The sequence below is a fragment of the Misgurnus anguillicaudatus genome, chromosome 12, assembly GCF_027580225.2.
Source record: "Misgurnus anguillicaudatus chromosome 12, ASM2758022v2, whole genome shotgun sequence".
Taxonomy (NCBI): Eukaryota; Metazoa; Chordata; class Actinopteri; order Cypriniformes; family Cobitidae; genus Misgurnus; species Misgurnus anguillicaudatus.
This window is the reverse complement of record NC_073348.2, coordinates 3,311,894-3,383,982: the sequence shown is the minus strand read 5'-3', so window position 1 is coordinate 3,383,982 and position 72,089 is coordinate 3,311,894. Positions and strand designations below refer to the sequence as shown.

Genomic DNA, 72,089 nt, shown 5'->3' with positions numbered 1-72,089 from the left:
TATAGTACATTAAATTTGGGATGGCACCGGGGGTGGCGAGTCAGATGTCATTGAGTAAAGTGCATACTGAGTTGTCTGTTGTTTATGTCAAGTAAACGGTGATAAACAGTTTTTGCAATGCAACCATTTTATTTATGTCCCCACCAATTCCAGGATCAAACCTACGCCCTTGCTTTGAGGGGATCCGGATCTTTGCGACCCGGTCCTTTTAACTCTTTCCCCGCCATTGACGAGATATCTCTTCAATTAAGAGAAAACGCTTCCCCGCCAATGACGAGTATTTCCGTCTTTCTGCAATACAGCTATTATCCACTAGGTGGCCCTTCCGCAACTTTTTAAAACCGGAAGTATTGCCCTATGGCAAGCTGCTGCATGTCCGTGTCTGTTTTAAAGATCGCTCTGAATGGGATCTCTATGAAAAGTCTGTCACAAAAATTGAATTATCTCTGCTTTTTGCTCAAAATGTGGTGTTTTTGCAGAAACCTACTCATATTCAAAAGCTGATTATAAAAGAACTGCTGAAGGTAGGATGAAACTTTTTTTTGTTTGAAAGCAGAGGGTCTGTTCTTTCATTTGGTATATTGTATGTTTATAGAAAAACATTTTCTGGAAGGCATTAAACTTTTGTAAAAATCATGAAAAACGCTGCCGCTGGCTGGCAACTTTTTTAAAAAAACGCTGGCGGTGAAAGAGTTAAAGAGCCGTTCAAAAGAATGGCTCTTTTGGCTCTTTTTAAATATTTAGTCAGTTTTAAAAAGCAAGCTTGGGGGCATCTGAGTTCATCCTGGAAATAATCACTGGGAGGAATGATGAGGTGAGATTTGTAGTCAATTAATTAAAACTCAGATATCACACACCAATATCGGAGTTTAAATTATTTAAAAAAATTAGCTTTTACCTCATTTGTCATGTGTAGACTATATTCCATAGGGTTGCACAACATCCCTCTGCTTAGACAGTGACATCACTATTTTGAATTTACCTGTCATGGTTCTGCCATCTTGTCCTTTGTTTTATCTAGTCTTGTGGCAGAATCATGACAGACCCATGTTTTGTGTGGGTTCACGTGGTCTCAGTATTGGTTTTAGTGGACCGCGTGTTCCCTGTGTCTTGTCTCTTTTACCACGCTCCCTTGTCATCCTCTCCTCATTATTGTTTGATTTATATCACCTGTTCCCCCCTGATTTGCTCCCCTGTTTAATCCTCTTGCAGGGCTTAAAGTTTTCCGGCACCATGCCGGATCTCCGGCGTTGGAGCGAATGTAAAAAAATTATATCAGTTTAAGTTCATGCGTTCGCCTACAAATAGTAGAGCTACACATATTTCACTCTAACAAACTAGCCAATCAGAAGTAGGATAGGGCGGGTCTTTGAAGTGTGGTTGAGAGCCAGCTGCAGATGCCAAGCGGAGACCGAAAACATTTGCTTGCTGCTTTGACCATAGATATGACTTTAACTATGTAAATATACGGAGTGTATAAAAGCGTTACGGGAATTCTCGTCGAGTTGAAATGCTGTCTCCCGATTTCAGTATAAAGTTGCGTTTGTGTCAAAATGTTTTGCTTGCATTATATTATTCTGTCACGCGTTAATGCACGCATCCACGCAAACCATCACCCTGTCGAACACACGCATACATTCGCGCCTCTTGATGGTTCGTTATTCTGGTGCGTGCATGCGTTAGTGCATGCCATTACAGAATAATATGATTACAAGAAGCTCGCAGACGCGGAGCTCTTGATGCAAAAGACAAGTGCACTTGACTGGCTTTCCAGACACCTAGGAATGTTTAAGTCAACATCATTTGAATTAAGTAACTTTAATGTTACATTATCCACTTCAAATGAAGGGTGCAAAGGTTGTGTAATAAATATTAGATCAATAATAAATATTAGGGGTGTGACGAGATCTCGCAAAATGAATTATGTCACAAGAGTTTTCCTGGAGGTGAAATGGCCGCTTCTCAAATTAAAGACTGTACCCTTCGGAGGTCGGATTTGTAGACTGCATACATGTCATAAAGACTGCCTTATTAGGGAATATTAACAATTATAAAGTTTACTAAATGTATTTAGTTGATCGCGTTGTTGTAATATGCTTATGACCTGCGAATGCAATGCTCAGTTAACTGATATAAACCTTGATGACGTATGGGATGCAGCTTTCTGTTTGAACATTTTACAGTAAAGAATGGACAAATATTACAGATTCAAATGAATTTAAAAAAGTTGGCTAAAAATAACAATTTCTCCGTCTAAAGTGTGTAGATAACATCCGCGAGACGAGTCCTCTAGCACCCTCTGCAGGCATTTGTTATAATACATAATGCTGGTTTATTACACAGCCTACATAAATGTAATGTGTTTGTTATTGTAATGTTGTTTAATGTAACTTGTTTTTGATACTTTATTTACAATTATTATTGGATCATAATTATTATGTAATTTTGAATGTTATTGCTCACTTGAGTCTATTTTTAAAATAGAAAATATCAAATTACTTCACTATCAATTAGCAAAATAATTGTCAGGGACAATCCTAGATTAGTTAAATCATTTAAAAATAATGTGATTTCAGTTTCCCATTTTTTTAATCACTGAGGATTTCTTAAAAAGTGGGTTTATGAGAAGGAGATGAGATTTTTACAATTTTGTCACACCCCTAATAAATATTTATTAAATGCTCCCTCTAATTATTATATAAACATTAAACATGTTTTGACCAACAGTGAATCTCATTTAACATGTTGTGTATGTGGCTTTTGTGCCCTATTATTACCATACATATATGCAACCAAAGATTTTACTAATAGAGCACAAAATTGTTAATAAGAACATAAAATCCCTCATAGATCTAGCGACTAATTTTTACTCTTATAATGCTCCACATTGATGTATTTACCTTTAAATGCACAAAGTGACTGATTTGGTTCAGTCTGTTGGTTTACTTTGGGGCATAAAGTAAATGATGACAAAAAAGTTAAAAATGTTTGTGTTTGCACCATATTTTAGTGAAATATATTTTGAGTAACGTTTCTTTTGTATTGGTGTTTCAAATAGCCCATCATAATCTGTAGTTTAAGCTTGTCAAGTGTTAATGGCAGATACATTACTAGTTAGTTTCAACAATGTTTTCAACAATGTGTCAACCCCCGCCCCCGGAAAAAGTTCAGGCTCAGGATTTTTTTGCTTTAACCCCTGCTCTTCTATTCATTGTCCTGTGCTTGTGCATTGTTCTATACCTGTGTGTACGCTGTCTTGAAGTTTAGTAGTGTTTATTGTATCCAGTCTAGTTCATTGTTTAATGTTATCCTGTTTAATGTCATAGTGTAGTCTTGGGTCTTGTACAGTTTAGTGTTCCTTATATAATCCTGTTTATGTTGTTTTGCCCCCTCGTGGGTTTTGTTTTTGGTTTTTGTTCATATAATAAAGGTCTTTGTTGAGTTACCTCTGTCTGCACTTGGGTTCGTCCAACACCTCGTAACATTACCTTAGTACAAAGTGTGTGTATGTGTAAAGCTACGTTGACTTATTTTATTCATACAATACCTACTCACAAATAAACATCAAAAACAAAGCCGGCTGCAATTAAATTCTATGCAAAACAGCTTTTACTACAAGCACTTCCACAAATTATAAAATGGAAATGTCTACATTCAATCCACTATTACTACTGTAAACTTTGCAAATAGGACATCAGCCCCTTCAAGTCTTAAATTAACAATAACATCTGTGCATTTGTGTGAAACACGCATAGGAAAAAAGAACGACAGAAATAACGGCTCCCCTCCAGCCGCGACTCGGCTCCCATCATTCATGTTTATGAGCCGTTCAAAAGAATCGGTTTGTTCGTGAACGTCACAACTCTAAAATCAATGTTTACACATACCAAGTTCCTTAGCAGACTTCACACAGACACGCCACACTGAAGCCTTGGACACATGAGTTGGCAGCAACTTCACATGCCAGTCCTTATGCCCAGGCTGTTTTTTGTTACATACCGGAAACATCACCTCACTATCTGCTTGCTGCCTGTCCGCTGATCAAACTGTAAAAAAACGCGATCTCTGTAGACAGCCCAGGCTTCACAAACGGCAATATCAACAAGTGGCCAAACCTAGCATCACAAAACAAAGCAAAGTATTCCAGCCAATAAACGACAAAAAGGATTTGGGGGTGGGGGTTGGGCGTGTTCATGAAAGCACGGAAGCGAGGGGGAGGAGTTAGCTCCGTCTGTTTGTAAACAGTTTCAAACGTCAACTAGAACTAACGTCTCGCAGATTCGCTTAGAGAGCCTTTAACATCAGTCAATTTAGGCATTATTCAAATTAATAACAGATGCTCACGTTGCCATCTAAAAGCTCATTATAGTAATGGGGGCAATCAAAACCAAGTCCTGACCTAACAATAACTTTGTGTTTTAGCAATCGAAACCACAGTCCTGAGCTATCTAATAACAATAGGGGTTTTGGCAATCAAAACCTGAGCTAGCTAATAACAATTGCACTAAATGTGAAGGTCTACGTGTATGTGTTCTTACAATAAACAAAAAACCGACAAACTTTAATGTTTATGGAAACTCACCCCATAAGAAACAGAAAGTAATCTTGCTGATCTCGTTCCCTCCAATGAAATAAGTTGTTCGGGCACACCTTCTCTTTGTCGGTGTCTTCTTTGTGGATGTTATCATTTCCGAAGTTTGCACTGTGCGTCTGTTTGCCTCTAAATGTCCAATAATTCGCATGTCCTGCCACTCTTATTCCGCAGCTAAAGAATCCAGCCGTATGTTGTACATAATGTCTGGAGAAAGCTTCTGGCTACAGGACTGTCCCCCTGAATCCCTTGGGGGGCGGGTCCATAACTCAAGTATCAAAAGCCGCTGTATGTAAATCAACCCCTCCCACCCCCCGCTGCACGCTAGAATCTCAGGGAAAACAAACCGTTTTCAACAGCAAAATGTAGCATTGTATATGATATTACACTTTAATGTAACCAATCGCTCTCTCGTTCCTCCATCAGCTAATGACTTCATTGAAAATATTGATAGACAACATGTAGCCAATTATATAACGTATTCAACAATGTCTGTGTGACTTTTTGTGTATGTGTTAGTCTTCACGGTTGTGATGCAAGAACTGACGTCAAAGTACAGTGAGAGCGAGTCGAATTAAACTACTCCATAAGATTTCTTAAAGAGCTCTCGCGGTACTTTGACGTCATCCGACTGCGGCGCCGCATAAAGTCAGTGACACGGAACTACAGTCACGTGACTTCACACTCGAGCCGAAAGAGAAGACAATGCTGAAAAAAGTTGTAATTCTTGCTATTTTTGGACCAAACTGTATTTCCGATGCTTCAACACATTCTTACTGACCCACTGATGTCACATAGACTACTTTGATAATGTTTTTATTACCTTTCTGGACATGGAAACGGTACATAGATTTTCAATGGAGGAGACATAAAGCTCTTGGACTAAATCTAATGGTAAAACATCTTAAACTGTGTTCCGAAGATGAACGGAGGTCTTTTGAGTTTAGAACGGCATAAGGGTAAGTCATTACTTACATTATTTTCATTTTTGGGCGAACTATCCTTATTTAGTAGTCACGCTGTTCCCTTTGGGGAGCGAGGGCAAAAACCAAGCTGCTTATACAGTATGTAAATACACACAGACAATGACACCCCCCCCCCGCTGCACGCTAGAATCTCCAGAAAAACAAGCCTATTTCAACCGCAAAATGTACACTTTTAAATATTAGGGATGCACCGAATCCAGATTTTTTAGGTTCGGCCAAATCACGAATCCACCGTTTAATATTCGGCCGAAACCGAATACCGAATCCTACTCGCATCCTTATTGCATTAACACAGTAAAGCACATTAATGAAGTAAACAACGTCCACAGCAGTGTATTTTTCATTTTATTTAATTTTAACTGTACATTATGCCAGGATGACAAGTTGTTAAACTATTTTGACAATTACCATAAGCCTATGCATAATAAAAGCGATGCGTTGCGACACGCTCGTTTTTTCAATAAGCAAGCAGCTCCGTGCTGAAAACTATATACTTTGAGTTGGAAGCTCCGCCTGTCAATGTCACAGTCTTCACAGGGCCGTCCAATTACAGTGGAGGAGGGGCGGGACATTACCACAGCAACCAACCGGCTCACAGCTGAAGCATCACTGCGACCAAGCGCTCGGCTGAAAAACAGCTGGCATTTGGCATCCTCAAGGCGTTTTCAGCCGTGTTTAAAAGTTTTGGTGTGTCCAGCCCCTAAGGCTCACCGAAAGAAAAAGCTCATCTCCACGTCAGCACCCGATGTGTGTAATCAACGGCCGCGTGACGTCGACCAGCGTAGCGCAAGCCTAGGGTTCGGTTCGGTGGAAAAAAAATCTAGGATTCGGCCGAACCCGAACCCCGTCAAAAAGCCCAGTATTTGGCCGAATCCGAATCCTGCATCCCTATTAAATATACAAAAACTGCTATCTCAAACATGGAGAAGCTTCTTCGTGATCTCAACTAACAGATTCTGCAATGAAACGAAAATCACAAATTTTGAAAATAAACACTTTGTTGCTCATTATCTCGAAACTTGCACTGCCGACTTGTGTCCCTACTTTCCGTGACTGGTTACATTTGTACCTCCTTCAAAGTCCTTTCTACAAAATAAAAATAAATCTTGCTATTTCTAATAAACTCTTAAACTAATTCTGGCTTCTCTGATCCCTTCCTATGTTCTGACAGACACCAGGAGATTCCTTCCAGTTACAATTATTCATCATACAGGCTGATGAGTTGAAGACTGGAGTTGAGAAATACTGGCATTACTGATAAAGGAGCAATAGCCATGTAAGATCTAGGTAATCTGACAAATTAAAGATCAATTAATAGATAATTTAACATCAAGAGATCACCGGCCAGCCAAACATCATCTCTACACTGCACACACGTTAGGTTTCCATACAATGTCGGGTCTCTTCATGTATATAATGACTTATAATGCACAAACTATATATTTTACCATAAAACCCTAAAACTAACCCTCACACAGACCTTTCTGCATTTTTACATTTTCAAGTACAGGGTTTTCCGCAGAAAATTTGTTAGTTAAGGTGGTAGGGTTGGGCGGGTGGTTGGGTCCAAGGGCGTGGCAATCAAAGGGGCGGGGCGCATGCGTCACGATGAAAATTTAAATATTTTAATTAAATATTAACACTTCTGTGCACAGAACATCTCCACTTCTGTGCTTTTCAGAGAAAATGGAGAAACTGGTATTTGCTGGACCAAAGCACACTCTGTTGCTGCGAGTCCTCAAATATCAATCAAGAAACGGCGGGCTCCTCAACCACCAAAGCCTTTGGGCCCAGCACGCCCTACCCCTCCATCTGAGAGAGCACTCCGACCTCTGCCTCAACGTCAGGGATCACACCAGCCCTCATCTGCAAACAGCACCGATAACTGAAATGTGTTGGGTCCCCACTACGTCAGCAGTAACAATCATAAATATTTTAATAACAAGTGGGAGCATGATGTCCCTTTAGCTTTCCCTATCTCTGTCCTGACATGTGATAGAAAGACGAAGGCCCTTTCCAGCCGCACAGCAATTCTATCTTATCTACTGCCTATTATACGTCATTCTGAGATTGATACAGTGCAGACCTGCCAACCCGTACGCATTTTGCGTAGCAGGTACTCATTTTGACCTCAATGTACGGTGGTACGATTTGTCACTCTAAACTACGCAAAAACCTGATGACGTCTCTGCCGTGCGAAGTACTCGAAACAAGCAACAGAAAATATTAAAATATGTCCAATCATAGCACTGGGCTCATCCACCACATAGAAAATGGGGATGATTGACAAGTCGTATGGCCAATCAGTAACAAGAGTCTGCTATCGACGGAACCTTAAAATCCTGTGTGATCTCTGTCCTCCATCCGCTGTTTCTGACAATATTTTTCAACGGAGAGTCAAGACGTCTGACCCCCTAAGGTAAACTGGTCAGAGTGGATGTGCAAAGTTGAAATAATGATTTAGCTTAATCCTATGAAGTCGACGGTCTCGCGGGCTCCATTTCATAATGTGCAATTGACTGCAAGATGCGCTAACATTACTTCTGATTTGTAAATTAACATATTTTATAATTGAGCGCTTACGAAAAAGTACCATGATTTTACCATGGGGGAGAGCATCTAGTTTTAGTCAAATAAAAACGGAAAATTCACTCTCAGTGAAGGGAATCCCCCTGACACCCGAGTGAAGCGGATTAAATGCGCTCTACAATAACGCGCTCTTGATAATTGTCAATAAAATAAAACGTCATATACAAACCCCATTGAATAAAGTTTTATACATGGAGAATATCTCGTGTCTCGAGCACCCACGTGATAGGTGCCTATGCCGTATTGTACTGTAAACAAAGCTACAATAAATTGAAGATAGACATACAGTAAACAGCAGTGTCACAGTTATGGTTGAATTTAAAGCAGTGTTAAAATACTGTCTTAAAGGGATAGTTAACTTAAAAAATGTAATTCAGTCATAGTTTACATAACAGTACAGACCGTCCAAACCTTTGAGTTTCTTTATTGTGTGGAGCACAAGTTATTTTGAAAAGTGTTGGTAACCAAACAGTGTCTGGTTCCCACTGCTCTCCATTGTATTTTTTGCTAGTTAGGGAAAAACAAAATTGTTTTGTGTTTCACTCAAGAACGAAATCATGACGGCTTGGAACAATATGAGTAAATAATAACAGAATGTCATTTGTGGGTGAACTAAAAACCTGTGTTCTGTCCTTTTGGCCGATGCTACTGTACTCAAAATTTTTTTCCAAGGTTGGCAGGTCTGACAGTGCCAAAACCAGTTACTGTTAAATTAGCACTTCTGAACATCCGTTCACTAAAGAACAAATCCTTTTTAGTTAATGATCTTATCACCACTAACAACCTGGGGCCTCATTTATCAAGCGTGCGTACGCACAGAAGTGTGCGTAAAGTGTGCGTAGGAACAGTTTTACGCAAAGTGTGGAATTTATCAAATTGCACTTATACTTAGAAATGCAGAGCATCTAGTGGTAGAATAGCGATACTACACAGGACCCTGTTCCAGTGAGTATAAAGAAGTGTCTATTTATTATCCACAAGCAGGTGTTAAAAATGATTAATGTCAGTATGGTAACAGCAAATAAGTATAATGATGTATTTGTGATATGTATCTGTATCTGTGAAAGCACATGAGATTTGTATTAATGAAGTCTCCGTCAAATGCTTGACACAGTGCAATGGCTTATCTTGTTTTATTGGAAGACTTGGCTAATAATCCATTCTGCCGGTAGCGCGTTTTCAAAGATCGCGCCAATGATGCTTGTTATATATGCTGCTGTCCAAGGTGGAAAGTTGTCTGTCCTCCTCCAGTTGCACTCGTTTCACGTCGGTGTGCTGTGACGCGTTTTTTTTTTTTTTGGCTGATAATTTAATGTCAAACGACTTTTTTATTTCTAAAAGTGTTCTCATACCCAATGGAATTAAACTCACTGGTAACATGTTCCCATGCAGATTTGTTTTCTTTTGTTAGTCATTCCTCCCATACTAAGTGAACCAAACAGGATGTGTTATTAGGATTTAACCTCATCCACAGGTAACTCAATTTCTGCGTCTGTAAAGTTTCTCTTTTACGCTCTCTTTGCCATTATTGCGATGAGGGAAAAAGCTCAACCACGTGACTTATAACGGGAGGTGTTGTCACCATATATGGTTCATTGGAGGCGTTTCGAAATGCAAATGAACATGAACGTGCACAAGCATGGTGCTTAAGAACAAGTGGGATTTATCATCATGGATTACTTACTGATGTGCGTACGAACCACGTGCGCACGTTTGATAAATCCCGATTTTTTTGTACTTAGGCACATTCTAAATTTCATTCGTAGGTACAAATATAGAACATTTTCTACGCAATGTTGATAAATGAGGCCCCTGGACTTTATGTTTCTAAATTAAACCTGGTTATCTGACAGCTGCAGTGCTACAGTCCTCAATGAATCAGCCCCACCAAACTTTACTTTTATAAGTGTCTGTAGAGCTGTTAGAAGAGGTGGAGGAATAGCTGCTTTATTCAAAGATGGCTTTCAATGCAAGCAAGTGTTGCTTGGTGATTACCAGTCTTTTGAATATTTGTGTATTGCTCTAAAAGGTACACCACGCATTCTGTTTACAATTATTTATAGACCTCCCAAATACACCTCAGTATTTGTTGAGGAATTCACAGAAATTTTATTAACAATTTCCTCTGAATTTGATTATTTTGTTATTGCTGGAGATTTCAATATTCATATAGACAATGCAGAAAACAGTACTGCGATTGAACTGTTAAATGTTTTAAACACTTTTGATCTGACCCAGCACGTGCAAGATCCTACACACAATCGGGGACACACTCTTGATCTGCTCATTAGCAAGGGTCTAAACATTTCATCCACTGTAATCAAGGATGAAGTGCTATCTGACCATTTCTGTATTTACTTTGATTTATTGATCTGTCCTGCCACTGATGTTAGATCTGTCTATGTTAAAAAAAGGTTCATAAATGAGAACACCAGTGAGGTATTTATGAATGCTATATCAATGTTGCCAAACATATCAGCAGACACTGTTGATGTTCTCCTTGAAAACTTTAAAATAAAAGTTAAAGATGCTATTGATGGTATAGCTCCAGTAAAGTCAGGGTGATCACTGACAGACGTAAAGCACCCTGGAGAAACACAACAGCAGTACAGCACATGAAAAGAACATGCAGAAAAGCTGAACGTATGTGGCAGAAAACAAAACTTGAAGTACATTATAGCATCTATAAGGACAGTCTTCGTGCTTTCAATGTAGAACTAGGTACAGCCAGGGTTTAAATTGGGCCGGGGCCGTCCGGGGCTAAGCTCCGGCACATAGGCTGAAGGTCTCGCTCTGCTCGTGCCAGTGTACCCGCTGCGCTTGTGCGTGTGTACTCGCTGCGCTGGTGCGTGTGCACTGACGCGAAGGGAATACTGTGTTTCCATTCATTATGGGGCATACTCACCAACGCAAGTTCAACGATTTGCGCGAGTAGATTACATACAAAGTCAATGCAAAGACGCAATCAGACGCGTCCTCGCACGAGGCGATGCAAATGACGCGAATTGGGCGACGCAATTGCCGCGGAAACACGCGCTTTTCCTTTTAAACACGTCTTCGCTTAAGTTATGCAACTCGAAAAAAAACTCAGGAACTTCAAGAACGCGCTTTCACACGGGATCATTTGACATTGTAGAGAGCGCGAGAGAGAGAGAGAGCGCGAGAGAGAGAGAGAGAGAGAGAGAGAGAGAGAGAGAGAGAGAGAGAGAGAGAGGTAATAATGGTGCCCACGTCGAGGAAATTTAATAGAAGACTAGAAACGTGTTAAGGACTAAAGTATGTATGTCACTCATCTAATTACAGTATGTTAACTGGATAACACTGCATATAACTCACTGTATAGTTTATACATTTATGTATTTTGATTACACAAATCAAACCTTACGATTGTTTTAGCTGCTGACCAGCATAGGGAACTCTATTGCTAATTTATTAGACATGTTGATGATACAGTACTGTGTGTTATACCTTTTCTTGTTAATTTAATCTTTTTGGGTAGCCTATCTTATGCATATAGAATTATTCAAGGAGGTTGATTCCTTTTACTTCATTTAAAGTTTGATCAATTGTGCATAATGACATGTGCAACAAATGGATATAGGGTGTCAAACTCATAGATTTGCATAATTTAAAATTCAGACACTCTTTATAAAATATTTGTGGTCAATCTCTGGCACATAGTTAAAGTTGAAACTTATCAAATCCTATCAGAGGTCCAGAATGTCATTAAAACACACCAGTGGCTTTGCTGTCATCAGTATAAAACATGTTACCCCTTAAAGTACCCTCCCCGCAGAGCCCCCCCACATAACAAATCCCAATTTAACCCCTGGGTACAGCTAGACAGACCTTCTTTTCAAACATTATAAACAACAACATAAACCACACTTGCACTTTTTTTGCTACTGTTGAGAGACTAACAAACCCCCCAAATCAAGTTCCTAGTGAAATGCTCTCTGACAACAAATGCAATGAGTTTGCAACCTTTTTCTCTGAGAAGATCAGTAATATCAGAATAGCGATCAATACGGCCTCAAATTGTACTGTGATCAGTCAGATATCATTGCAACAACCTCAGAAATTAGTCATTATTTCAGAATTTGACATAATTGATATAAAAACCTTGGAAGAAACAGTACAACATCTTAAAGCATCAACATGCAGCCTTGACACGCTCCCCACATCTTTTCTCAAAAAGGTACTTAACTGCTTAGAAACTGACCTCTTAAAAATAGTAAATACCTCTCTGATCACAGGCCCTTTTACAGAGTCATTAAAAACAGCAGTTGTTAAGCCTCTCCTAAAAAAGAGTAACCTAGACAAAACCTTACTTACCAACTAGAGACCAATCTCAAATCTTCCGTTTATAGGCAATATAATTGAAAATGTTGTTTTCAATCAGCTGAACAAATTCTTAAACTCAAATGGCTATATGGACAATTTTCAATCCGGCTTCCGTCAGCATCACAGCACAGAGACAGTGCTCATGAAGATAATAAATGATATTCGCTTAAACTCTGATTCAGGTAAAATATCAGTGCTGGTGCTACTAGATCTTAGTGCTGCCTTTGACACAGTAGATCACACCATACTCTTACATAGACTAGAAAACTGGGTAGGGCTCTCTGGGATGGTCCTCAAATGGTTTACATCATACCTACAAGGAAGAGGTTACTATGTGAACATAGGTAACCATAAATCTGAGTGGACATCCATGACATGTGGAGTCCCACAGGGTTCAATTCTTGCACCGCTTCTGTTTAATTTGTATATGCTCCCACTTGGTCAAATAATGCAAAAGAACCAAATTGCTTACCACAGCTATGCAGATGACACCCAGATATACTTAACCCTGTCACCCAATGACTACAGCCCCATTGACTCTCTATGTAAATGCATTGATGAAATTAACTCTTGGATGCGTCAAAACTTCCTCCAGTTAAACAAAGACAAAACTGAAGTCATTGTATTTGGAAATAAAGATGAAACTCTCAAAGTAAACACATACCTTGACTCTAGGGGTCTAAAGACACAAAATAAAGTCAGAAATCTTGGTGTAATTTTAGAGTCTGACCTTAATTTCAGTAGTCACGTGAAAGCAATAAGCAAATCAGCTTACTACCATCTCAGAAATATTACCAGAATTGTTTTGTCTCAAGACAGGACTTAGAGAAACTTGTTCATGCTTTCATCACCAGCAGGGTGGATTACTGCAATGGACTCCTTACGGGGATCCCCCAAAAGACCATTAGACAGCTGCAGCTCATACAGAACGCTGCTGCCAGAATTCTGACCAGAACCAAAAAATCTGAGCACATTACTCCAGTCCTCAGGTCCTTACACTGGCTTCCTGTTACATTTAGAATAGATTTTAAAGTATTGTTACTCGTTTATAAATCACTTCATGGCTTAGGACCCAAATACATGACAGATATGCTAACTGAATATAAACCTAACAGATTACTCAGATCATTAGGATCAGGTCAGTTAGAGATACCAAGGGTTCACTCAAAACAAGGTGCGTCAGCTTTTAGTTATTATGCCACCTCTAGCTGGAATCAGCTTCCAGAAGAGATCAGATGTGCTTCAACAGTAAACACTTTTAAATCTAGATTAAAAACACATCTGTTTAACTCTGCATTTACTGAATGAGCACTGTGCTGCTTCACACTGACTGCACGTTTAACTCAAGTCATTTTTACTCCTGTTTTATTCTTTTTAACATTTTAAACTGTTTTATTAAAATCACATTTATTTTCTTTAATTGTTATTTTAAATTCTCATGTATCTTTGTCTTTATTGTGATCTTATCGTGTTTTTACTAGTGCTGTGTATCGCCAACAATTTCCCGATACGGTACGTATCCCGATACAAGGGTCCCGATACGATGCGCATCACGGTACAATGCTATTTTGAATTACATGTTTTTTTCAGAATTTAGTAACATTATTATTATTAGCCTATGATTATTAGCTTATTATTATTAGCCTATTATTATTATTATTATTATTATTGCCATTCATTTATTAGCTTTTGGGGTAACATAGAAATGCTTAAAATCCCAGAGTTAGTACCTTTTTTTTTAAAGCAGTTTTACTAAGATAGTGCCTTACTCTAGGCATTATATTTGTCTCTCACTTAATTATTCTATATCTATGAATATATCTATAAACATGCAGTCAGAGTTAATACTATTTAGTAGAAATCAGATTATTAATGTGACAGCTATAGTTTGAAGTAGTTCTGTATCTCTTCTCTAGACATACACTTTTCACATGCAAATCTTTGTCGTGTTTCTTCTCAAATGCATTAGTACTGTTTTATAAGAGAGTGGGTAATAAAGCTCTTTGATATCTGCCCTTTCATACTGAACTCATTGATTTTAAATACGCGAGCGAGCGCGAGTACGCGGCTCGCTATGCAGACACATGCGCCAGCGAGACAGACATGCAAAGTGAAAGTATACCCCACTACGTACTCCACGGGACACATGCGTCCTTTCCATATGGATCACGGATCAACAACGATTCGTCACGTTACTTTCAAAAGTGCATCCGAATCGATACGAAAGGTGCTGTATCGATGTGCGCATCGTCAGGCGTCCATGACGATGTATCGTCGTATCGATATTTTGAACACAGCACTAGTTTTTACATTTTCTTTTTTATATATTGTTTTCTCATTTTTGTGTAAAGCACTGTCGTGGAATTTTAGCCGCATCAAATAATACTCACTAGGAGTCAAAGTCAAGGATCACACAGACACACTGTCGACAGAATTTTCTTTGTCTGAATTTTATATATTCTGCAGAATAGGCTCTCACCCCCATGGTGCTAGAAGTTTAAAAACCTAAGAGCCCCGATTGCAAGGTTGAACACACATTTATAGTAAGATGCTGAAACATGTGTAGTCATCAGTTTCTACGTCATTTAGAAGATAAGCTTCAATTTGTCAGTGATTAAGAACATAAACAGTTAAACACAAATCTAGTGAAATCATAAAACGTATGTCTTGTTCTCAGTACATGATGTTTAAGTCCTTGGACATTGTACTTTGCTCAGAAGACAGAAAGAGCATAATTCTGTACGTTAGCAGAAAAACATGATCTCCATATGAATCACAATTTATGAGCTTATGATTGTAATTAAAAAATGAAAAATAGGATGAAAAATAAAACATAATAATATGAAAATAAAAGCATAATAAAAGTCCTCCACTACACTCCTCCCTTTTTATGATTTATTCATAACTTCATTTACTGTCATCGTTACGTAGCTCTGGTTATTACCCTTAACCATAGTGTACATATAGTTCTGTGCAGTTGCAAAAGCAAAAATGCACACACACATAGTATGATCATGAACCTCATTTTTGAAAGAAGAAAAATAGTTCGTTTTCTTGAAGAAATTGAGCACAGTTAGAGTTGGGGTCGTGAGCCCTTGATGATTCCGGATTGAGCACAGTTAGAGTTGGGGTCGTGAGCCCTGAGCACAGTTAGAGTTGGGGTCGTGAGCCCTGAGCACAGTTAGAGTTGGGGTCGTGAGCCCTTGTTGATTAATTTCCTTTGTGGGTTCGGGTTTGGTAGGACCACACGGTGCATTCGTGCCAAGCTATCCTGCTTTCTTGTTCTAATGAAATTATCTTAGTGTCTAAATTAATGTGGGGTCTCAAAGCTGGTGTTGTAATTACAGTTATTAAGCTGCAAGCGTCGTGTCGATTACCCACATTAAAGATGTCGTGTGCGTGTGTCCAAACCAAACCCAGAATACTGGAGTCGTCCTCCAATACCTTGTGAGCTGTTGCAGTTCTCTCGTGTCGTTCTTCGTATAAACTTGCAGTATACAGGTATCTGTGGTTCCCACCAATACGAAAAAGTGGTCCGTAGCAGTCGACTAGCCGTCCTCCCTTTGGTTTACACCTTGCAGTCCCGGACCAACCCTCCGGCAATGGGCAACGTGCACCCAGGTGGCACGCTCCGCGACCTTCACGGCGGTGTAAGTCGTCAGCAGAACCTGAAATGGCCCCTCCCACCGTCTCGCCTTCCAGGATTTCCTACTCAGGTTTTTCACCAACACGAAATCTCCTGGTTTGATGTTGTGCAAAGGTCCCTCTGCGGGGCGTGGTAGTGCTGCTTTAACCTGTTTTGAGATATTTTGAAGGATAGAAGACATAGAAATACAATACTGCAACATGTCATTTTCATTTCGAAGGGTATCACCTGTCGCCCTGTGTGGCTCCCACCCCTTATGTGGTGGTCTACCAAAAAGTATTTCAAATGGGGACAATTTTGTTCGGTCTCTGACCCTCATTCTCATGTACATGAGTACCAGTGGTAAGCACTGAACCCAATTCAATTTTGTTTCTTCACACATTTTGCTTAGTTTTGCCTTGATGGTGCCATTCTGTTTTTCCACTGCACCTCCACTTTGTGGATGGTAGGCACAGTGATTGGTCAAATTGATTTGCAAAAATTTACCCACATCTTTCACCACTTGAGCAGTGAAGTGTGCTCCATTGTCACTGGAAATTTTGTTTGGGATTCCCCATCGGGGAATAATTTCTTTCAACAGCATTTTTGTCACCCCAGCACTGTCTGCATGTTTGGTGGGCGTAGCTTCAGTCCACTTTGAAAACATGTCTGTCATCACCAAACAGTAACGTTTACCTTCTGCTGGTGTCAATTCAATGTAATCCATCATTACATGTGTGAATGGTCCCTCAGGAAATGGGATGCCCCACAGGTGCGGTTTTTACCCCTCTTGCAACATTATTACCCAGACATATATGACAGTTTTCACAATGTCTCTGTGCTACAGGAGAAAAACCCTTTGTGAACCAATTCTGTGCCCTGGCTGTCAGCATTCCTCCTTTGGACACATGGTCTAACCCGTGTGTCAACCTAGCAAAATGGGAATAAAAGTGTTTAGGTAAGCAAGGTTTTTTTGATTTGGACCCATCCAAATCCCTTCAGGAGTTTTGGTAGCTCCACACGATTTCCATAGAGCTATTTCTGTTGGGAGAGAAAATGTTTGCATGCTTATTAGTGACTCCTGTGCTGTTTCAGCTTCCTTTTCCTGTGAAATCTGCGTAAGAGAAAAATCAATGTTAGTAGAAATGAGAGATGCTTGCTTTGCCGCTGCGTCCGCGCGTGCATTGCCTCTCGAGACCACGTCCTGTTCCTTGGTGTGTGCTTTGCATTTACACACAGCTATTTGAGAAGGAAGTAAAATTTCCTCTAAAAGAGAAACAAGCAGTCAATGTAAATGGTTATAGATTGATTAGTAGCAATTATACAAGCTTGTGTTAGTGCATGCAATTCAGCCACCTGTGCAGATTTGTGAGGTGGTAAGCATCTGGATTTCACTACTTCAAAGTCAGACACAACTGTCCACCCCATCCTATTTATGCCTCTGTCATCTCTGGAAGAGGAACCATCCACATAATATGTGGGGGTGCAATCAGGTATGGGTGTGTCAGCAAGGTCAGGCCTTGGTGTACATACTTCCCGTGGGGCAGACAAACAACAATATGGTGTACCTTCATCAGGTGTAGGTAACAATGTCGCCGGGTTCAGAACTGTACATATTTCAACTGTGACATTAGACATTTGTAACAATGCACAGGAATAACGCAGCCACCTTGCTGCAGACAAGTGAGATGTGCGCTGTTCAAGCAGTATGTGAGACACAGAGTGAGGAACCCACAGACGGAGCTGTGCGTATCCCACAAACTCACTGCTGGCTTGTACAGCTTTCTCCGCAGCTGCCACTGCTCTGAGACATCCCGGTAGGCCTCTGGCCACCGTATCAAGATGACCTGAAAAATATGCCACTGGTCTCAACTTGTCACCGTGTTCTTGGAACAAAACAGATGTCATACAGCCATTTCTTTCATCCACAGTTTGAATAAAAGGATTTTTTTTGGATCTGGCAGCCCCAAAGTGGGTGCCTGCTGTAATGTCTGTTTTAGTTCCACAAATGCCCTTTCAGCCTTCTCTGTCCACTTTACCTTCTCTGATGGTGCCAAAGGTTTCTCATAAATCATGTCATGCAATGGTTGTTGCATCTCAGAATAATTAGCAATAAAAGTCCTGCAATAAGATGTCATACCCAAAAATGACATTACTTGTTTCTTTGTAATGGGTTTTGGTATGTTAGCTATCGCCTCTATTCTCTTTGGAGAGAGAGACTTACCCATTGGTGTAATTTCGTGTCCTAGAAAGGTTACTTTCTGGACAGAGCACTGTACCTTCTTGGGGTTGACCTTGTGGCCCTCCTCAGCTAGATGAGTGAGCAACCGTATGGTGTTGTCTGTGCACGACTGCTGAGTCGGTGCCGCCACCAAGAGGTCATCCACGTACTGCAATAAAGCAACATCATCATCCAACACAAGTTTCTGTAATGAATAATGCAATGCAAAGTTGTAAATCGTGGGGCTCTCCCTGTACCCCTCAAATGTAAAAGTAAACAAAAACTCTGACCTTTTGTACAGGAAAAATGGGTGTTCTCACAGGTGAGTTTGGGCAGGGAACAACTATCCCTTTCTCCAATAAGGCCTCAAATACTGGCCTTATTCCCTCAAGCGCCTCCCTTTTCAGAGGGTATTGAGGTTTGCATGGTCTGTAATCACTCTTTGGGGTGATAACTACTGGTTCACACCCTTTAATCAAACCCACATCATATTTATCTTTAGCCCACAGGTAGTCAGGTACTTTGTCAAGAACCTCTTGCGGTAAATCAATGCTAGCACACGTCATGTGTGCTGGCAAAATGTTTTGTAAATTTGAATCTGCAGAAACAGCTTTCTGTATTATAACTCTCTCTCTCTCTCAGCAATGAAAAAAAGAAACACAACTTCTCCTGTGTGCTGCTCTGAGAACTGCACGTTTTCTGTCAACATTTCCTAATCAACAGCCTCGCTGCAGGCCTTTGCAAATTCACCTGCTTTTTCCCATGGCTGACTGGTATTTTTTGCAATGGAAACATGGGGTACCGAATTTTCAACATCAAAAATTTGTTCTTGCTTTTCTGTCAATTTGAATGAGTGCCACACACCATGAGTCATTCCAGCATATATGGGTTATAGTCAAACCATTTCTATGAGCTGTGCAATACATGTTATCAGCTGGAATGACCTCGCTGGCTTGTGGCAATCTTATCTTCCCTTCAGCATGCAACTCTTCACTCTGAAAGGCCCATTCATACACATACAGAGACACACACATAGATGACATTCTGGGATCCCAACAAGAAATATTCAGGCCTTGGTTGTTACATAAGATGCTAGCATTAATTTTACACATCAAATCCCTCCCCATGAGGTTTACCGGACACGCGTCAGATAAGAGGAACATATGCATAAACTCGTTACCGTCATGCATACAACAGAGTGGAGCAGTAAATTCTTCCCTCACTATATGCCCCGTAGCACTCATAGATGAGTTAAACTGCCCACTCAAGGTGACAAATGGGAATTCATCTTTGCGTATGACAGAGTCAGTCGCGCCAGAGTCCACCATAAACAACAGAGCCTGTCCCTCAACCATTATTTCTTCGAGAGGCAATTTAGAGTATGCCTCTCGGTCAATTTCAAGCAAAGCAAGTTCTTCATTGCACAAGAGCATTCCTTTCCCTATCACACACATCAGAAAAATCAGAATCAGCAAGCAGATATGGCATTTGAACCGCAGAAAAAACAAGATTGGACTTACCCGCCTCCGTACGATGCTCCCCTTCCCCCTCCTGGCTTCAGTCGCCCCTTTCTTTACACACCTGCAGGTTTCCCGCGCTCCCTTGGGATTCCGGTGTCCCTTTAGTTTTCAGGAAATGGAAACATTGGTTTTTCAAATGTCCTTTCTGTCCGCAATACCAGCAAACATTTTCTTTCAGATCTCCTCTCCTCTTCTCTCATTCTCTCTGCTGCCCGTTCTCTCGGGAGCGTTGTCCTTGCGAAGAGAAATTGCGTTGTTATGTTGTGGCTGTGCCCATTCTCCTATCTTGGCAAAAGCTGAAGATAGCTGTTTCTCTGGTGAACGGCTTCTCTGCTGTTTCCTTAGGCCTTGCCTCCCGTTCCGTCTTTATCTGAACATCATCTTTGTCCTCTTCAAAAGTGCTGTCAAGGATGTGGGTGATCTCTGATTCTGGTCCACGTGGCAGTTCTTGCATCGGCGGTGGCGGGGGTGTCGTGCTGGCTGTTGTATCTGTGCGGCTTGTTGAGCTGGTTGTTGTATCTGTGCGATTTGTTGAGCAGGTGGTGGTGGAGGGCGACGTTGTGGAGGGGGTTGGAGGTCATCGTCCAGAAGCGGTACCCTTGTGAATTGGAAATGTACCCCAGGTGGGGTACGTGCAGGTGCATAGGGAGAAGGAAAAAAGAAAGTTAGGTTCATCATGTAATGAATCTGATGTAGGAAAAACATTTGCTTAATGTTTAGCTCTGACTTAGTCTGAGTCAGTTCGTCCTTGGTCTTTATCTTACTCTGTGCTCTCATTTCTCTGCCATCCGCAATGATTTTTCCCTTAATAAAATGAGTGCTTTTACACTCAGTGTTCCTTTAGGAGGAAAATCATACCTTTTCTCCCAGATTTTACGCTTTCCAACGCCCCCGTGCCCTTTGATTTGATCACTCGAGCATACACAATTTCTAAATGGGTTCAAATTAACAAATTAATTTTAAATATAGAAAAAACTAAATGCATAATTTTTAGTCAAAAATACAATATTTCTAGGTCTGCAGATTTGAATTTATTTATTGATGGGACGCCAGTAGAACAAGTAACAGATGTTACTTTGTTGGGTGTGATACTTGACAATACATTGTCCTGGTCCAAACATATAGATCATATAGTAAGCAGCATGGGTAAAGGTATAGCAGTGGCCAGGAAATGTTCTGCATTTATTTCGTCTTTGGTTTTAAAAGATGTGGTGCAGTCAATAGTTTTATCGCATCTTGAGTACTGCCCTATAATATGGTCAAGTGCATCAGAAAAGCACTTAAAAAAACTTCAGATTGTTCAGAATAGAGCAGCTAGGTTGGTGCTCAATTATCAATTTCAGGCCAGTGTGCTGATATGCATAGAAAATTATCATGGCTTTTAGTGAAGGACAAATTACATTTACGAGTGTTGGTATATTTTTATAAGGTAATCAAGTATCACACACCATGTTTTTTCTTTGAAAAGCTTGTATATGTTGGTTTTAGACACGATCATAAAACACGTCAAGTGAGTAAGTCTCAACTGTTTTTACCATGTCCACAATCAAATTTGCTGAAAAAGACTGTATTTTATCGTGGCTCTGCTGCTTGGAATGTTGTTCCTATAAATATACGTAAAAGTAATTCAACACATGTGTTTAAAAGAAATTGTGTAAACATGTTGTTAAAGGTATAGACGTACTTCTGCTTGTGCTGCTACTATTAATATGTATGGGTATAGTTTTGTGATGTGACTGGATTAGTAATTGTATTTTGTTATTATTTTATTTGTTTGAATGATTTTTTTGTATTGTGCAACTCTGTGGACCCCAGGAAGATTAGCAACCACTTTGTGGAAGCTAATGGGGATCCAAATTAACAATAAACAATAAACACGCCATTTTCCAGATCCATTGACTTTGTACTCCCTTTCGAATTACCCTGACCCATGGTCACGAACGAAATAACGCTTACCGTATTATCTATTCAGATGCCACCACAACGGTTCTTTTCCAGATTCCGTCAGCTTTGACTTCAGAAATGGTTGAGACTCTCCCTTCCCGTAGGCCTGGGGTACGGAGCCCGAGACCTCTCGTCTCAGGGGTGATCAGTCAGTCTCTCCCAAACCTTCTGAAGTCTTCAGCTGTGGAATCCCATCCTCGTCGCCATTATTGTCGTGGAATTTTAGCCGCATCAAATAATACTCACTAGGAGTCAAAGTCAAGGATCTCACAGACACACTGTCGACAGAATTTTATATATTCTGCAGAATAGGCTCTCACCCCCATGGTGCTAGAAGTTTAAAAACCTAAGAGCCCCGATTGCAAGGTTGAACACACATTTATAGTAAGATGCTGAAACATGTGTAGTCATCAGTTTCTACGTCATTTAGAAGATAAGCTTCAATTTGTCAGTGATTAAGAACATAAACAGTTAAACACAAATCTAGTGAAATCATAAAACGTATGTCTTGTTCTCAGTACATGATGTTTAAGTCCTTGGACATTGTACTTTGCTCAGAAGACAGAAAGAGCATAATTCTGTACGTTAGCAGAAAAACATGATCTCCATATGAATCACAATTTATGAGCTTATGATTGTAATTAAAAAATGAAAAATAGGATGAAAAATAAAACATAATAATATGAAAATAAAAGCATAATAAAAGTCCTCCACTACAGCACTTTGAATGACCTCTGTGTATGAAATGTGCTATACAAATAAACTTGCCTTGCCTTAAATAAATAAATAAATAAACACTCAAATAAAACTTAATATTGAAGAAACTATGACAAAAAATGAACACTAGATTATTATTAATGAATTAAATGTTTTTACCTCTAACGGGAGTAACTGCGTGATGAAGTGAAACTCAAGGGTTAATAAACAAGAACTAAAGCAGATTATGTAGAACGTCTGGCGAACGATGATAGATAGCGCAAAAATGGTAAAAACTGATTATTCCCCACTATTAATTACATTATCTTAAAGGAGTGTAACTACTGTAGCATGTAAATAATGCACATAAATAAAGTGAGCAAGAGCGCTCTACAATTATATCTAATCAACAGGCACATGAAACCCTAGCAGGTTGCTCAAACAACAAAATCACCATCTAACTTATTTTAAAATTGCAAGAACTATAGACGAATACAATAACAGTCTTAATAAACCCACAACATAAGTCCACTTACATTTCTCAAGGACACGTGTTTTATCAACTGGCTATCCTCCAGACAAGACTTGGTCCGTCATATCTCATTTCAGCCGTGTGGTGCACGTGCACGCTCGCGGTGTGAAGCGCGTCCGCACTATTCTCCGAGATGTTTTACCAACTGGCTAGTTATCATCTAGACAGTGACGGTACGGCTATTCTCCGAGATGCACTTGACGGCCTTTTGTGAAGCGAATTTTTTTTTTTGACAACCTAGTTAAGGCGGTGGGGTTTCCAAGCTTAGGCGGTCCGCCTTAACTGAAATATGCTGCGGGAAACCCTGAAGTAAACATGATTTAGTATGTTTATCAATTTTATAAGCAATGTAAGTGGTTAAGATTTCTAATTCATTTTACCCACACAGCTAAAAGCCAATTACAATGTTATAGCATTTAATTCTACAATTTAATAAAAAGTAATTATTAATAGTATAAACAGTGTTTCCTCTAGGATTTTTTCCAGCTGTGGCGGCAGGGGGCGCCCATGAGGATTATAAATGTACATTATTTTTTTATGTAGAATATAGGCTACAGTAAACTAACATGTTTTTTTTTTTATCATTTTCATGCTGTCATTTACTTTTCCTTATATTTATAGCATATAGACGGTAGGCCGAGGCTCCGTATCTGCTTTACTTTTCGAAATGGATGATCCCCATGGAGGGAGAACCTGAATTTGTAAAGTTTGGACGGTTGTTTTATTCTCAACGATATGAAAAGTGTTGCCACTCGCATTTATTGCACATTTCCCCCCGAAATGATAAAATGCCCCCGTAAATATGCAGGCAAACGCTTTTGCCTACTATATCAGTCGAACCAATAGAGCGGCAAGATACTGACATAGGATTATTATTAACCAATCAGATTTAGGTTAATAGAACAGCTGTTACGGATTCATAAACGAGCTGCAGCGGAATTGACCATCGCCAAGGACATTCTTTGTGTGATTGTAAGTATTCATTTGATTTAATTGCTATCTATTTAAAATGTTTGTTGTGTACATTGGTTTGTTCAAACGTATGTATGCGTCTCGTTAGTGTCGTTTTACGTAGGCGTAGACTAACGTTAACCGTTCAGTACAACAAAGCTGTTCCGTGCAGATTCACTTTTACCGCCGCTCGGTCATACACAAAATATGTATATGTGTCGTCTTCATTTCTCTTACATCTCCGTTTAAGAGAGACACACCCCAGCCGGTTGTTCTAGTAATATTTCATAAAGTTTGCGCCCACTGCGCTTGAAAATGACCGGTGGGCAAGCCACACTTCGACAGCTGCTTGGGTGTAGACAACTAGAGCAGCGAAAATGTACATTACGATATATTTTATGCTTTTCACAGTATTATAGTTTTTATAAGCTGCAATGTTCACTCCCTCTGTTTCTTCCACAGTTTTTTTGAAAAGTAAATTTAGCTTTGACAGTCAAAGTTCACGTTGTTAACAGCCTCTCCTCAATGACTGTTTTGCAGAAGTGCTTGTACCCATTTAGTTAATGTTCTCGTGTTTTTGTGTGGTGAGGTACAGGGTATAATCTCGATAGCACCCTTACGAAAATTAACCATGGTTTTATTGTGGTAAAAGTGTAGTAACCAAGGTATTTTGTTGTATTGATAACTATCAGCAAAACTATGGTTTTACTACACTAACCACGATTTAACTATGGTTTTTGAAAACCATAGTTGTCAAAACAATAGTTATTTTGTGGTTACCATGGTTTTACTACAGTAACCATTTTTTAATTGTAGAAAAACAATGGATAATTTTTGTAAGGGCAGGTGAAGTGATACCTTGTTTTTATACTGTTAATTTTATTTGAACCCCTTTACTGCTGTTTTTCTGAACCTTATACTTCTTATGTTTGCAGATAATGCAAGGTGTGGGGCCTGCTTGGATGTGTAAAGACCATGGGCTTAAGACCTTAGAGCCTGTGTTTTTACTGGCGCTGCCTCTCCATTCTCTGCCTCTACCACTAAAAAAGTGCTAAACAATATGTTTAGGTTCTGCACGTCACTGATTGAAGAAATATGATTTGTAAAGCCCTTTTCACACAGATATTCCGTAAGATACACGGCACAAGCATCCAGGAATTTTACGGGACCGCTTGATATTTTATTCATTCACACTGCCAAGTTAACCCGGCATATGTGATGGTCCCGGAAAGACACGTGACCTGTTGAAAGTCCCGCCCTCTCTTCTACGCAGCGTCTGAAGTTTACATATTATTTATTATTTCTCTCTCCAGAAACAACTCGCGTGCATTTTTGTTTATGATAAGACTACAAAGGAGCCCGTGAACGCACAGTTCTATTCTGGTGAATGATCTCAGCTTCAGAGTGGATATTTGACGAGCTCCCTGATTTCTGCTTTGATACAGTTTTCAGACATTTCTCATTGTGATTGTTTATATGCATTTAAAACCTGCATTTTGAGGAGCTGAACGATATTATCTTGTTGGGTTGATGTGCGGGTATTTTCGACGCGATATTCTTTTATGCTGCTGAATGATCTCCGTTTCAACGCAGTAAGTAAGGAGCTAACTTACCTGATATCTGCTTCAGTCCAGTTTGCTGACATTTCTCGTCGTGAATGTTGTAAATCCCTCATTTTAAAGAGTTGAACCAACTTCATGTAGCCATGACACACGCGTCCTCACTACGGCACGTGCGTCATTGTTTATGCGTCTCATTTATAATTTCCTGATAACTGCTTCAATCTAGTTTGCAACATTTCTCGTGGTGAATGTTTATATGCATGTTATCTCTCGTTGTAAGGAGCTGAACCATAACTTGTGTTGTGATGATGACGCGCGCATCCTCACTTCGACACGCCCATTATGGCATTCTTGCGGCTTCTTGTTCACACAGAGGTTTACCCGTGTATCTTACTAGGTCCTCTTTCCGGCAATGATCCCAGAAGATTAACGGAACCAGTTTTTGTTCACACAGACGCTTGTCTGGCAATTTTACGGGTATTATCTGGGACCAGAGGTCTGTGTGAATGGGGTTTAACTTTCATCAGGGAAAAACTCATGCTACATATATTGGTTCCACCTGTTCCCTTAACATGGGTAATAAACCAATTTCACATCGTTTAGGGGTCTTATTTATAAAACTGTGCGTAGGATCCTTACTAAAAGTCTACGTACACACAAAAGCCAAAAATGGCATACACCAAAAAAAAAATTAATACTTATAAAACAAAGCACTGTTCCCTTTATCAATCACAGATCACCTGCAAGTGTTCATACATGAATCATCCTCAGGTCCCACCCTGCAAGCCCATCTCCCATTAATTTTTTTTTATAGATCACAACCTTTGTGTGGGAACTGCCGTATGCACAAAACGGGGCTGGAAATGTGCGTACACCAGTTCCCAAGGTTGTGATCTATTAAAAAAAAAAAACTTAATGGGAGATGGGCTTGCAGGGTGGGACTTGAGGATGATTCATGTATGAACACTTGCAGGTGATCTGTGATTTATAAAGGGAACAGTGCTTTGTTTTGTCTGAGTATTTTTTGCCGTATGCCATTTTTGGCTTTTGTGCGTACGTAGACTTTTAGTAAGGATTTATAAATGAGACCCCAGGTGTCTGGTCTTGTTGATAATAACGATGCCATAATTGAAAAGGTAAATTTTGTAGGTTGTTTTTATTATATTACTGTTAATACACTGCATCTACATTTGTACTACTCTTATACTTTTACTACACTGCACATGTGTATGTATATACACTGTATATGTTGCCATCCCCCAGCGATTTTCTATGTAACTGTTATAATAATCTTAAACCATTTGTCTTTGATGCAATTTTGCTCTGCTATTTAAAGGCTACTGCTAAAACATTGCATATTTAATTTATACTACTGTAAACATGCTACTTTCTTCACTGCATGTCTATACAATATACTACCAACCTTCCTTTGCAGTTTCTTCAATAAAAACTTCCTCTCTTCTCCTTTGTTCGCTTTTTATCTTTGTGATATTTGTAAAATAGCTGTAGCACTGCCTGTGGTAGCTAGTGTTAGCTAGTTTGACTAACTTGTTTTTCGGTTCCTGGCTTTGTAACTTATATGCCTGTATTCTTGTATAATGCTTTCTCTGCATTCAAGGTCTTTCCACAGAAACACTGATTAAATCAATTTCTGCCAACTTGTGCCTGTGAAAGGAATGGTGGGTCCACTACCCTCAGATACATGCATGCAGCACTTCATTTTTTGACATTTCTTTCCAGTAAAAATGATAAAGCAGGGAAAATAATTGTCTGTCTTGCTTTATGACGTTGTGTTTCCAAGCGATAACAGATATCAGAACGGTGTATTTATTAAAGATTACAGGACATGACAAAGATGGTTACATAAAATAAAAACAGTAAGAATGGGCAACGTTACCTCTACATTCACATTTTGTGTCAAACTGAATATTAAAACTGCATTAGTGGCTAAAATTAGTTAACAAGTTCAATCTTTCATGCGAAACTCGCCAGTGTGTTGACACGCGTCATCACTTTTCCCCGCACGCTATTGGATGAAGGCAGCAAATACGTCATGAACTTCGGACCCCAAACGTAGCTGCTTGCTCTATTCGCCGGGAAAATAACCTGAAGAAAGTTACCGATATTATAGTAATGTGCAAGGTATGTAAGTGGCAACAATTTTTATTTGCTTTGTTGAAAAGCGTAGCGGTTACATAAAAAAAACTGGGTTATCCATCACCAGAGATCGTCTGATAACACGAAATCTCCCCTCGGCCCACCGTCTAATATTGCTTTTCTGTGTTTGATCTAAACCATATTTTCTTAAAAAATACGTTATATAGCTAGTTGGGATATTTCATTGTAGTTTTAATGTAGTGTGCATGCAAGTTCGTGCTCGTGTTTAGCATTACAGTTCCCTGTTGCAAAGTCACGCACAGTCCTGTTTGATAATCCGCACCGCTGTGATTGACCGAACACCCGACCAGTTATCCGACATCATCAGCAGCAATTTTATTCCACACCCGACCCGGTCTCACGCAAATCGCGCAGTTGAATAGAAACCTTTAACGGTCTTCAGACAGATCTTAAACACAAAGCACGGGGCCATTTTAAACGAGTCGAATTTTGGTCTTGGATGTTAGACCCGCATTTTACTCTTGTCTATTGAGTCCCGACCTGCATCTACAACGCAAATGACACGTGAATAGCCTATTATTACACCCGTTAGATCAAATATTATGCGGTTCACCCGCAGGTACCCCAACCCTGCCGTTTCGTCTGAAAACAGATAAAACAGTCTCACAGTCTGCCTCAAGTTTTATTACCAACGTTCTTCTCTTCCCACGGGAATAATGTAAGTTTCCTTACAAACAGATTCGACTATTAATGTCTTTCAGTCACATATGAGCAGTATTCAGTATTTAGATTTTTGTTTTTGGACAAATATCTTAACATTTAATGTGTAACTTAATGTGAGTGTCGAAGAACGGAAGATTGACAGCTGAGCGGTCAGCAGCGCGCGGCGCTTGTAGTCTATATTCTGAATAACTAATGACCTGATAAGTTGATTATATGAGTACAGTGATTACAAATGAATGTCCAAAAAACTCCTAATATGTTAAATCGAAAGTTTAATCATGTCTTTTCTCGCAGCCCTGCGCTGCGTCCGTGTATATGCGCCGGTGAACATCATATGCGTGATTACCTTGCACCTTAAATTACCCTAAATTTATAGTCATAAAGATACAAGTAAAACAACATTCGAAACTTCAAATGATGTATTTTTATTTGTGTAAACTCACAATAAGGAGAAAAGCTTGTGCTTATTTAAAATCATTAAAAACATGACGTGCCTTCGATCTGCTGCTTTGGTTTTAGAGTCACAAAAAAGAACAAACTCAAATACTTTTTTATTCGTTTTGTCAATTTAATAATTATTTAAGTGTAGCATATTTCGTATAGGCTTATTTATTTTATTATTATTTCTCAAAACAGAGACGTAGCCTAATCATCCTCTGTTGATTTAAATCTATTTGTGCATGAAACTGAACCCAGGGAGGAAATTATAGGATATTTTAGGAGATTTATTTATAAACGAGTGAACGCGAATCCAGAAAATAATTTATTTCTAAGACAGCCAGTCTGGCAGGTCGGACATTTCGGTAGCTTTATTTTGCGAGCTGCCGCCGTGGGTTTTGTCTAGAAGGGATACAGCAAATGCCGAAAAGTTAAGGATTAGATTTGGAGGTAGGATTATTAGGATGAAAACAGCGGCTCTAGTCTGGCTAAATAAGATACAAATACATCCTACAATCGTGTGAATTTTGTGTTTAGAGTTGGGTTTGGGTGAAGGATTAGGATAAAACAGTGCTCATCTGGCGAGATTTCGTTTGCTGTATCCCTTCTATCCACAACCGCAGGCGTGGCGGGGATGTTTTATGCGCGGCGGCCCGCCACGGTAGAATGTATATAGCGGAAACACTGTATAAATAATAATAAATTGTGACACATTACACCTAACACTTCTTTAAGGCATAACAACATTAAATTATGTTCAATTTAAATGTATGGTTACAACGTTGAATGTAAAAAAAATTGCAAATCACTGTATTAACAGTTACATATTAAATTTTGTTTAGTTTCAACTAATAGTATCAATGATAAGTGTAAAATCACACATAACTTTAATAACAATTACATATTTGGTTTCATTTAAATGTATCGTAAGAACATTCACTGCAAAAACAATTACATATAATAATTCTGTTAAATATAAAGAAATGTATTAACACTAAAATCGTTTGCTGTGTAACATTTTTGAAACCACTAAACCTGGGGTCACCAATCCTGTTCCTGGATGGCCGGTGTCGTAAGCAATTCGGTCCCCCCGAGCAATTCGGTCTCCCCTAGGACCCCGCGCGACTCCATTGGCTGAAAAAACTCCTCGTGGGTAGTTTTCTTAGCGCCTTATTACAATTCCTACAAAATCGCGTTATGATTTATGTAGTTAGAACGTTGTATGTAGTTAGAACGTTGTTAAAATTACAATTGATGTCTTTTAAATGATATGTTTCATATAGTAGTATATAAATGAGGCTATAGGTGGGAGATCTGATCTACACATTGCTTGTGTCATTTTATTATTTAGATTATTATACTGTACCATTTCCACTTTTGACTGTCTACTACTTATACAATTACTTACTCATTAATTACTTATACAAAACATGATTACTACATAGTTGAATCACACATTTAAATCATAATTATAAGCCATGATTACTACACTTTTACTATTAAAAATATATATTCCGTAAGGTATGTTAATAATTTACAAAAAATAAAAGTATTGTTTTTGTAAAGCAGATGATGACACAAAAGTACTGACGTTTCTGCAACATGAATATTAGTTTATCATATTGTTTTTTAGTTAACTTTTATTTTTTAAAAATGTAATGTTTCTATTTTGTACAACATAATTAGCTTACTAGCCGCATATGCAGACGAGATATTGCAATGACACATTTTTGAGCAGGCATTAGTGTAGATACCAATCGGGGTCCTAGGGGAGACCGAATTGCTCGGGGGGACTGGATTGCTCATGACACCGGTGTCTCTGGAGAGTTTAACTCAAAGCAGGATTGTGACCTCTGCACTAAACCAATTACACTTACTGCATTATTTACAAAATTAGTAAAATCACAAGTACACAGTGTACATAAATTTCATTCATTTCCAAGTAATGCAGTTCCTATACATTTTTGTTCTTGTGTGTGACTCTTAAATGGATAGGAAGCAACTCAAGAAGGTGTTCCACACTCCTTTCAAAAAGTGCAACAGGTAAAGTTGCTGAAGTCATCTGTCAGCAGGAACACCTCCTCATTGACCACGGAGACTGCAATGACCGTGATGTCCTCTACTAGATGTCCTTCCTCTAGCACCTAAATTTCAACAAAAGGTAAAAAGAACATGGAGCACAATATGAGACTTTGCATTATCCTAAAATGCACTAAATGTATTATAAAGTGTATAACTACATTAAAGTATTCAACAGAAACTGACTTTTTACGTTAATATATTTTTAATGTAAAAGTTAGTTTCACTTTACAGCCAAGTAAATCCTAAAGTTTTGGTTTTGGCCTTATTTAGGTTTAGTTAACCACTAACATGGACATCACATTTTTTGTTGTGTGCACCATAATACGTCATTTCTTTGTAACTGGAACCTGTTGTACACAAACATGGACACTTACACTGCCACCTGGTGGTGTCAGAAAAGAAAAAAATATTTACATAGAAATTTAAAGATGGTGGAGAACACATCTGAAAAGTCACCCAGGTGAAAAAAGTGCACTAAAATACACTTTATTTAAGTACACTTAGTACACTTTTTTCACAATATACTAAAAGTGCTCTATTTTCGCACACTAATTTTGAACTTAATATACTAAAAAGTAGTATTTAGTACTTCTTAAGATGAACTTAACTCATTCACCGCCAGCCTTTTTGAGAAAAGTTGCCCACCTGCATTTTTGTGATTTTAACAAAAGTTTCACAAAATTCCTTGCAGGAAAAATTATCTTCTATAAATATATAAGGATAAACACCTGTATATGAGAAACGAAGCTCTAGATATTATAATTATGACAGGTGCTATGATGTAATGATCATGAAGTCTGTTTTAAGGTCTTGACTACCTTTACTTTCTATTAGACCTTAACATTTGGGTCTCTTTCTCATCTTTCCGATCAAAGATGTTTGTACTATGAGCAAACGGCGCGTCAAACTACATCGCTCCAGCTCCGCATGCGTCACTGATATAAGCGTAAGTTTTGTCTTAGCTTGCTCAAAGTTCAGAAAACTTCACACCTATTAGCATTATGTGCGAGAAGAACTCTTTATTTGGCGTCGCAGCTTCTTCCACGTGCCTAGAGACCTCTGCATGCGAGAGACCGGCCGGCTGCTGCATGTGCACAAAGAGAGAGAGAGAGAGAGAGAGAGAGAGCTAGAGTCTCTGCGAGACCCGCGGTGGATTCACTGGCACTTATTATAAATATTACACAAATAACTCATTCATTTTTCATGAGTAAATTATTTTACATGTTTCTCCGTCACACTCAGTCTAACATGCGGGAGTGCAGAGTTGGCCACGCCCACTTATTTGCATTCCGCGGAATAGACGGAATAGAAAAATCTGTTACGTCTGACATTTTATTCCGCGGTAACGGAATATACCGTCATACCGCCCAGCCCTACTTTAAAGTATACTAATGGTATGTTAAAATAATATTCCAAATGTATTCCCAGGTGAAAAAAGTTCACTAAAATACACTATTTAAGTATACTTTCCACATTATATATGCTCTATTTCACTCAACTGTGCTTTTTTGAGACACCACGAAGTTGAACTTAAATGTCATTTTAACATACTAGGTCTGTTTTAAAAAAATATCTTAACTACAACTTGAACCCACCTTTAAACATTTACGAATCTACTTTAACATATACTAGTAGTATGTTAAAATAATATACCAAATGTATTCCCAGGTGAAAAAGTTCACTAAAATACACTGTAAGTTCACAACCTTAAGGTAACAAAAGCTCTTTATTTTCGTGCAGTAATTTGTGCTTAATATTCTAAAAAGTAGTATTTAGTACTTGTTAAGACACACTTAAGACAATCTAAGTGTACTCAACTGTGCTATTTTCTAAAATTGTATTCAGTTACAACTTGAAGTACATTTGAACCCACCTTTTAAACATTTATAAATAGTAATAATAATATATTGCCCACACATTTGTATACATTAAGTAATTCATTGCTAATGTACTGTAACCATATTATGTAACATTCTAATAGTATACTTGACTGTACTGTAATTCAAATGTTATATATTTACTATTTTACCTGCATGTTTGCCACCAAAACATGTTTTAACTCATTCTAAAATGATACCTATTCTGTATACGAACCGGTTTCTTCCATCATTAACAACTAATTAAATGTTGAAGGGACAACTAAGTATGTCTTTACTGCTATTGAAATATTTTACAATATCAAACAAAGATCAGGGAAATGCAATGAGCTAATTTTATCAAATTGTGGAACATTAATACATTAATATGAAAAGTACACTATGAATATGCAACCATTGAATGTTCATATAATCATAATAATGTAATTCTCTAAACAAAAAGTTACTGGAAAAAATGCAGAAGTGCATTTGAACTAACTTGAGATAAACCTGAAAATGGCTGAACCAAAACACAGAGCAGTTTAAATGTCACGTTTAAGTGGAGGGTCACTTCTTGCAATTCAGACACTGAAGACTTAATCACAAGGTCTGTGAAAAGGAAACAGAATATATACAAAATTAATCAATAATTAATGAACATAGATATGCATTAGAATTTTGTTAACTCCTAAGTTTACCTTTTAAAGCTTTGACTGTGTCCTCATCAAGCTGCTTGACATGAGGGTCCGTTTGATCCGTCACTACATGGCACTCTACAAGTTACATTGCACATACAGTAGGGTTATAGGTGGCTTAACTCAATGACACTGATATAACGCAACCTGTGTGTGTTACAGAATATGCTTTACTTTAATAATTGTGTTTTATTTTAACCAAGGGCATTTTCCATTGACATGTCTGTTGTGGTCTTGCTTAAAAGAAAAGTTCACCTCTGTTTAAGGAGATTAAAGGAAATCAGAAGTCATGCCAATGGACTCTATGCACACTTAACTTCCACTTTTGACTCAAGGCTGCTCTTTAGTTTCCGATGCGGGAGATTTAAAGCAGAGTGACACCAGAATCGCTAAAATTTACTTGTTTGCTGGATTTACCCAAATTTACAACCTATGATGTATGAAGAATTGTCCAGATGTGCAAACTGAGAAAGGTTGCAAGTTTTATGTGTTGTCTTATCTCTGTAATCATTAAGATATATTCAGCTAGCCTGTACTAGCAGTGCTTACATTGTGCTGTTTTTTTTACAATTCGTCCAGCAGGCTAATCACATTAGTAAAATATTATTGTCTTTGTAATGTTGTCTAAAAGTGTCAGGTAAAATAAGAGACACAAGTGAGATCTCACTGTTACTGCTATATGAGGAAAAAGCAAAACGAACTGCATCAGGACTGATAGTATAAAATGTGACATTCAGAGTTCTGTTCTGAATTTTTACTGTTTTATTGTGGTATGTTCACGCTGATTGTCAAAACATTTTTACTTGGTTATTTTTGAGTTATTATCTTGAAACATTAGAGGATGTAAAAAACAAAACAAAAAGGACTATGGTAAAATCCATAACCCCAGATGTTATTTTCAGAGAAAACAGCTCAAACTAGGGTTGCCAACTGTCCCGGATTAGCCGGGACGTCCCGTATTTTAACCCCCTGGTGTCCAAAAACGCGGGGCCGCGTTTTGACGTGTTTTTTCCTTATCATGGCATAATCAACTTAAAATACTTCATCATTAATAATCATACACTTACGTGTTTGACATCATTTGAAACGGTAAAGGGTCTTCTTTAATATGAGTTCATTCACAATATCAACAGATCTTTGTGTTTTTATCAAATAAAGAAAATAAACAGGGTGTCCATCCAGACATTTCTGTCTCTGCCAGCTGTCTCTCAAAACACGTTACAAAAATCAATTGAAACTCCGTGATTACTTGTCACACAAGCATGATACACACATCCAAAGAAAGCCTGAAATGTCTACTTTTAAACAAGCTAAATATAATCAAAAACAAATATTGCCAGTTTATGTAATCTGCATTGAAGTAAAGAGAGTACCGTTTTTCCTGGCTGACTTCATTATCTTTAATTTGGTCACGCCCACAGCTGTTGACATGGTAATGAAGACACGAGCTGTTCAACCATAACAAGCAAAGCGTAAAGTTTGATCAGATTTAAAGACTTTTTACCGCATGTTTGGATTATAAACTTTATTCACACACGTGAGAAATAACTTCATTTATGTCTGGACATTGAGGAAGAGAAGCATTTATCTTTAACGTTACCTAAGAAGAACAATGGAGAACGCACTGCTGGATTAGAAGTAAGTAACATTAACAGTTAATTTATACCATTTATATTTGCTATCATGTAACTTAATATGCTCATGGCTTGTGCAGTTCAGCCAACATACAGTAACGTTAAGCAACCTTAGCAGACTACACGCTTCGGATTGAAAAAGTTTTGCATTGTTTACAAACGGACGCGATCTCGCGTAATGGCGGACTTCACTGTTGCATGCTGTAACAGTGTTAAACACAGTTATTCACTTATATCCTTCATGGAAACTTTCAGTAAGCCTGAACTGCTGTATCTTTTAAGTGTGTGCTGTAATATGATTCCATGTTTACATGCTTATTTACAAACGAGTACGCGTGACCTCCCATAATGGCGGATATCTGTTACATGTTGTACAGTGTTAAGACACAGTTATTCACTTTCGTATCTGTCATGGCAACTTTGAGTAAATGCTGCACTGCGGGATTTGCTGTAAAATGATTCCATATTGTTTACATGCAAGGTAATTCCATACATTGAGCTTTACACGCGACACCGTTTTTATGAGCGCTGCATTGGGGCTCGTTATAATTGTGCGTAGGTCCTACGGCGTAGCAGCGACGGCGTAGGTTCCGCGTCGGTTTTCATTTATACTTTTGCGTCGTCGCAAAACACACGCGTGACCGCTGGTAGGCAATATCCACGAGTGTAACCACAGTAGCAGCACAAACGTGAAAGAAGAAGCAGCTTAGCAAGTTAACCCACAAACGAAGAAGAAACAACAACTTGTTGTGTATAATATGGTAACATGAGCCACATGAAGTGTACAGCTCTGTTGTGTATCAGTTTCTTAGTTTATACAAAGTTTGTGATTAAGGTTTGTTTCCAAATAAACTTAAAATGTCCTACTGACCATCATTTCTATTTTGATTATATTGTTAACTTAATAAACCTCAAACAAACATGTATACATTTGTCCTCACATTCTTCACTGTAGTTCATTCGCACATTCCTGCCTCATTATGCAGCTCATTATGCGAGCCTTTGTTTGCTTGCTGTCAATCAATCCTTCTCGCATACGGCCCGTCTAAACAAAAAGTGTCTTACAATTTCTAAATCAATATATTGGTTTATGTGAATCAGTAGGCAGGATGATTTTCACATCATTTTAAAGAAAAAACTCTGGACTACTAGATTATGTTTAGGAAAGTCTTGTTAAAACATGTTTAGTATGGGTTTTGTGGACTTATATCAGTGACTTAAAAATTTTGCTTTTTTAAAAACCACGCATAAACATTTTTCTCTCAAAAATACAAACATGTACATACATGTAGCTCATATAATATTTTAGCTCAGTTTGTGCTGAACGCAGTGGTATGAGACACTTCCCATTATTATGTTTTAAAGCAACTGAAAAAAGACCAAATGTAAGAGCATGTCAGAACCTCTGAGAGTGTCCCAAAATGGTCGGACCCCAGAGGGTTAAGTGCTACTAACGAGTCGCTATCCATTTGTCAAGTGCTGAAATGTCACTTAATGAATGACTAGTAATTGTAGCAGAAGCTTGTTTAGGCTAATGATCTTCAGCTGATGTGCAGTAATATTTTTAAAAATATTATTAATTAATTAATTCATGTTTTAATAATTTGTGCATTATTAAATATTCTTTTTTCATATTTAGTTAGGACTCGTCCCAATGTGCAATGCCTTCTGCATTTTATAATATAGTTTAGATTATTACTTTTATTTTTGTTTATTATCTATGTTTATTTATTATTAGGGATTATTGCATTCTACCGTAAATATTTATTTGATTTCTTTAATCAGATGCCATTTCCCTTCAAAACATTTTTTACTGTAGATGAATAATAGCAGCAGTTAGGAACCATTTATCAATTTGCTAGTACCAACTTTTACCAAAATTGTACCAAAAACATTTTCCTTCTTTAGCCTATTAATTTATGTTTAGTCATTTACATTTGATTTCTCATTTGAATTTTAAATATATTATATTAAAGTAATTTAAACAAAGAAGAACCCAATAAATAAATAAATATACATTTAAAACATTACATTATCATCATTGCAGGAGTGCAAGTTGCTGGTTGTCCTGCAGGTGACCTTGTAACTCTGTTGTCTTACGATGCACTTATGAATTAACGATTACTTTAGAGCACTCGTAGATTAGCCTAATATATTATTTAAAAAGTAATAATAATAATAATATAAAAGATCTACAATTATGAATTATTGTTGGATTATCCCTTTTTCCAAGTATGTCATTATGCACAATGTATCAAACTTTGAAAATGAAACAAATACAATAACTTAAAGCTGCGGTCGGCAACTATTTTGATCATATTTTGAAAACTGCAGAAAAACATGATGATGGTAAGACTGTAACTTTGGCCCTAAACAAGTGCGGCACGAGCGAGACAATGCAGAATCGCTGAGAGATTTAAGACCTACCTAGCAACAAAAGGAATGCCGGCATGACGGGTGCCTGGGCGGCCCGCTCTTCGTCTGAATTATAAAACAGGTGAAGCAAAATGTTAGCTTTTATTTTAGTCTCTGGAAAGATGACAGTAGTGAAGCGGTGATTCAGAATGGAAAACCTACCAAAACCCAGCACGACCCCCACCCCGGCGTAGCTGGCGTCGAGCCGGTCTAGGCTCACTGTAATAAAATAAAAACAACAAACATTTGATTTCTGCATCAGAGGAAATGGCAAAGACCTGGGCAAATGACTCGAGACCTACGTAGAAAATCGTCTACGCTGAACTCAGCCGGTGGCGGGGACGGATGGCTGGCCGGACCACCTAAGAGCGGGCCGCCCTCTGACTGCTCCACAGGACTGTCTGAAATGAAACGAGGAAAAACAAACATGTACGTTTCCGTTTTAAGAACAATGACGTAAACGAGCCGAGAGCAAAGCCGGTGACGTCAGACTCACCCATGCACTGGACAAATTCCTTCAGCCCCTCTGCGATCTCCTCCACGGCTGCACGTGCGCCTGGGCTCAAAGGAGGGGTGGTGATGGGATGTGAAGGGGTGACGGGGTGTGAAGGGGTGATGGGGGGTGATGGGGTGATGGGGGGTGCAGGCGTGAAGGAGCTCGCAGACGTGATGGAGGACGAAGGGGCTGAAGGAATTTGTTCTTCGTCAGAGTCTTCTGAAACATCACCAAAAAACATACATAAACGATTAGCTTAACTTGCTGTGTCTGGTAAAACAAAGGAGTAAAGTTCGGACAGGAGTCTGCGATTGACACCTACCAAAGGGTTCCATCAGGGTCACCATGGGGACCACCGGGTGGCTGGCCTCAAGGTCACGCAGCCTTTCCATGGTAATATCCCACTGGAATCGTCGGACAGTTCGCCTCAGCTTCCTGGCCTAGGAGACGAAACGTGTTTAAAAACCGGGCACGTAGACATTAACCGGCCATCGACATTTCAATGAGAAAAGTTTAACGGCAGACTTACCGACAGATCCCGGTGGGAATTGGCGAAGTGTGGCCGTATGTGCTTTAGGGCACGACCACACAACGGGCACGGGCGTAAAGGCTGCGTGACCTTTCTCCGGGAAAAGCGAACCCACAGCTGCCTTTCCTGGAGATTGGCAACCCCATGTGTGACCCTTAGGTGCTGCCTCATGTTGCTTAAATTTTTTGGACAGAATGGGCAGGGTTCCATTTTCTGAAACGACACAAAAGAGGCAGTAAACCGTAATGTTACGTGACATTAGTAAAGCTAAACATGTGTATAATGCAACAAGCACCAAGATGTAACAGTATCTGGATGACAAAAGCATAGGTCAGGGGTTAGAGTCACATTGCAAGGCCTACCTGTTGCATTAAAACAATACAAACACGAGTCACGGGCTGTAAACTTTAATGTTACTTGACATTAGTGAAGCTAAACATGTGTATAATGCAACAAGCACCAAGATATTACAGTATCTGGATGACAAAAGCATAGGTCAGGGGTTAAAGTCACATTGCAAGGCCTACCTGTTGCATTAAAACAATACAAACACGAGTCACGGGCCGTAAACTTTAATGTTACGTGACATTAGTGAAGCTAAACATGTGTATAACGCAACAAGCACCAAGATATTACAGTATCTGGATGAGAAAAGCATAGGTCAGGGGTTAAAGTCACATTGAAAGGCCTACCTGTTGCATTAAAACAATACAAACACGAGTCACGGGCCGTAAACTTTAATGTTACGTGACATTAGTCAAGCTAAACATGTGTATAATGCAACAAGCACCGAGATATTACAGTATATGAACGAAAATAGCAAAGGTCAGAGGTTAATTAACACCATTTTAATGGGGATACACCTGGTATTTAAACATGCGTCACAGACACTTAACTGTGATTTCACGTGACATCGATGCAGATAATTATTTAATGTTACGTGACATTAGTCAAGCTAAACATGTGTATAATGCAACAAGCACCGAGATATTACAGTATATGAATGAAAATAGCAAAGGTCAGAGGTTAATTAACACCATTTTAATGGGGATACACCTGGTATTTAAACATGCGTCACAGACACTTAACTGTGATTTCACGTGACATCGATGCAGATAATTATTTAATGTTACGTGACATTAGTCAAGCTAAACATGTGTATAATGCAACAAGCACCGAGATATTACAGTATATGAACGAAAATAGCAAAGGTCAGAGGTTAATTAACACCATTTTAATGGTAAACACCTGGTATTTAAACATGCGTCACAGACACTTAACTGTGATTTCACGTGACATCGATACAGATAATTATTTCATAAATCACGACCTCTACGTTAATGAGACGTTTAGCGATCATATTTACAACTTCGTACACATCCAATTAACAAACTAATTGACACATTCACTTTTTAAAAAGTTTCAAATCAACAAAGCAAATCACAATTAAACTTAACTTACCTCGTTTGGTTAATCATCTGTTGAAATATGACGCTTTAATCAGCTGTTGTATACATATATAGGGGTTTCCAAAATTCCCGTACCAACATACGTAAACAGTACAGTAGCCAATGGGATTCGTTGACGTTTAAAAAGCATTGTTTTATTTTCACGTGGTTTTATTTAACTAATGAAGTTAATAAACATCGTTCAAGGTCAATGTTACGTTTCATTAAGCTGTCTTTACGTTGAAATTAATTATTTTTCGGGCGCCGTTTACTTCCGGGTTTGTGTTTACGTTTTTTTCAAAGTTACGATGGATTTTTAATTTAGTTTTAATTAATTTTATCTAACTGCTTTTAACGTTAGGGTGCTAATTCTCTTTCGACGGTGTTCAATGTTACGTTTATCATTTATTAATTTTTAGCGCCGGTCACTTCCGGTTTTCAGTTGCGCTCTATCTTAACGTTATTCTATCAATTTTTTTGACGTTATTAATTTTCTTTTGGCCAAAGGCTTATTACCTTTCACTCAAGATTAGTCTTTAAGTGTTATTTGTTGGTTTTCAAGTGTTTTTAATTCGTTAACTGTTTAATTATTGTTTTAGATTAGTTTTTCTTATGTGTTTTCATTTGGATTCGTTTCTAATGAATGTATTTATTAATAATAAATGTGAGTGTTTAATTAAATCTCTCTTGGTTTGATTTTTTGATGTACCTGTAATTTATTCAAAACCAGAAATGAGGACAAGTCAGACAATTGAACATTTGAACGTTTATTAATCACAAAAAAACACACATAGAACTGATTGGAACCGATTAAAACACATTATATTAACTGATTAAAAACACATTATTAAAAACACATTATAAGAACTGATCAAAAACACATTATATTAACTGATTATATACACATTATAAGAACTGATTAAAAACACATTATATTAACTGATTATATACACATTATAAGAACTGATCAAAAACACATTATATTAACTGATTATATACACATTATAAGAACTGATTAAAAACACATTATATTAACTGATTATATACACATTATAAGAACTGATTAAAAACACATTATATTAACTGATTAAATACACAAAATACAAAAAATCAACACACAAAAGTCAATTGCTCACTTTTTCATTTCCCTCAGAGCCCGCTGAACCTTTGCCCGCGCACGGCTTGCTTTGGCCAAGCCGGTCAGCTGATAAGAGGGACTCGGCCTCCTCACCGGCGACCCCTTCGCAGGCAACACCTTCAGAGGTGACAGGACCACCATGGGTTTCCTCCTGGTGGTCCTGACAGGTCTTTTAGGCCGTGCTGCCGGCTCGGGGGCTGCCGGCTCGGACGTGGCGGGCTCTGGGGCGGCGGGCTCTGAGGCGGCGGGCTCTGGGGCGGCGGGCTCTGAGGCGGCGGGCTCTGAGGCGGCGGGCTCTGAGGAGTCTGGCTCGGAGGTGGCCGGTTCCTGGGCTGCGCGTTCTGGAGACTCAGCCGGCCGAGGGGACGACCCCGCCGAGGACGGCACGACCGGCGGCTCGGAGGAGGAGGAGGAGTCTGCCACCGAGCTCTCGTGCTTGAGGTGGGTGGGGTACTCTTCCAAGCTCTAAAATGCAAGACAGAGAAAGAAGTTAGCATCAACACAAACACACCGTGGACACGAAAGAGACACACGAAAGACAACTAACCGAGGGAGACTCGAGCGAGGACACCCCCGACTCCTGATAGCGCACGGCCTCCTCCTCGGAGTCGCTCGTCGACGGCGGGGAGTCTGGCGGAGAGGCGGCCCTCTTCGCACGTTTCGCCTTCCCGCCGTGTTTGGACTTGGTCCGCCTCTTCAACGGCTGCCTCTCCTCGGCCGGCTTGGACGGCGACACCTCCACCCCCACCAACGCCTCCTCGAACAACCGGCGGTGCTCCACGGCCTGCTTTGAACTGAGGTTCATCGCGTAAAATTTATCGGTCGTGGCACATTAATTTGGCCACTTTCTGCCGGTTGTCCGAGTTGTGGGTGTTCCTAGCCTGCGAAAAGAGAGAAGAACAAGGCGGGTAAGTCAAGAGAGGGGCGTACGATCGAAATCACGGCAAACGGGGTTCTGCACTTACGTGGGTGGCGATGGAGGTGCGGACGTCGGTGAAGGTGGGCTTGCCGGGGAGTCCCATCGACACCCAAGCTCCCTGGAAGTAATTATTTAAATTCTTGCAGGGGTTGGGTGTCGACGTGAAAAAGAAGTACACCGCCTCCGGCCCGCCCACCAGGTGTTCCCGCAGCGCCAGGAACCTCCGGAACCAATGGTACTCCTCCTTCCTGAGGCTCAGCTGAGCCGGGCCAAAGGCCTGGTTTGTCTTGTGGAGGGAGATCTGCGAAAACACGGAGAAGAGAGTTTGTGAGCGAGACGTTCGAAAGGCGTGAGCATTTCAGATCTGAGCCAAGTAAAACACTCACGTTGATCAGATAAGAGCCCGTGCTGTCGGACTTGACGGCCTTCTCCACCTCTTTAATGGTCATATTCTGAAATACGCCCAGTCTGTGGCCGTAGATAGAGGCGAAGTAGGCCGTCAGGTGTCCGTACAGCACAAACTGCGTCTTTTGGCTCAAGTCCTCCTCAAGTTGATCTGTGGATACAAAAGCACACGTCAGTAAAACCGAGCGGTCGAAAAGGACGAAACACAAAGGGGCTAGCGACTTGGACCTACCCAGGATCCCCGGGATTAGTTTTAGGCACTCGGCGCGGCACTTTCGAAGCACCTTCTTGGGGATCAGCTGGCCCTCCTTGGCCTGCTTCACCCCAATCTGGTGCATCGTCACACCGCGCCTCATGCCGGATGGCCAGCATGGCCTTGTACGACAGGCGGGAGGACGGCGGTGGGGTCTCAGACAAATAATCTAAAAACTGAGCCACATTCTTTAGATAATGTCCCACGGTGGTCTCAGCCGCCTTGGTGGCCCTGAGGCTAGTCACCCACCTGCGGACACACACAAAGAAAGAGAGCCGAGTTAATGGCGACCCTAACGTCAAAACGACAGGGGAAAAAGGGCGCAAAACTCACTTCCGGATTTTATCAGTGTCATTCAGGAACTCCAGGGACGAGAGCCGGCTCTTCCCCGCCGCCATGAATGCGATGAAGGCCCGGATTCGAAAGATCTTGCCTCCCACGTTCTCATTCAATTTCCTGGAGGGATTGGGGCCCTCCTGGTGCTTCCTGTACTCCTCCAGGAAATCGTCTGGAGGGGGAGAGAGAAAGAGACAAACGTTAGCATTATAGACAATCGACGGGTGGATTCTGCCAGAAAGAAGAACGGATACTCACTCAGAGCGGACACGTGGTCGGGGAAGTGGGGCATCTCGCTTTCGTCCTCTTCCGGGACTTCAGGCGCGGCGGAGGACGGACCGGGCGTGCCCGCTGCGAAGGCTGAGGGAGGCGACAAGGGTGCCTGCTCGTCCTCAGGCTCCTGGAGAGCTTCCAGGAGCTTCTTTGTCACCCCCCTCAGCCGCTGAGAAGGCTTCTGGCCCCGCTGGCGCAAGAGCTTCTTGCACCGGCGGGTCACCTCTTGTAATGTGGACGAGAGCGTGTCAATCTGGGCGTTGAGGTCCGCCACTTGCCTCTTGTGTCTGAGGCGACGCCTCCTGCACGCCTCAGAGCCGCAGTCCTGCGGTTCGTCATCCTCTTCCTCGCCGGGGGGCTTCGGTGCCTCCCCCTCGGCCTGCTCTCCTTCCACCTGCAGGTCGAGGGTGGAGACCATGGCCACCGGCGGGTTGGTCGCTCTGAGGGCGGCAAGCTGTGCGACGATCTTTGCTTTCTTGCTCCTCGCAAAGGCCAGCCGGCGAGCCTTGGCAGTTAGCTCGGAGTGCCCCTGGAGGTGCCGGTCCATGCGCATGACCTCCTTCTCGCACCCAGGGACAGGGCAACGTCCTTTACAGACGTTGACCCTGCCAGACTCGAGCGCGAGAAGGAGGCGTCGTTCTTCCAAATTCCTCACAGCGTGAGTCACCTTGAGGTGCTGACTCAGCTGTGAGTAGTCTTTGTTACAAATGGCACAACGGGACGTCATGACTGTACTTAGGATATTTGAAGAATGGGGGAGCTCCAGAGGGACAGGGTTATATAGTCCTGGCAAAAGGGGCGGAGCACTGCTTCCGATTTAGACTGAAAAGTGAAGCGGGTTGACTTTATGGTCTAAAACGATAATAGACCCAAAAGTGAAGCGAATTGAATTTCCAGTCTATTTAGACCCGAAAGTCAAGCGCTTCACTTTTCAGTCTATTTTGATTTTTCCGTTTATAGAGCCGTGAATATGAGCCTTTTTAAACAGATTGTCACGCGCAAAAGATATTGAGGCCAAACTCCAGAAGAGCCTTTGTTGAAAATTTCAAAAAAAAAAAATCCATCTCGGCCAAGGAACGTCGTAGAGACTCGGGGCCGGTGTCGTCGTAAAGGGGGCGACGAGACCTTTCCGACGACACCGGCCCCGAGTCTCTAGGACCTTGCGTTCGGGAGGTATGAACGAATTTACGCTCACGTTCAAATGCCCCTAGCTCCGTCCCCGAACGTCGGCCAGACTCGAGCCTAGGCTCGTTCGAAAGGTCTCGCCGTCCCCTTTCCGACGACACCGGCCCCGAGTCTCTGGGACACTGCGTTCGGGAGTTATAAAGGAATTTATCCTCGCGTTCAAATGCCTCTAGCTCCGCCCCCGAGAGGGCCACGCCCTCGAATTTGGGTTCGTCGGAAAGCCCTGGACTCTCACAGGCCGAGAAAAAGAGCCTCAAACTTTGGGCCCCTTCTCTGGCAAAAACATTTGAGGCTAAACCGTTAAAGAGGCCATATGCGACTTTTTAAGAAAAAAAAAAAAAAAACAATTTCGGACCGGGAATGACGCGGAGACGTGGGGGTGGTGTCGTCGCCCCATTCACATCGACCCGACCCCCAACTCTCTGGGACCTCCCCTTCCAAAGATATAGCGAATTTTTTCTCGTATTCAGATGCCCATTGCTCCGCCGACGAGAGAGACACGCCCGCGTACTCGGACTCCTCGTAAAGGTCCGGCCCAGGGCTTTCCAACGAACCCAAGCTCAAGTGTCTCGGACCTTGCTCGGCTGAGAAAAAGAGCACTACACTTTGGCCTATTTCACATGTTTTCAAACACAACAAAAACTCCAAGTCCAACCTTTTTTTTTCAACGGTTCAAACGACGGTAGCTCCGCCCCTGATTAGGCTACACCCTCGTGAAACTGTCGGGGCTCCCGCGAGGACTGGGAAAGTCGTAAGCTCGCCAAATTCGGCGCGCGGCCTGCCATAGAGCTCCGGCCCGTCGTATCCGAAACCCACGCGACGACGGCGCACCGCGTGCCCGCAGGACCGCCGCAAAGTCCCGGTTTTAGGGTTCGCAACTCTGCTCGAGAGACGTTCTCGGCCGCGTCCTTCGGCGTCCCCGGCCGGCCCCTCGGTGGGATGTCACGCCGGGCGTATCGGGGCCGCGCGGCGTTTGGGGACCGCGCGGGGGTCGCGACACTTTTCCATTAAACCAATGCGTTTTTCCGCAATGGGTTTGTGGACGCGCACTTCCGTGACCCCGCGCGGTTTCAGGTGACCTCTGGGGGGCCCCCGACCGACATATCCGAATCTCGAGAACGTAGCTCCAAAATAAGACGACGTTGTCCAAATGTTCTCAAAATCACTGATCATGATCCTGTTGATGGCCCAGACCACCACCCCATGTTGATTGCCATTCGAGCTCCGTTTTGCAAACTTTTTTCCTGAAGGTCCCAGGGGTCTGTGCTTCGGGGGCCCGTACACCGGGGCCCCCAAGGGCGCGGGTGCCGAATTTCAAACAGTTTCGGGCCTGTGCGCCTTTACGGGGCCGCGACGAGGGCACTGACACGTCTCCATTAAACCAATGTTATTTTTCGTAGCGGGTTCGTGTCATCTCGTCCCCACGACCCCGAGACGTGCCGGATCTCGAAACCTACGACCGCCGAGCGATCGGCCGGTGGACGAGGAGGTGGTATGGGGGTTTGGTAAAGGTAGGGTCCAAATTGAGCAAAAACGGACAGGGATGACATTTTCGCATCGAACTCTGCGTCACAGGGCTCGTGAAGGGACGAAAGCCGGGCCCGTGACGTCCGTTGGGGGTTCGGACCTTTTCCCACAAAAGTAGTCTGCAAATGTACAAATAACAGGTCCGTGTCATCGGGGGGGTCGGGGAGGGTGGGGGGTTGCCATCCGTACACTTAATTTGCAAATGTACAAATAATGGGTCTGTGTCATTGGGGGGGGGTCGGGGGGGCGGTCTGGGTGGACGTTCCGCACAAATAATGGGCAAATGGACAAATAGTGGGTCCGTGTCATGGGGGGGGTCGGGGTGCGATCAGGGGGTCAATCCGCACAAATAATGGGCAAATGGACAAATAGTGGGTGCGTGTCAGGGGGGGGTCGGGGTGCGATCAGGGGGTCAATCCGCACAAATAATGGGCAAATGGACAAATAGTGGGTTCGTGTCATGGGGGGGGTTGGGGGGGTGGTCTGGTGGGGTCAGGGGGTCAATCCGCACCAATAATGGGCAAATGGACAAATAGTGGGTCCGTGTCATGGGGGGGGTCGGGGGGGTGGTCAGGAGTGTTCAAGGGGTTAATCCGCACCAATAATGGGCAAATGGACAAATATTGGGTTCGTGTCATTGGGGGCGTGTCCTGGGGGGCGTGTCCGAGTGTCAGAAGGGGTTGGACATTAAATCCGCACAGATAATGGGCAAATGGACAAATAGTGGCTTTGTGTCAGTGGGGGTCTTGGGGGGGTAGTGGGGGGCACCCCCATGACCCTTGGGCGCCTACTAGAGGCGTACGTACGGCCACTATGGATATGGTCAGGGTGGGGGTCGGGGTAATGGTAGGGTGACGATCGGTCATTAAGTTAATGGAGTCGGGGCTGACAATTAAGCCGTACGATCCCTCGCCCCCATGATGCTGACACTGTCAGATTCTGCGAATGGACTTTTTGACACAAACCCACGGGGTGCCCTTACCGCGGCTCCGCCGTGGTCCCTGCCTCCACCCGCGGCTCCGCCGTGGTCCCTGCCTCCCTGGCCCTTGGACTTTCATGGCCTTGGCCCACCATCCCTCCCCCGGGTCCACCTCCATACCACCGCCCACCTGGACTTATGTACTTTGGGGGGTTTTCTTTCTGGTGGGCGTCTGGAAGCCGCCCTTTAGAGGGGGGGCTATGTAACGTGTTCCCTGTGTCCCTGTGTTTTGTGATACTTGTGTTTTGATTTATACTCATGTCTCTGTGTACCTGTGTTCACTTGTGTGCATGTATACCCTTGTTCCCAGTTGTATCTCCCTGTGTTAATTAGTGTCTCCGCCCCCTTTTTTGTAACCATGGATATTCATTGTGATCATGCTTCTCCCCTTGTGTGTTGTCCTAGTTACTCATTGTTCCTGCTTTGTCATTGGTTATTGTCATGCATATATACCCTGCTTGGTCAGTCTGTGTTTGTGGTTTGTTGTATGATGTCGCAGTCCCTTGTGTGTTCCCTAGCTCTTGGTTTTTGCTTTGTTTACACATTTTACGGAATAAACTGCACTTGGATCCGCATCTTGCCTCATCGTCTTGTCTCACCTGGTCTCAGCCGTGACACATGGAGGGATCCATTTTGTTTTTCTACATTCCAAATATCAGCCGATAATTTGGCCGATTTTTGGCATATTTTAAATATTTTTTTGCAAAATTGACTGATTATTGGGCAGGCGCATCTGCAAGCACCTAAGCGTTGCTTAAAAACTCGTGACGCCGCTTCTTGCTGTCAGCAGATCTCTCCCTGACACTGATGGTACGTGTGAGACTGCAGCCGTGCCTTGTTTACAAACAGCTTTGTTCAACGATGGCGGGATTGCGCAAATTTAAAGCAGTCAGTACAACAGCGCGACAGGCTTACATCTTGCAGTGCACGGTTTGTGCGGTCACAAAAAGAAAGAGAGCCGCAGGCGCACCCTTTCTGTCTCTAAACTGTCTGTGTGCTTTCTCTCTCCCTTGTGCATATACCTCCAAACCAAACTGACACAATGGCGAAAGATTGTAAGACCAAATCATATCCAGCAAGGAAAAGTTTTCGGTGTTGTAACTGTAACACTTTGTTATGTCGAATCCCGGCTCGAGGTCCTTTGCCAATCTTATACCCCTCTCTTCAACCTATACTTTCCTGTCATCTCCTTAATTACTGTCTATCTAATAAAGGCAAAAATGGCCCCAAAAAATAACTTTAAAAAAAAACGAAAAAAAAGATGCTTTGTTAATTTTATAATGATTAAATAATTTATCAGGTCTGCCAAAGAAGGATTTTATCCTACAAATCATTTAAAGCCATGGTTAAAAAACACAGCAAAGAGCAAGAAATGATGACAGCAGAGTGTCAGATAATATCTTTGTCTGTTAAATGCATGCTGTGGAGGAGGTTGTAAAACTCTTCAGAAAGACCAGAGTCATAATTGTTTTTACTACATTGGCTTAAATGGTGACATTTTTGCATTTTAAAATATCTGCTTATGATGAGGACATTTTAATAATGATGTACAAACAGAAAACGGCCAAAAATATTGGCCAAGAAAATCGCCATCATATATCGGCCATCGGCTGCCCTTATTTCTAAATATCAGAATCTGTGACAATTAACGATAACATTACTTAAGCAATATCGCTCGAGTAGGAGTGTGATATAGCTCTATATCTTCACGGCTGTGATTAGGCCAGAGGCACGAGGCCGTAGGCCGAGAGCGATATTGCTTTTATACAACAGTTCGATGGCACACGTTTGAAAAACGAAAACTATAAAACAACAACAGAGTTATTTTAAAAGCCTCTTTGTTTGAGAACTACTTCTTCCACCACGGATTTGAGGGCGGCCAGAATGACAGGTACCACTTTCGGCTGCTTTGAATCTCATAACAACTCAATGGACGGAAAAGCCGTTTCTTTATATTACCGTTTCTTGGTCACAAATTGTAGTTTTAAGATTAGTTCAGTCGAGAATGTGTATGTATTATATTTAAATCTGCAGTCGATTAGTAAAGATAGCGCCTGTTTGCTTAGTGAGATTCGGTACGAATGAGAACCAAAGCATGAGCGGACGTCAGTGTTCATTCGCCCCGCTGACCACCGCCCTCTCTCGGCTCCATCTCTGACAGAGATTCCCTGGCTCTCTTGTTGGCCTTGTTTGTTTTTGATCGGCAAAATGAGATCAAATCAGCAGTATTTGGTGTCATGATCAAACTATTACTTGTTTTTTAATTCATATTTAATGTCTTTTGTGTTGTTATTGCTTTGGCGCGAGGAAAAAGTTAATAAAACTACACTTGTATAACGTTCCTATTGCTTTCCCATTTACTCGATACGCGATACGAGCATTATTTAACTTTGTTCTTGTCAGTACTATATAAAACGTTTTTTTTTTATAAGTGTCAGAGAGATGTTTTTGCATGCTGCTTATGAATATATCAGTGGCGATATCTCATAACATGTTTTAATAGGCACGTCACGATAAAGTAAATGATCAATGTCCACATTTAAAAGCTGCGGTGCTTTCCTGCAGTTCCACAGTGTTTTCGCGTTCTGGGAAGAGATATTGCTCCAGAAAAAAATTGTTTCCTTTCCTCTTTCCAAGTGTTAATCGTCCACACGATGTGACAAGACATAACTTCCATTAAGTTTAACGTAACATCCAAGAGCGCTGATCTTTGACGGAATAATAACTTGGTATTCACAGACTGATTTAAGAGCTAGTGAACTAATGAGACACACGGAGAGTTCAAAACAGCGCGTTTGTGTGTGTCCGTGTGTGGGTGCAGTTTCTCCATTCAGAGATGAGCCTGTTTAGGACCTCCATTCACTAGGTGGCGGAATGATACGAAAGGTGAAGCGGCTACGTTATCAGTAGAATATTGCACGCCTCTTAGCCAATCAGATTCGAGAACCAGAAAGAACTGTTGTATAAGATAAAATACATAACATAACGATAAAATAACAATAACATTAAGTTATCGTTATTATGTGGTCATTTGTTATAGTTTTTGTTATAATATCCCTTAAGGGTTTTATATGCTTCTGTTGTGTTATTCAAAATGTTTCTGGAAGAAGGCAGGCTGACAGTGAGTCGTGTTGATGGACTTCAGGTAAAACTTCCTAATGTTTAAAACGAATTTGTGCTCGTGACTAAAACACACGCACACTTCAGGTAGTGTGGTATAAATGTGCTTAAAGCGTTTACATGGACGCATCCATATTATTAATCCTTAATCGCACTATTTTTATCAAAGAATTGTGTTTACATGATGTAAAGTATATTCGCAGTATTGCCAAAATCCCATTGTAATTGCATTATGAGGGTGCATGTAAACATGGTTGTAACATTGTTAAATTTATGGCAAATTATATTTTGCTTTAATGTTTGTGTATTGTACTTTTAATGTGTTTCCTAGATGTAAGCTGAGTGCTTAGAAAGATGCCAAGCAAATAAAATGCTTTATTATTATTGACTGGCTGGAGCTGACAACATCGCTAAACTGCACTGTTGAACTAGACGCCACATAAAACATTAACACTTCCCTTCCACCTGAACTGTGTTTTTAACTTGGATGATTAGGTCTGGACATTGGTTAAAAAGTCCGCTGAAGATTGGCCTGAAAAGTCCGCTCCCATTCTCCCTCTCATAATGGGAGAGGGAGAGTGTTACTGCACTGAGTCGAAGTACTCCCAAAAGTGCTATTGCGCCATAAAATATAGTTCCTCTTTTAAATCCGCTTAGAAAAGCGCTACGTTTTATTTTGTACCACCAAACTTGCTCGTATAACTACTCGTCTTAAATAGGAAAAACGTTGATGTGTTTGGTCACTTCTAATTTTATCTCTGATTGGTACCATTGAATGAATGGGGCTAAGCTAAATGCTATCGAAGTTTCGCAGCGCGCTCCAGCGCTTACGTGCACGCACACAGATGATAGAGGGATGTATCAACAATTCTTAGTTAAGGTAATAACATAGTTGAAAATGAGTAGACTATTCCTTTAAGTTTTTACTTTATTTGCTAGTATTAGGGATGTTAACAATTAATCGATCTTCGATTAATTGTCGATAAGAATTAAATCGATAAAAATTAACGATTGTCGACAAAGCAAGCACGTGTGTCCGGCGCCTGCGCAAAGCACATACACAGCTGGTGAAAAAATTAAACAAGCGCGAAGAAGTTAAACAAGCCATGATCACAAAGATGCTTGATGCCAAACACTCACTTGGGCTTTATAACCTCATTCGAGACGAGGCTGGCTGCTAACGCATACTGAAAGCAAAGACCCTCTTCAGGGAAGCCTGCAAGATTAGCATAGCAATGCTGCTAACGCTGCTTTACACAGGGAAGGAGACCAGAAGCCGTTTTTAATAAACAGATTAAAATGTAAAACTTACATTCTGGCAAGAAACTGTTAAATGTAAACTGTAACTGACTGTCGTAACACTCTGAACGCCCACAAGATATATCATTGATCATCATCATTACTGGCTGAGCTACACGCTAAACGGATTTTTTAATGGAAGGTTGAAATCTTCATAATAAAAGCATCTTTGCTGAAAGTACGCTGCAAGTCTAAAGCTGAGGTGACGACGGGAAAAGTGCCCTTTGTGTGTTTCTTGGATATAATTACAACAAGCGATGTATCAACGACTCAGAAAGCGAGGTGAACAACTAGAAAAAGAACATTTGATGATAATGAAAACTTATTTTATCATGGACGCACGGACTTTCATCCGACTGTGCGGAGTGCCCGTTATGAGGCGGAGTTTACCGTGTCTATTAGTCATTATATTTCATTACGAGATTCAATTGATGATTTTTATCAAAACACCAACTACATTGACTCATTTTACAATCCCACTAGCATGTTATTTAGACAAAATAAAAACGTTTAATTCGCGTGAGGAAGCTGGCATTTTTACGCACACTTTTATGTCATTGGCTATATGTCACTGCTGTAATGGCTTATTGCACTATTACTGTTAACGATTATTCGATTGATTGATCGTTAATTTAAATGATCATCGAATATGGGAAATTGCATATTTTGACATCGCTAGCTAGTATATTAATTTACATTGTATGTTTCTAAATGATATCAATCTTATTCTTACTCGATTGTTACTAGCTCCTGGCGATGTACATCTGATTTTTTTGTGCAGAGCAGGGAAATAGAAGCAGAAAGTATAGATGATAAGGGAGGGGAAAACTAACTATGCTCATCCAGTCAAAACCAAGTATAGAGGTTTGCATTATTGCTGAGAAAATCAACACATGTTTGTGTACTGTTCTGTATTGTCAGATATAAAATTACTGTTTAGTTCACTAGATCTACTTCAGGACACTACATAAACAGTTGGCATCACTGCTGAAAAAAGTATACCAGCAAGACCAGCATATGTTGTGTTTTGGTGCTGGTTTGCTGGTGACCATCAGCATAGACCAGCTTAATTCTCATGATGGTTTGGTGCTGGTTTAGTTGGTGGTCATCATCAGCAGCATACCAGCACCACCAAGACCAGCATATGTTGTGTTTTGGTGCTGGTTTGCTTGCCTTTTCATTAAGAGTTCTTCATAGCCTACTTGTATGTTGAAAGACTAGATATGGTGGTGAGTGGGAACTATGTGCTTAGTAATAAGTTGTAGTAATAAGTGATAAGGGAGCATGTGAACTCAATCACTACTGATCAGCAAATGTGCATGACCTCGCGCTGCGCCGCTGCGGTAAGTTGCTACTCAAAAAAAAAATGTCCAAGGTTGTCTGGTCTGCTAAAGCCTTATATCTCCACATCAGAACATCGTAGAGACACAGATGCTGGACCGTTTAACTCGTTACTAGGGATGTCCCGATCAGGTTTTTTTGCCCTCGAGTCCGAGTCATTTGATTATGAGTATCTGCCGATACCGAGTCCCGATCCGATACTTCTATAATACATAAAAAAAGAATAAATAAGAGCGAAAAAACAGAACCAGGATGTTCCTTATGTCATGCCGCACGCATTGCTGTTTCTGTGTGGAGTCAAAAGAGTCTAACTCTGTGCCAGCGCATAACTACAGATGTGTTAAAAAATAATGAGAATATATATAGTATATGTACAGGGGATAAATTGGGATTTGTTTTGTGGGGATGCTCTGTTGGGAGGGAGGGTTCGAGGGGTAAAATGTTTAATCCTGATGACAGCAAAGTCAATGGTGTGTTTCAATGACATTTTGTACCTCTGATAGGATTTTATAAGTTTCAGTTTTAAAGCTGTGCCACATGTTGACCCAAACTTTAAAACCTGAACTTTAAATTATGCAAATCTATGAGTCTGACACCCTATATGCATTTGTTGCACATGTCATTATGCACAATTGATCAAACTTTGAAGGAAGTTATAAGAATCAACCTCCTTGACTAATTCTAGGCATAAGATAGGCTACCAAAAAGACTCAATTAACAAGAAAAACAACATACTGATTCAGCAAAATATCTTATAAAATAGCCATAGATATTCCCTAAGCTGGTCAGCAGTTAGTTAAAAAATACCTATAGTTAGGTCGTAATTAATCTGTATAATCAAAATACATTATTTTATTAAACTATACAATCAGTTGTATCCAGTTATCTAGTTAACATATTGTAATGAGATGAGTGACATGGCTAGACATACTTTAATACTTTGTTTCTAGACTTCTATTAAGTTTTCTCGACGTGGGCACCATTCTTACCTCTCTCTCTATCTCTCATCTCTACAGTATCCTGCGCGAATGCGCGTTCCTGAGGTTCTGAGTGAGACGCGAAGCTGCGTCTGAGCACATGGTGACAAAAACGATCAAAGCGTCGTTTAAATGAGCGTTAAAAATCCGGTTTTGTCGTGGGTTCCTTGCACGCACGAGTGTGAAGCCTATGAATGAATTTGAAAGCACGTCAATAGGCTTGTTCGACTTCATGCGGCGCCGCAACAATCGACAGCCGGGTGACGTCAAACTACCGCGAGAGTGATCCGCGAAATCATACGGAGGAGTTTGCTTTTAAATCGCTCTCGCGGAACTTGGACGTCATCCGGCTGCCGGTTGTTGCGGCGCTGCATGGGGTCGAACAGGCCTATTCTCTTCTCATCAGTTCACACGCACCAGCGCAGCGCGTACACTGGCGCAGATCAGAGCGAGACCTTGATGGATTTAAACCCTGCATATCTATCCGAGTCCTGATCGGGAGGTAACGTCCGATTCCGATCGAGTCTGAAACTACGTGATCGGGGCCGATTTCCGATCACGTGATCGGATCGGGACATCCCTACTCGTTACACGGAGTATAATCATTCTTGGATGATATTGTCCCCCGAAATTTGCCACGGCAAGCACCTCTTCACATTTTCTTTAGAAAATGTACCTATCTAGTTATTCTTATCCTCTTAAATGTGCAGAGAGGCTACACTTTACTAAATGGTGTAGTTTTGTCTTTACCTCATTTTTGCAAATGTTATTAGGCATTCTAAGCGAATCTGTGTGTTGATTTTTGAAATGTGTTTTCAAACAAACTGAGCGTACTTAACTCCTCCCCCTCCCTCCGTGCTTTCATGAACGCGCCCAAACCCAACCCCCAAATCCTTCTTGGCGTTTATTGGTTAGAATACTTTGTTATGGTTTTTTGGTGTAGGTTTGGCCAGTTTGTTGTTATTGCAGTTTGTGGAGCCTGGGCTGTCTACAGAGATTGTGGTTTTTTACAATTTGATCAGCGGGCAGGAAGCAAGCAGATTGTGAGGAGATGTTTGCTGTATGTAACAAATGTTTTATGGTCTAAAACGCGTGAATTCGCTTACAGCACCTTTAAACAAGGTTTACTGATCTTGGCCTAGTGAGCCAGCTCTACTGTTATAATGCATGAATTTAATTTGAATACTTTGTAGAACAGTAATCTCTTACCATGTTTAAGGGATACCCCACTTTTTTTTTAATATGCTCATTTTCCAGCTCCCCTGGAGTTGAGCTTTTGATTTTTGCCATTTTGGAATCCATTAAGCTGATTTCTGGGTCTGGCGCCACCAGTTTTAGCAAAGCTTAGCATATTCCATTGAATCTGATTAGACCATAAGCATAATGTTAAAAAATAACCAGAGTTTCAATATTTTTCCTATTTAAAACTTGATTCTTCTGTAGTTACATCGGGTACTAAATCTTCTAGGCAGATATGGTTAGGAACTATACTCTCATTCTGCCGTAATAAACAAGGACTTTGCTGCTGTAACATGGGTGCACCAGGCATAGTGATATTACGCTCTGTCGAAAATAGTCCCCAATTATTGAAAGTAACCAAGGGGACTATTTTCGGCTGCTGGGTAATATCATATCATTCCGCATCACTGAATTCATTAAATTACATAAATTAATTCAATGATATGATAAGCCTGCGAACTTGATGCGCGGTGGCTTGTTTGGTTAATTTCGCATATTTAACAATATAACAATTGCCCACGTATATTTGGCTTCACATGTTTTCTTATTTGTCCATGATAATGACACTATGTGTGTGAACACCGGGTCGGTCCCAGTTTAATTACTTTGCGTCCCGGGTCCGATTAAACTGAGTCGATCAGAGAACAGCCGTAAACAGAGTGCCCTAACACGCTATAGCGCATGTGCAGTCTCAAGCGTGCCTCAGGTTTCTATGGTGATAAAAACTTGTTTATATGAAGTCACGACCACGCGCTGCATTTCTTTTTCCCATTTTTATAATAGTAATATTAGAGCACAGAGATGGTAGCAAATAAGCAATGTTAACGCCAAGCAATTATAGCTCAAAACACACATTATGGTAAACACACGACTGATTGTATACATTGACTTCCATAGCAGGAAAAAAATATTTTGGAAGTATTGTGATAAATGATGAAGAAAATATTTTGATAAATGATGGTAAGCACACAGTTGACCATACCCATTACATTCCAGCATTTTTTTTTAATTCCTACTATACAAGTCAATGGTCACTATCTGAAGTGTGTTTACCATCATATTTATATTTTAGACCTACGTTGTCTATCATAAATATACTGTACATATTATTGTAAGTTTGATAGTCTTTCTACACCTCTCACAATGTTAATAAATCCCTTTAAAGGGGGTCATCTTTACAAGTACTGCAGTAAAGTAACAGTAAAGTGCATTCAGCTTTGTTCATGCCAAAGAGAAAGCTAAAGAGTTTGGGGTGGTTGGATTTAGGGCTGTTTTCGACTGATTTTCATAGTCAAAATCTGATTCGTTAGATTTTGCCATAGTCGACTGATAGTGAAACTTTTTTTTTGTTGATAGAAGCTAGGGCTGTCGTGGTGAAGGAATTTCCCCTGCTGTGATTTTGCGTGACTCACTAGGGCTATGCAGTTTAACCGCCTTCATTTACTAAAATAAAATGATTTAAATCCAGAACAACGAGGTTTATTTCATTACATATTTAAATTATAAAAATAGCAAATAAGAAAAGCATTTCTCTAGGGAAGACATATCACAAGGCATATCGTAATCTCACCACCCAACAGAACTATAGCATATTGCGTATTTCCTCAATATCGGGCAGCCCCATTCCAAAACGTTGTTTTAAAGCACTGGCAATGTTTGCTTAAGCCGTTGATTGCATTCTAATGCAGTAGGGAGATGGGAGAAAGTTCCAAAAAAAGTCATTTACAACTTTTGTTTTTTGTTTCATAGATGCTCCAGAAAGGGTCAAGATTCCAGGTAAGAGACCCTGGACTGAAAAGGAGAAAACAGCAGTCAAACGACGAATGACGAAGTTTATTGCCCTTAAGAAGGTTCCAGGAAAAGACGAATGCCTAATGTGTATTGCCAAAGAATCTCCAGTCCTAAGTGCAAGATCCTGGAAAGATGTGAAATATTTCGTTTATAATGAAATTGCCAAAGTGAAAAAAAAGCTTGCATTATGAACTGGTTTGGATGTATAATGTTTGTTCTTTGTGAATCTGGTTGTGAGCAGGAACAGACACCTGTAAGCCTCGGAATACTCGGGGTACTCTTTAAAGTTAGGGATGGAGTAATTAGCATGTGATTGTCACTGCGCATCTCGTCAGTGAAGCCAGTTCCGTGATTAGAAGTAAATCGCCGTCAGCTGCTTTCAGATAGAACTGGCATTTACTACACAAAGCTGTAGTTCACTGACATGCTGGGCCATATTGCAGGCGATACGCGGAGATAATGCAAAATTGACCCAATTGTCAGTGAACTATGGCTTTGTGTAGCTGTGAGCAGACAGTATCAGTTAATGTATTGGATATTGACAAAACGCCAACCATAAATGTAAAGAAACAGATTTTCCTAACAACCTTATTTCTTTAAAAAAGCCCAAAAACCCTCAACCCATGATTGTTTAATGCAACTTGCAAAAATAAGAAGCCCAACGTCGCGTATTATAAGCGGACTTGGCAACTATGTTACAGCCACGGACTCCGCGGATCGGGCGGATGACGTGACGAAAAATAATATTTTAATTAAATTCGGGCGGTTCAAATTAAAAAATATATATGTATACATTATTGTTATCTGACTATACCTACATCCAAAGAAATCGAGCACACTTTGAAATAGTCATTTCATCAGGCAGTAATATGGCTAGTCGGTCTATGGCACCACATCCTCACTCCCAACTCGTCACATATTGACTCTTGGGCAAGACCCCTCGGCGTCACTATATTACTAGCATATATATATATATATATATAAAATGTGTGTGTGTGTGAGACCCGTCATGGAAACCAGTGATACAAGTCGGCAGCACAAGTTTCAAAGTTTTTTTTTCAAAATTTGTGATTTTCGTTTTATTGCAGAATCTGTTAGTTGAGACGATTATCGACGACGATATTAAGCATTTTGCAGATGATAGACATCGGCCATTTTAAAAGCTGATTTACCGATAAAGTTATATAATTTTGAAATGCGGTATTTTGGCTCTGACGCAGCCATGGATTTAGTGAGAGCCGTCAGAACACAGAACAGGGCACTCTATTCAGTTGCCTACAGCAATGCCTGCCTACGGCCCATCTGATTTGTTGGGAGTCACGAGTTCCGCCAATCAGTATAGGAGGCTGAAGACACCGCCGAAAGCACTTGCTAATTCGAGCTGCTTTGCAATGATTTCGCTCTGCAAGTCGACACTGCAATACAAGAGTTAAGCACACGTTTCAGGCAGTTGACCGAGCTGGCATATGCACATCATTATAAGTCATTTCATTTTAAAAATACAAGCCATTTTAAAGCATTAGGAACTTGAGCACTTCCGTCTTCACTCAGTGCGCTCTTATGCACGCGCAAACAGCCGCCTTGTCTCAAGTTGCTTGCAACAAGTAACAGATCAAGTTATTTTTTTGCGACTTGTTTATTAAATATAAATGTTCAGATACACACACTTGTGTGCTTAAATGCCTGTCTTGGCGACATATATACTTAAGGAATAGGCTGTTGAACCAACTAATTGTGCCAATGATATGGTATTAATGTAATAGTTTTATGAAAACATTTGCAGTCTTTTTAAAAACATACACAGTGAAGCTATGAAGGCAAGTACATTATTTTCATGTATTATATAATACAAATTGTTTAGTTAATCATTATATCCATATGATGTGCAACATGATTAACTGAATAGTTCTACTATTGTATGCAATTATAAAATCATCAGAAAAGAATTAAAGGCGGAGTGCACAATGTTTGAAAAACGCTTTGGAAAAGGAGACGGGCCGACTACCAAAACACACTTACAGCCAATCAGCAGTAAGGAGCGTGTCTACTAACCGACATCCTTGCCGGGTTGCGTATGTGTGGGGCGGGTCTTTTAAAAGAAGGTCCAGATTCTATTGGGGTAGGGGCGTGTTTGTTTAGGTGATTTCAAATATCAACATTGGCTTTCAAACATTGTGCACTCCGCCTTTAATATAAAGAGTTTCGTTGCAAAACGAGATAACTCAGTTTTTAACATTTTTGTCAAAACATGTTCATTATTATGTTATCATGTTACCATTTTGTTTTATGGTGCTACTTAGCTGTATGTTTTAAAAGAGCTGTGAATCAAATAATCAATTTTAACTTGATAATTTGTTATATAAGAGGTCATCATACTTAAATGAACATCCTGCATGTTTCAGAACTGAAAACATCCGTGCTACTGAAATATAACAGTTTTTGGCACCAAGCCAGTATTACGACCGAGTGAGGAATTCAGAGAAATATGATGTCAGAGTAGAATTAAAGAAACTTCTTGAACCCACTTTTGTAGCCCCTCCCACAGCTTCGCGTGACACACGTGTGTCTCAACAATCAGTAAACATATCTTTAAAGATTGCCAAATGTAACCAAAATGACTTGTAAATAATTTTTTTCTGAGAGACTTTTATTTTGACGCGGTGATCTGTTATGATAGAGTAACCATGGAAACGGAGTTCCAGTTTTCAGTTGTGGAAGAACCATCTATGGGAAGAACACAAACGCTGGATAACGGAGGCTCAGAACATAACATTAGGAATGCGTGGATAAAGGTTGTTTTTGAAGAAGTTCCAGGTCGTGGGGGGGGTTTGTTTACATTGTGTACCGTGGATTCATTTGTAAAGAAGTTGATGCTGGATTTGCAGAGAGACTGTTATTAAAAGCACCACTAATATTTGATCTGACAAAAATGACACAGCAATAACGTAAATAAAGTAAAATGTTTTACTTATAGTGAAATGCAGTAACTTAAATGCAGTGTTCTGTTGTAACATCTGTGTCTAAACGCGTATGTTTGCAGTGTGTAAGTTTTAGCGGCATCTAGTGGCGAGGTTGCAAATTGCAACCAACGGCTCAGGCCACTGCTCACCCCTGGCTTTTGAAACACATAGAGAAGCTACTGTATCCACCACCGGATAAACAGGTCATTATCAGAGACAACTTAGTAATAAAAGTTTGTCCGTTAAGGGGTTCTGTAGAAACATGGCAGCACAAAATGGCGACTTCCATGTAAGGGGACCCTCTGAGATGTAGATAAAAAGGTCTCATTCTAAGATAATAAACATATAACGGTTCATTATGAATGGTCTTTATACACCACTGATAAAATAGTTTTGTATATTATTTTGCATTTCTGTCAAGAGATCCTTCTAACAATTAAACACTGCACCTTTAACAATACGCTTGTAATTTAACGTTAGAAATATACAAGTTAGTGATAAGGAAGGACTTACCAGCCGCAATTTAGATTATGATGCCCGCTTAAGGGCCAGTCACACCAAAAGCGTTTATGGCAGTTGCAGGCGCCTTTTTTGAATTATATTCCATGGGCAGGGTGCGTTTGCGCGCTGTTTATGCGCGCCAAGCGCCTTGCGTTTTTTTGCCGCCTGCCGCGCACGCGTTTTTGAAGGAGCGCTGAGAGCGGAGAAGCGCCCGACGTCATCCGCGTCTTTGCATTGTCCAATCGAATGAGGGGAGAGGCGGGCCTTACGTTGTGGTGAGTGAAGTTTACAGTTGCTTTGAAGAACCGGACTCCACTCGCTCACTCTCTCCTGTGTGTTTGTGCACCTCTCATCCTCAAACAAGGTCAGAGCAAGCGCCCTCTTTTTAAAGTTTCTGCTAATATGACAGTTAACAGCAAAAGAGCGCTCACGCTTCAATATTTGATTGACAAGACAGCTGACTCTGTGGTTGCTTAGCAATATGAAAAGCTGCGTCGCACTGCTCTTTTTTTTTAAAAAGGCAGTGCGTCGCGCCTTGCGTTTGCAAGTGTTTAAAGCGCTTTTGGTGTGACTGGCCCCTTACTGTGTTGTATACGGTAATTTAGGCAAGTTGCGTTTAAAAGGTCAAACACTCAACAAAGCTTTTTATTATATAACTGTGGTATGTAACGTTACGTTTATGTAAGAGCAACCTCGCAAGCACAATAGAAATATACAAAGTTATTGATGAGGATTTATCAGCCGCAGTTTAGATTTTAATGTGCGCTTACTGTGTTGTTTACGGTAATTTAGTCACGTTGAGATTAAAGTTTTGTTTACACTTTACTATACGTATTGTCGTTTATATGTATCATCTTTAGAATCTTTTGTGGGTCAAACATATATGTGGTCGGCTGCTATTTTTACACATTAAAGGTTCTCTAAGCAAATTCACGCGTTTTAGACCATAAAACCTTTTTGTTACATACAGCAAACATCTCCTCACTATCTGCTTGCTTCCTGTCCGATGATCAAACTGTAAAAAAGGCGATCTCTGTAGACAGCCCAGCCTCCACAAACTGCAATAATAACAAACTGGCCAAACCTACACCAGAAACCATAACAAAGTGTTCTAACCAATAAACGCCAAGAAGGATTTGGGGGTTGAGTTTGGGCGCGTTCATGAAAGCACGGAAGGGAGGGGGAGGAGTTAACTATGCTTAGTTTGTTTGAAAACACATTTCAAAAATCAACACACAGATTCGGTTAGAGAACCTTTAATGTTTTTAAAACATTTCCACTGTCCAAAGCTGTCCAATCATAGCAGTGGGCATTTATGTCTAGGTCTTCAATGCGGCCCGCCCCTTCAAACAAACCATTTCTCCAGAGAGCCACTAATCCATGTTCCAAAATAGTGTATTACTTATTGCTTTTGATGTTTTTGAATGTAAAAACCATGCGAACATTATAAGTAGACATCAGACAACAGTATAAAACAATAAAATCAACAAATTCACCGCCCCTTTAAGTTATGAAGGTTTAAATCAAAAGAAACCAACTGCAACTGCAATTGAATTGATATTAATTGGAATGCACAACCAAAAAACAAGATTTCTGAAAAATAAAAAAACAGTTATCTCGTTTTGCAACAAAACACTTCATAAATTTAATTCAATAAATTTTTATGTGTACATATAGTTTCACAAGTTCGCCCTAACATCTAATCTGATTGCGAAAGTAAGCATATTTTGGCGTGCTGTCCTGGGGGAGGGCTCAGGATTCGGAGTGAAGCTTGATGCATAGGACAGCAGCCGGAGAGTAAAAATATTTCTGCATTCCCCCCCAAAATATGCATGTTGAGAAATATGCCGGCCGGCCGACCGGGAGAGCTTAGTGGTTCTTGATAGGAACTGAGGCTCGCAGTGTCGGACTGATGAGCCCTGCGTGGGCTAGAAAAGGAGAACGAATATGATGCGCTTTAAATGCTGTGGGCGAATTAGCACGTTGGACGGCGGGCTCCTGCTGCGCCCGGAGGGAGCCAGCGGCTCTGCTGCACCGGGCAGGGGGATCCCCATCCATCGCAGAACATGGTATAGTTCAGGCAACAGACGGGGTGTTCGCCCTGCGACCGAAGGGAGCCGTGGGTCTGTTGCACCAGGAGGGAAGCCCTGTCCGATGCTGAAAGATTGACAAAAATAATGAAATGATAATTAGATGAGTTGTGACTTATGTATATGAACTTATGGCCTGTTGATCGGAATAAATGTTTAACCAATCATGGCTGCATGTGCTTCTTTAATGTGAAGATGATAATACCTGATGTTGCTTTTGAAAGCGTCTGATGACCATCGACCGAGGGCTTGTATCTGATTTTGTGATGGACCTTTTTGAGCTGCAGTAGTTGCTGCTCTGATGTGAAATGAGTGGCTAGAAAAATGCTCCACGGGTAAACCTGACAGAGCTATGATTCGTTTTAAGTGTTTTTGGAACCAAAAACGTGTAACGGGATGGTTGCAGTCATCGACGAATATAGGGTCCATTGCGGATTTAGACTGAGCATTCCTGAGTTTTAAATAAGACAATAGAGCCTGATACGGTTGAATTGGGGATGGGAGATTGAAAATGTATATATAATGGCCTTTCTTTTCTTGGTCCGTCTTACTTTGTTTGATGAAGTAAGCGATTGTTTCGCTATCGAGAATGGACAAGTCGGAGATAGTCGGGTGGATTTCGGGTTGAATTTGGAGTTTATTGCAATTTCGGAGCATGTCAGGAAACCGAAAAAAGACAATAAAAACATGGCATCAAGGGTATGAGCTGTATGAATCGAATGATAACCTGTGCGGAGAATTTGGATACATTTTGTGAGGATTTTCAGGGTTATAGGTTGTCTTGAATCTATTTTTGAAGGACAAGAGCGCTGGATTCCTTTAATTAGAAGAGAAGTTTGAGAATTATTTATTTCGGGGGATGAGAAACCGTGGATTAATTTATGAAAAATTGGATGCCGCTTAAATATCCTTTAATTGACCCTACTTGGAGGTTCTTAACGGAATTGAGGTAGGAAATAAATGAAGTGATTGTGAGGAGAGAAAAATCTGGAAATTGCAGGTTAAAAAAAAGGTGAAATGTTTTGAAACATCTCCATGCTGTTAGATATGAATTAATGGCTCTAGGTGAAACTGCTTGGAGAATAGAACCGAGTGACGCGTCGAGGAGCCCTTTTAAAGGATGCGTTATTATGGGAATATGAGTTGTGAATAATGAGGTACTGGGGTTGGTGATGGGTCTGCCTCCGGAGCCAGCATTCTGAATTTCTGGAACATAAAACGAGAGAGAGAATCAGCTATTTGATTTTTGGATCCGGGAATATGTTTAGCTGTTATGATAAATTGATCACAAGCTGAAATCCAGATTAGACGTCTTAGTAGTGGCATCAGCGCGAGGGAATGAGAGCGGCCTTTATTTATGCAATGTACGTTTGCTTCATTATCGCAATATACCAGGATATTGCTTGTCAACCAGTTTTCCCCCATAGAAAAGCAGCAACGACTATTGGGTAGAGTTCAAACAGCGCGGAGGACTGGGGAGAGTTGAGCATTTGAGGGGGACATGTGGACGCGAACCAGTACCCTTGAAAAAATCCACCGAAAATAGTTGAATGTCTTCGGGAAGAGAAAGCAGATCGCTGTAGAAAAAGTATAAACCGTTCCATTGTTTCAGGAAGGTAATCCATAAATTTAGTTTGTTCCGAATTGCTTGATTAATGTTAATTTGGTCATCTAATGCATGCACGGAGGATGCAAGTGCGAGGAGGTGTGAGATGAAAGAGTGGCCTTGCGGAATTATGCGCATTGTGAAATTAAGATGACCGAGCACGGATAAGAAATCGCGTTTGGAGCAGTTTTGGCTTTCTGCCAGAGAGGTGGCTATTAGGATTGTCCTATCGACTTTTTACTTTGGCAGAGAAGCTTGGAATTTGACTCAATCTAAATTAATGCCTAAAAATTCGATAGATTGGTTTGGTCCTAAGGACTTCTCTTGCGCGATGGGAATTCCCAATTCGGAAAAAACCCTGTGAACTATAGTAATGTTTTCGGCTGGGATGGCATTGGGAGGAGATATGACAAGAAAGTCATCAAGCAGGTGTATAATGTGAGGAATTGAGTAGTTGTTGGACAGGATCCAGCGGATTGCTTCTAATAACATATCGAAAATTTTTGGACTACTTTTACGCCCAAAGGTAAGGCGTACTGAGAAATAAAACTTTCCGTGCCAACGTATCCCGAATAAGTGCCATGAGTCTGGGTGATTAGGCATCACTTTGAATGCAGAAGTGATGTTTACTTTAGCCAGCCACGCGCCGCGACCTACATTTTTTATCATGGTGATTGCTTGGTCTATGTCGTGGTAGAGCAGAGAATATTCCTCACAGGGTATAAGGCTATTTATGCTGGAGACTGGGCAGTTATGTGGAGCTGAAAGGTCGATTATTAATCGTTTTTTCCCCGTAGATTTTCTGGTAGCTATTCCAATAGGGCTAATGCGAAAAATTTTAAAGGGGGGATTCTCAAAAGGGCCGATCATAAAGCCCGACTCTACTTCTTTTTTTCTGAAATCGTCTACTGCATCTGGCTCTGCGAGTGCGCATTGGAGATTGTTGCATATGAAACTATGGGAGAGTATTTAGTACCAGGATTAAAACCTTGTTCAAGGCCGGATAGTAGATAGTCGATAAGTAGTTTCTAGATTTTTTTTATTGGAATTCCTCATGACAGGGCATATGGTACGGGCATGAGCCCCGCCACAATAATTGCAGACATGCAAGTATTTGCAATGCTGTCTCACGCATTTCCCCCTGTTGAAATTTCCGCACACCTGGCTATTGGAGAAATGGTGATTTTCTCTGCTGCTGAATTCCGGTGCTGGATTTGTGGTTGCTGGGCGAGGGACGTAGCTGGTGGATTTTAATGCAGTTGGTTCCGGGCAGGGTCCTATGGCGGGATTGATTTGGGGGCATGAGGTGGTAGAGTGAGCTACTGATGGGCAAACTGCGCATGAGATGTTTTTGCAGCTGAAAAAAACTCTGTTATGGAGATCGGAATCTAGGGCGACGCAATATGGACACTGGTTCCACTGGGCAATGCGTACTGCACATTTTGCCGAAAATAATTTATTGTAGGTGTAAAAATGTGTTCCGCTATAAGACAACGCAAGATCTGCTATAATTGCCAGGTAATCGTTAAGTTTGCGGGGTCTATGGGGAAAAACGGAACCAATTATTTCTGTGCAGCGACTGAAAGCAATTGTGAATTTCGAAAAGAAAGGGGGCGTGATGAATTGTGAGGTGTGTTTTTTAGAGTGACTGCAAAATCTCTGCAATCTATTTGGCGGTGAGATTCGAGGGGAGGTATGAGAGAGAGGAGAGATGGAAGATCTATGTCTGCACCTGTTAGAATTTAATTCTTGATGGTGATTGACACCGGAGGTGGTTCCAGAGCAGCAGCATTCGGTGGGGTAGGTAGAGGTGTTGCTGTAAATAGAGTGTATAAAGTTTTTTTTGTAGATAGATTAGAAATGAGATGAGGCGCTGAAGCCGTTTGCGGAGGCAGCCTCATGCACGGATCAGAGCCTGGGTCTTGGGGTAGCCCGTAAGAAGATGTAGAATGGAAAGGAGGACATACGGGGGGCGTCGCCGTTTGCGGAGGCAGCCTCACGCACGGATTAGCCCCTGGTGCTTGGAGAAGCCCGTATGATACGGAAGGTGGAAAAGTGGTAGGAGGCCAGTGCGTTGTAGCTGACTGATGGTGCCCTGCGTAGGCACCTGCAGCAGGAGCTGCTGGCCATTGGTAGGAATAGGTAGCAGGAGGAAAAGGGAGAAGAGGCTGAGTTTGAGCGGCTGGCGGAGGCATCCTCACGCCGGCGTTTTCAGCCAGAGAAAAAGCTGAGGTTTGTGAAACCATCCCTGTAGCTGATTGGTTTGCTGGAATTGAAACTGTTGCAGTGATTGGTTGAAAGGAAGGAGGTTGTGTAATTAGAGGGATTACCGAGCCTGGGGCATGGCCTAGACTTGCTGATGGTCTGCTGCGTCTTGAGGCTGGAGTGGAACCGGAGCTTGAACTGGAAGGAGATGTTAGAAAGACATGTTGGCTTTTTGATTTGTGAGATTTTGTTACCTTCTTTGATGGTGAATTATTTCTCATGGAAATGTAAAGGCTGTAAAGATGAGCTTTGCTCATTTTACGAGAAAACTAGACTTCAGCATTAATGAGAGCTTGTCTAAGACCCGCGACGGCCCATTTTCCGATGGGAGGGATGGATGGTGAAGCTGAGCCGTATGGTGATGAAGGGGATTGTGAAGGCTGTCTTGAAGGTGGAGGTGAACGGGTTTTGCAATGGGCCTTGTGAGCTTCTGCCCGCGCACTAAGGCGTCACTGACTTTATGTGGCGCCGCAGTCGGATGACTTCAAGAGCTCTTCAAGAAATCTTACGGAGTACTTTAATTTCGACTCTCTCTTGCATAACTTTGACGTCATCTGTCTATCAGTTCTTGCAGCGCAGCATAAAGTCAAAAACACACAAGAAAGTCACACAGACATCGTTGAATTCGTTATATAGTTGGCTACATGTTTTGTCTATCAATATTTTCCATGAAGTTATTGGCTGATGGAGGAACGAGCGAGCGATTGGTTACATCCCTAAAGTACGTCACGTTTCCGAAGGCGCTGTTTGGATTATCTATTATACTACCTTCCTATTTTAAATACAAACTTTAAAGGCGGGTTCACGTGTTTAACGGAATGTAAATTACCGGAGTGTAATCTCATATACCGTTACATGTTACAATGTAAATAGTCCTCAGATTGTATATTATATTCTATTACCAGACGTTCATGCAAAATCTGATTTAAAGGAATAGTCTATCCATTTTCCATTAAAGCCTTATCCATTAAACTATGTTATTACCTTAACTAAGAAGAGTTGATACATACCTCTATCATCTTAATGCATGCACGTAAGCACTGTGGCACGCGGCGACACTTTGATAGCATTTAGCTTAGCCCCATTCATTCAATGCTACCAAACAGAGATAAAGTTAGAAGTGACCAAACAACATCAACATTTTTTCATATTTACAGTTTTTTACGATTGCTATGACAGTTTTTTCAATACATTTAACAAATTTCCTAAACTCTTAACACACCAACACACCTAAAACACACAATTGGCAAAACAGTTAATTTCATGTTCAAAATCACACATTGTAAACTAAACTCCAAAACTAATTTTCAAAATACAACAATCCACTAACACAATATACTATGTCTACAAAACAATCCAAACAGGTTTCAAAAGCAAATAATTATTCAAAACACTAACACGTGTTCTCTTCCAACTGAAACATTTAGTCAATCATAACACACTGACAAAAAACAACTATCATCAGCTGAAATAACAGAAACTGCATTACTTTGTGTCAGGTATGCCCTTGTACAACAGACAGTATATTGTATTGATCATAGAATGTGTTTTGCACAGTTTTTTAACCCTCTCTACATTTTTGTTTTATTGGGTTTAGTAAATGCATGCATTTTGTTTCTTTTGCTGCAGAAATTCAATACAAAAAATGAATGACCATCTCAGAGTAGCTTTATAGAATGTACAGTTTATGAAAAAAATAGAAGACAGAAAAAGAGACATAATTGCTGCAGTAAAGACTTTATTTGCAAAATGACATTACTGCAAGATATTCAAACAGAAAAAGCACCAGAATAAAAAGTTATCTTCTAATCTGCCCGGTCTTCTGCATTTGGCCACATGTTCTCATCCACATCACACCTGATATCTTCTCTGGCAAGGCACCTTGGGAAGAATCTTTTGTCATGCCTTATCCACCCCTGGCAGTGTTCAGCTGTGATGTTTTGGCATAGAGCACCCACTGCATCCTGGTGGGTAATTTCCTCATGTGGCGGATGGTCGAAAACCTTCCATCTCCAGGCTGTGTTGAGGAAAGAGGAGTAAGGGGCAAGGAAATGGGACATCATCCTTGGATGGGCGTCAAACCAGGCTGTGACTGCACGGGAATGGTGGAATGCCACATTGTCCCATGTGATCACATATATTGGCAAGTGGTCTCCCACCTGTCCCCTTTCTACCTCTGGCACCAGTCTTTCGTGTAGTTCTTCTAAAAATAGGAGAAGCCGGTCGGTGTTTAGGGGCCAATCTCACATTTATGTAGGAGTGGACCGTTGTTGGAGATTGCAGCGCACATGGTGATGTTGGCTCCTCTGTGGCCTGGCACAGTGACTGTGGCCCTTTTGCTCCTCTCCCTCTACCTTGCCCCACTCCTCTCCCTTGTCCTTGCCCCACTCCTCTCCCTTGTCCTTGCCCCACTCCTCTCCCTTGTCCTTGCCCCACTCCTCTCCCTTGTCCTTGCCCCAATCCTCTCCCTTGTCCTTGCCCCACTTCTCTCCCTTGTCCTTGCCCCACTCCTCTCCCTTGTCCTTGCCCCACTCCTCTCCCTTGTCCTTGCCCCACTCCTCTTCCTTCTCCTTGCCCCACTCCTCTCCCTTGTCCCACTCCTCTCCCTTGTCCTTGCCCCACTTCTCTCCCTTGTCCTTGCCCCACTCCTCTCCCTTGTCCTTGCCCCACTCCTCTCCCTTGTCCTTGCCCCACTCCTCTCCCTTGTCCTTGCCCCACTCCTCTTCCTTGTCCTTGCCCCACTCCTCTCCCTTGTCCTTGCCCCACTCCTCTCCCTTGTCCCACTCCTCTCCCTTGTCCTTGCCCCACTTCTCTCCCTGGTCCTTGCCCCACTCCTCTCCCTTGTCCTTGCCCCACTCCTCTCCCTTGTCCTTGCCCCACTCCTCTTCCTTGTCCTTGCCCCACTTCTCTCCCTTGTCCTTGCCCCACTCCTCTTCCTTGTCCTTGCCCCACTCCTCTCTCTTGTCCTTGCCCCACTCCTCTCCCTTGTCCTTGCCCTACTCCTCTCCCTTGTCCTTGCCCCACTCCTCTCTCAGAACAGTTTGTCTGATTTTGTCTCGAAATGGCCTCCATGGTCGAATCAGTGCTCAGAAGCCAGAACTAAACAAAAGACAATTGAAAAAACGTGTGGCATTTGCCAAGGCCCACAGCCTGCTAAAAGGATGGACGCTGGAAAAGCAGAAGGTGGATTTCTTCTGTTGAATTACACCACAGTTGCCTCAAATATTGCAGAAGACCTATTGCAGCAAGCATGGATCCGAGATTCACCCAGAAAACAGTGAAGTTTGGTGGTGGAAAAATCATGGTCTGGTTACATCCAGTATGGGGTTGTGCGAGAGATCTGCAGGGTGGAAGGTAACATCAATAGTCTAAAATATCAAGAAATCTTAGCTACCTCTTGTATTCCCAACCATAAAAGAGGCCAAATTTTGCAGCAGGATGGTGCTCCATCGCATACTTCCATCTCCACATCAAAGTTCCTGAAGGCGAAGAAGATCAAGATGCTCCAGGATTGGCCAGCCCAGTCACCAGACATGAACTTTATTGAGCATATGTTGGGTAGGATGAAAGAGGAAGCATGGAAGACGAAACCAAAGAATATTGATGAGCTCTGGGAGGCATGTAAGACTGCTTTCTTTGCTATTCCTGATGACTTCATTAATATATTGAATGAATTCTTGCCAAACTGCATTAATGCAGTATTTCAAGCTCATGGAAGTCATACAATATATTAAATTTGATTGTCACAGCACCACTACTTAATTTGCTGACATATTTTTGAATTTGCAGTAAATTTGTTAAATTTCTGTATAGTCGACAAAACTTTTGCCTTGCCAAAATTTGACCTCTCTGTTTTGATTAAATGATCAATCTTTTTTCAGTGAAACTAATTTATTTTAGTGCATTAAACATCATTTGGGAGGGTTTCAGCTTTTCATATGAGCTATTTCTAACACCAATTGATTAATTAAAAGTCAGGTTAATAGCAGGTGTTTCTACAAAATAGATAAGCGACAAGACTTTTGTCAGGGAGTGTAGACTATATATCTATATTTCACGGATTATACGCATTTGTGGACAAAAATGGTCATTGGATGATTCACACATCTGAAACAGACTGAATTCGACTTGTGATCCACACAAAGGTAAAAAGTCCTGCTTATTTTTGCATGTTCCGGACTTCTGTCACAAAATACTACATGCGATGCTAGAATATCTCCATTTCAAAACGGCTTTACAGGGGGTGTTGCTTAGCTAAATGAGATGTAAATGACCCCTATTGTCTCTCCCGGCAGGGAAAAGTGTAAACTTTTCTTTCTCAATTTACTTGGCATTATCTTTCTTGAATGTGTTATATTCAAATGGCTACAACTTCTCCAAATCTTATCAGAAAAACTCAAAATGCCCCAGATCCGACTTGTGTCCCTACTTTCTGTGACTGGTCACATATATAATTTTAAGTATTAGTTTAAATAGGAATGTTATTAGTAATGTGTATGCCATGCCAAAAGAGGATGGGTTTCCCCTGCTAAGTCTGGTTCGTCTCAAGGTTTTTTATCTCCTAAAGAGTTTTTTCCTTGCCACTGTTGCCACAGACTTGCTCACTGGGGGTGTTGTGCCAAATCCTGTGTCCCTCTCATGTCTCTGTCAACCAGGGTTTTCAAAACAACAGTTTGCAAGTCGATAAAAATATTAATTAAAATAATAAAAATATAAATAACCAGGGTCCCACAATTAATTAGAAATAAAAATGTAATCATGTTTAAAAACCCATTTGGTTTTCTGAAGGACTTATTACTCTTATAAATACCTGCGCCCGTAATAAAACAAATCATGGACAGTAATAGATTATTTTTCAAAATAGTTTTGAAAACAACATGCAGAAGGTTCTCAATAATCCCAACAACTTTTTACCAGTATTATTCCAAAATAAAAACTTATTAGGTTTTAAAAGAAAATTTTCAAGCAAAAATTATTATTGTGTTAAACAAGTTAACAAATAAGGTGGATCAGATTGACAGTGGGTCCACCCAGTCAGAAGAGACACTTTTTGAGAAAGCAGAAGAAATCACCCTAAATTATAATACTAATACTAATTTATAGAAAGTTCATTTTTCCATGTGTGTCTAAGCCATTGGTTGCATTCAACACTGCCTTCCAGGTAGGAAGGATGAAAGGTGGAGACATTACAAAAAGTGTAAATGTCTTTTATTTACATTTAATTTTTACTCATGTTTTAGGCAGAGGGAGTGATGATCCATAAGCTACACAGTGAGATGACAAGACTGGCCTACAGACAAGAGCACCAGCTGACAAATAAGGATCTCTTCATTGGAGCTGAGGCCAGAGCAGTGTTGCCAGATTGGGCGGTTTTGAATTTGATTGTGCGGGTAAAAATTGGCTTGGGCGGGTGTGCAAAAATTGGGCTCGTTTGGGATCAGTTGGGTGGGTTTGAAACGTGCATTTTATAGACTAATTATTTAACAAAAAACCCAAGAGTGCATGTATTTCATGACGTTACTAAACACACGCCTACTGCATGTGTTTGTGTTGACGCCATGCCGATGATGAGTCCGCGTTTAGCCAATCACAAGTAATAGCAGCCAGCCAGCTCTCTCAGCGGGAAATCAAGATGTTACAGATAGGAGTGGGAGAGTGACCCGGGCCTGAAGCAAATGGATAATGCCTTTTAAATCGGAAAATAGCACTGCAAATTCTGCAACACGGACTCCGGATTGCAACGTATATGTTGCTTGTCACACATCGGCCGTGTCTCAATGCGAATGATGCAGCCTCCGGAGGTCGCATTTCTAGGCTCCATATACGTCATCAAGACGTCTTGTTTCAGAATATTAACAGTTATAAAGTTGACTTTTATTCTTAGTTAATA

General features: G+C 40.9%; 3 protein-coding genes across 3 annotated transcripts in view; all 3 read right to left on the bottom strand.

Annotated features, from left to right (window-relative positions):
* The window catches only part of LOC129446032 (uncharacterized), a 3,349-nt gene extending 2,773 nt beyond the window's left edge, over positions 1-576 (bottom strand). Inside the window, exon 1 of the mRNA XM_055206994.2 lies at positions 1-576. This exon is cut by the window's left edge and continues 1,509 nt beyond it. The gene's annotated coding sequence lies outside the window, so the exon portion shown is untranslated.
* A 40,311-nt stretch (positions 577-40,887) lies between these two features.
* On the bottom strand, positions 40,888-41,955 carry LOC129445929 (uncharacterized). Its single transcript, XM_073874693.1, has 2 exons — positions 41,681-41,955; positions 40,888-41,598 (listed from the first exon to the last, which is right to left on the bottom strand). The coding sequence occupies exons 1-2, from the start codon at positions 41,936-41,938 to the stop codon at positions 41,128-41,130; spliced, it is 729 nt and encodes a 242-aa protein (XP_073730794.1). The 5' UTR covers positions 41,939-41,955; the 3' UTR covers positions 40,888-41,127.
* Positions 41,956-42,470: 515 nt separating this feature from the next.
* On the bottom strand, positions 42,471-44,426 carry LOC129446029 (uncharacterized). The gene is made up of 4 exons (XM_055206990.2): positions 43,305-44,426; positions 43,044-43,218; positions 42,690-42,959; positions 42,471-42,608 (listed from the first exon to the last, which is right to left on the bottom strand). The coding sequence occupies exons 1-4, from the start codon at positions 44,044-44,046 to the stop codon at positions 42,599-42,601; spliced, it is 1,197 nt and encodes a 398-aa protein (XP_055062965.2). The 5' UTR covers positions 44,047-44,426; the 3' UTR covers positions 42,471-42,598.
* Positions 44,427-72,089: the final 27,663 nt, after the last annotated feature.

What these genes read in the sequence shown, in the direction of transcription:
- LOC129445929 (XM_073874693.1), bottom strand. Translation starts at nt 41,938, where the DNA reads ATGAACCTCAGTTCAAAGCAGGCCGTGGAGCACCGCCGGTTGTTCGAG. An exon ending in CCTCGCTCGAGTCTCCCTCG is followed by an intron (nt 41,599 to 41,680) that starts GTTAGTTGTCTT and finishes CTTGCATTTTAG; the next exon opens with AGCTTGGAAGAGTACCCCAC.
- LOC129446029 (XM_055206990.2), bottom strand. Translation starts at nt 44,046, where the DNA reads ATGACGTCCCGTTGTGCCATTTGTAACAAAGACTACTCACAGCTGAGT. An exon ending in CGACCACGTGTCCGCTCTGA is followed by an intron (nt 43,219 to 43,304) that starts GTGAGTATCCGT and finishes CTCCCCCTCCAG; the next exon opens with ACGATTTCCTGGAGGAGTAC. An exon ending in GACACTGATAAAATCCGGAA is followed by an intron (nt 42,960 to 43,043) that starts GTGAGTTTTGCG and finishes GTGTGTCCGCAG; the next exon opens with GTGGGTGACTAGCCTCAGGG.